The 72,089-nt window shown below is 42.4% G+C and overlaps 2 protein-coding genes and 1 pseudogene across 2 annotated transcripts in view; 2 read left to right on the top strand and 1 right to left on the bottom strand.

The window, feature by feature from the left end:
- Positions 1-14,771, top strand: part of fignl2 (fidgetin like 2) — a 30,149-nt gene extending 15,378 nt beyond the window's left edge. The window contains exon 3 of the mRNA XM_088329764.1: positions 11,603-14,771. Within this exon, the coding sequence (XP_088185890.1) occupies positions 11,603-13,608 (2,006 nt within the window). The 3' untranslated portion in view covers positions 13,609-14,771. The remainder of the gene's footprint in view (positions 1-11,602) is intronic.
- Positions 14,772-33,147: 18,376 nt separating this feature from the next.
- On the top strand, positions 33,148-67,756 carry LOC148368619 (signal transducer and transcription activator 6-like). The gene is made up of 10 exons (XM_088329715.1): positions 33,148-33,315; positions 39,829-39,974; positions 41,864-42,008; positions 44,645-44,725; positions 47,440-47,623; positions 49,197-49,282; positions 49,410-49,558; positions 54,435-54,551; positions 58,565-58,732; positions 67,585-67,756. Exons 2-10 carry the CDS (start codon positions 39,841-39,843, stop codon positions 67,754-67,756), a joined length of 1,236 nt encoding a protein of 411 aa, XP_088185841.1. The 5' UTR covers positions 33,148-33,315; positions 39,829-39,840.
- LOC148368620 (U2 spliceosomal RNA) lies at positions 38,843-38,986 on the bottom strand (annotated as a pseudogene).
- Positions 67,757-72,089: the final 4,333 nt, after the last annotated feature.

Genomic DNA, 72,089 nt, shown 5'->3' with positions numbered 1-72,089 from the left:
CGACATAAGTCAAAGTTACAGTGCATGAAGGTCAAAATACACGGGTTCCCCTGACGTTGTGTCCTAAATGCGGTATTTTGAGGTCGAGTCGAAGTCGAACGAAGTTGAGTAAAGTTAGTAGAGTTTGTCGAGAACCGGCTTCTTCGGCTCGGCTCACTAAAAGGAACCGGCTCTTTCGGGTCCTAAACGGCTCTTCAGGTTGTTTTTGCTTCTTTCATCCCAACATGACCAAATATTATGTAAAATTATGCACAAAATGACTTAAAGGAAGGGGGGAATGGAACAAAAAGGAAAAAAATACCAAAATGAAAAAGTAGTGAAAAGCTCAGAAAAAAAGAAACAAATGGAAGAGAAAAAAAGGAGGGAAGGAAAAATTTAGAAAAAAGCCAGAAAAAAGTAAAGAAAGAAATGTAGGAAAAAAGTAAATAGGGAACAAAAAGAAAAAAGTAACAGCTCGGAAAAAATAAACACAATGAGATGTTTTTTAAAGGAATTTTTTAAAAAGTAGAAAAAAACAGGGAAAAAAGAAAAAAATGTTTGCGTTGCATTCAAATAATTTCCAATTATATCAAGTGAATCTTTGTTGCCAACATTGTACTTCCACTAAAAAAATGTGATTAAATACAGTTGCGTATCGTGCAACCCACTAAATAAGCCCCCAAAATTGTTAATATTATGCGACAAAAGATACCAGGAAAAAAAAAATGAAAATTTCGTGAAGGAATTGTAAAAACAAATGACGTTTGTAGGCTGTACAAGCTTTGCAATCGTACATGGGTCAATTCATTCAAAAATGAAAAAAAAATTGCATTGCCGGAAACTCAGCAAAATGTAACGCGAGGTCAAGTTTTGGACATGTTTGATAATGACTTAGTTGCCACACTTGGGATTGCCGTTGCTCACTGTTGTTTCAAGCGCTGCTCACCGACTTTGTGTGAACGCTCAGACCCGTAAGGAAAATGACAGGGAACATTCCCCTCGGATCTTTTTTCTTTGTGTTTGTTTGGATATTGAAGAGAATGTTGACTGGGCAGATTTGCAGAGCGAGACAGATGGAAGGGAAGATCGGTCATTACGGCACTTGAGGACAGCTGCTCATCGACACAATAAAATAGGGACCCTGTTTTTCTTGAAGGAGAGGAAGCAGTGGGCAGGCTCCTCCCATTTGTGACCATGTTTTTGCTGGGGGTTGGGTATGTTGTCTCTAAAATCACAAGCAAGAAGTGACCCGTCTCGCACTATTTCTGTTGAGTTTGTCATTTTGCAGTGAGGGTTAAAAAGGCTGTAAATTGTAATGAAGTAACTTTTAATCCGTCATCAAATATCGTTGAATTCAATTGCTCAGCATTGGATGCAACGGGAATCGAACCCGGATCGCGGGGGTGAAAGAGCAGAATCCTAACTACTAGGTTACTAGCATGGTAGATGACAAAGGTAAAGGCATTACCGTATTTTCCGCACTATAAGGCGCACCTAAAAGCCTTTATTTGTTTCAAAAGCTGACCATGCGCCTTATAATACAGTGCGCCTTATATATGGATCAATATTAAGTCGCAAAGTCTTGCAACTAAGGCAAGCAGCCGCCGACTCCATTTTCCCCCGAAGGCGAAGTAGTTCGCGGTGTATGCTGGGATGTTTCATTTCCTAACCAATGTGTCGATCATCATTTGAATCAGTCACTAATGGCTAAAGTTATTCGGAGGTAAAGGGGGCGGATCCTTTTTATCATTTACAGGCTCGCATAGGCTAAAGGGGCGAAACAAAGCCTGCAATTGGCCGAAAAAGATGAATGTGAATCACACGTTGGGTTGCACTACGGCATAGAGAAAACATTTTTTACTATTCTGTATTTGTAAATATTTGACTCTCCTGGATTTACTACACTCACGGTTGTAAAAAGACCATGGTTACGTAGGATTATTGAACGTGATGGCTGCAAGAGAACTTAGGTAAGCCATGCGGCTTTATATTTTCCCGGTATCTTGTTTTAGAACGATCTTGATGATTCTGTGATGAGTCTATTTTTAAACTGAAATAAATTCAGTGTTTATTGTCATATGCACAGTAAAGAACCCCGTTTCCCTGCACAATAAAATTATTACTTTGCTGTCCACACAGTTGCCAGCAAAAAAAGAAAATAGAAACTAAGGAATGGTTGGCATTTCTTGAATCCCAAGACTTTAATCTTTCGAATGATGGAACGATGCATTTGAGTGACATCGTACGGACACCGCATCCGCACGTGTCTACGACACGTATTTGCTTCTTTGCAAGCTTTGGGAATGTTAAGGGGGTAATCAGTTGGACTGAACCATCTGACTGTTTTGTCGACGTTCCCATTGTAGCGCCTTATAATCCGGTGCGCCTTATGTATGGAAGATATAGGACCAAAAACAATGTTTTGGGGGTGCGCCCTATAACCCGGTGCGCCTCATAGTGCGGAAAATACGCTACATTTAATTTCATAATTTCACAATTTTTAATGTAAAACGTTGTAACGGAGCATTATGGGGAAGAGTTCATCCAAACAATGTGAGTAAAATAGTGTCACAATGAAACAAAATCTAATGCTTTTTGTCATCTATATCCCTAGTGGTCTATTGATTACACAGTGGATTTGGGCTTATTATTATTTTAGTTTTTTGTTGTTTTTGTTTCTAGTTATTCGGACGGGCCCTAAGAATATAGTCTGACATTAAACCGGTCCACTGACTGAGGCAATTCTTGATTTCTAAGTGTCTATATGGCTTGTTAAAAAGGATTCCTAAATCAAATTTAGCAAATCGCCAGGTTTAAGGTTCATTTCAATTAAATAGATTCTGTGGTGCAGTGTTTGGCACATACGTCTAACATACGAAAGGTCCCTGCTTCGAGACCGGATGGAAACATTTGTTGGCCCGGAGAGGGATGGGTGCCACCAGGCTGTACTTGCCCAAGACACACCAGAAGAAATGGTGTCCCTACAATCCTAGGAGTTAAGGGTTACAACATTTTAGGTAGGTTGAGTGATCTTAAAGAGACTAAATATGAATAAAATGATGACTCACAACACGTGGTAAGCTTTCTCTCCTGGCTTTGATCTCTTTGATCTCCGGCAAACAATAGGCAGCACGGCGGCGCAGTGGTTAGCGCTTGTGCGGCACAGTTCATGTCATGGGAACCTCCTGCGTGGGTTCAAATCCAGCTCCAGACTTTCTGTGCGGAGTTTGTATGTTCTCCCCGTGCTTGCGTGGGTTTCCTCCGGGCACTCCGTTCCAAAAACATGCATGTCAGGTGAATTGGTCGGTCCAAATTGTCCCTAGGTGTGAATGAGCGAGTGAGTTGTCTGTCCCCGAGTGCTCTGCGATTGGCTGGCAACCAGTTCAGGGTGTCCCCTGCCCACTGCCCGGTGATGGCTGGGATGGGCTCCAGCCCCCCCGCGACCCTAATGAGGATAAGCGGTACGGCTAATGAGATGAGATGAGCTTGCCAACATCATTTTTGCCGTTCCATGTGTTCCGTTACTCCCCAAGCCTGCAGAAAATTCAGTCATTTTATTCATATTTCGTTTATTTTTTCTTTTATTAGCATATTTGGGATTGGAGTAATCCAAAAGTAATTGAAAGTAATCCAGTTAAAGTAACCCTACCCAACCCTGGTGCTATATTGGGTCAATGTGGGCTAGCCTAGCCTGAGCGCTTCTTTATTTATCCTGTTATTTCCGACACCGTATACTGTTCGCGGCAGTAGCTCAGGAGGTAGAGCGTTCGTCTTGGGATCAATGGATCCCAGTTCGAATCCCGGCTCGTCCGTGTTACATGTCGAAGTGTCCTTGGGTAAGACACTGAACCCCTAATACCCCCAAGCAAGGCCGCTATTGGGAAATGTGGAGCACATCGTAAAGCGCTTTGGGAAGTCATTGACTTGAAAAGCGCTATAGAAATGCAAATCATTTCATTTTCATTTCAACAGTAACTTCCTTGCAGCCATTTTCAAGAAAACTGTCAAGAAGTTTAAGGCCTTGTTCTAGTTCAAACTTCAGGCCCTCCATCAGGTTGGTTTCGACAGAAGTGATCTCTGTCTTCATCCGCACGCCCACAAAAGGATGCAGCTCGTGCTGCTCCCTCGATAAATCCCAGGCTCACACAAAAGCTTTCTGTTGACTGCCGCTGAATAGCTAGAAAAGATTTCCATAATGAGAAAGGCATCCAACAATAAGATCCTTCAGCCTTTGTCTCAGGGCTGCCGCGATTGTGCCTGCTGGATGCTCGTGAGCTACAATGACCGCACAGACAGCAAGGCGGTCGGCTAGAACATCTGTCTCCCTAGGGACAGCGAAACACTTTTGCATGCAGTGAGTAGTTCTAATATGCATACAGCCCTGTGAAAAATATTTCCCCCCTTCCTGATTTGTGTGTTTTTTTCGCATATTTATCACTCACAAAGGTTTCGGATCAGCGAACCAATTTTCAAAACACACAGAGAAACAACCCAAGGAAATACAAAATGCAGTTTTTCAGAAAGTTGGACCACCTTTCGTATTAATTACAGAAATCAAACGTTTACAATAATTGGTAATAAGTCTTTCAGAACGCTGTTGAGGGATTTTGGCCCATTCTTCTTTGCAAAATTGTTTCAAATATTGGAGGGTTTTCTAACATGATCTGCCCGTTTAAGGTCACACCACAGCATTTCAATTGGATATAAATCCGGAGTTCAAGAACCTGAACCTGTTGTGTTTTAGATACCGTAAATTCCGGACTATAGAGCGCACCCGATTATAGGCCGCACCCACCACATTTTAAGAGGAAAACCGATTTTGTACTTACACAAGCCGCGCCTGTATATAAGCCGCATGCGCCCACATTAAAAAATGCAACACAAACACAAAATTAACCCAAATCCGACTTTAAGTCCCGCGATTGAAACTGAATGTACTTTATTAAAGTACACAGTCCAAAATTCACAGCCGGTACTCAAGGTTTGATGCAGACCTGCAGAGTCCGGGTCCCGTTGAAAGTAATCCAAGGAAAAAAGTGTATATTTCCAAAGGTAAGGGTGGGAAAAATATATATCCACTATTGTCCGCTGCGTCCACAAACGCGTCCACAAATACGTCTCACCTTTACTCCACTTGCCGTCAGCCCCCGTGGTTTTCGCGCCTTCTTTTTGATTCGCCCGTACAAAACATATCAGAATAAGTCTCTAAAATAAATACATTACAAAAATATACAGTTGCAAATACATATTATACATGGTTACACATATTTACAAAAAAGACAGTACACCGAGAGAGTTTTCAAAGCTTTAATAATGATAATATAACTTTCCTCCCAAACTGTGCCTGTGACAGGTAGCAACACGCTAGCAACACGCTCGCAACACAGTAAACGGGTCTGTTAAAAAAACATACCGCACTTCACAGTAAACCGTCCTCATCTTCCTCCTTAGAACTGAAGCCATCAAAAAATTACATAAATTGGCCGTATCACTGAATAAGCCGCAGGGTTGAAAGTTATGGGCAAAAAATAGTGGCTTATAGTCCGGAATTTACGGTAATTGTTTTGATTTTGAACAGTGCTGTCGATCTTCCTCTCCCTTACTGCTTTCATCCTCGTATGCCTCTGTCCTTGTTGCAAGTTTTATGAGCTACCCGGGGCTCTCATCCATCTCTGTCAATCAAAGAACCTTAAATCGGGGCTGCTCAGAAACTGGTCTGCCTGCAAATGGGAGAGGGCAGCAGTCCTCAACTAGAATTGATGAGCCAAAACAGATATTTTTGGGCAGTTTTCACATCTGGACTAACCTACTTGACTGCCTACAATAGATGGTGTTTATAAGTGTCTTTTTGACCTGGAAGAGTGGAATGATTTCAGTAGTTTTTCATGTTCGTTATTCTTATTGTTATTATTGATATATCAATATTTGTCGGGACCAGAACAGCAGGAGGACCCAAATGCGTAACGTTTCTCACACAAGCTTTATTTTACGTGAACGGGGCAGTCAACACCAGTGATTTGGCGATCGCTGGGCGGAAGAAGTAAGGCATAAGTCTGGCGTGGAACAACAGGAAGCCAGAGGAAAGACAAGATCGATACCAGTTACACGAGTAGATAACGGACAGGACGGGACAGACAGGATTGATATCAGATACAGGAGACTGGAGACAGATGTCAGACAGGAGGAGACAAACGGGATCAATACCAGACACTGGAGACTGGAGTTCGATATCAAACAGGACGAGAAAGACGGCAACGATACCAGACACTGGACTGGAGACTCATATCAAACAGGACGAGATAGTCGGGAACCATACCCAATACTGGAATTGTAGCAAGGTATCAAACAGGGCGAGACAGACGGGATCGATACCGGACAGGATACACAAGCAGGATACCAGACAGAGTCTCTTTTTGACCTGTAAGAGTGGAATGTCTTTCTGAACAAAAATGCTGATTCAGCAAAAAAAAAAGGAATTGAGTTGACTGTGTTTTTTTCACACATATGTCAACCCCTCTAACTGTATACGAGATATTATGTTGAAATTGAATGTTATCCTGTCCTGGGATAGTGGAATGTCTTTTTAGAAAATCAGCTGGATCAGCATACCAAAAGTGCTGTGTCAGTTTTCCTTCAAGCATTTTCTCCTCTAGAGTGACCTACCTGATTACATGTGAAAGATTGTGATGCTGGCTAAACTTGTTCAGGCCTGGAAGACCTTTCTGGGGAAAAATCTGCTGAGTCAGTATAACAAAAATACTCAACTTTTTTGGGGGGGGGAATTTTTAATATCTGGACTAACCTACTTAACTGCCTACAATATATGGAGTCGATATTCAATGTAATTCCGTCCTGGGAGAGTAGAATGTCTTTCTGGACAAAAATGTCGAGTTAGCAAAACCACAAGTACTGAGTTGACTGTTTTTTTTGTTATTTTTTCACATACAGGTCAACCCCTCTAACTGTCTCTGGGACATTATGTTGAAATTGAATGTTATCCTGTCCAGCTTAGAGGGAACACTGCTTGTGTAGCGACCCTCTTTCATGCACGACACAAGGTTTCACAGTCTCTGGGTTTATTGCCTGCATTCAGTAAACAAAACAATACAAAAATCAGGGGCATCTGTTCACGACTGCAATTATCTTCAGCGCTTACAAATTCACTTAAGCTACGGCAAGCAGACAACATGCGAGCACATTAATAATGAAACTTCCATAATAACAATGAACATAACTTTCCCACGTACCTGCATTCAGTAAACAAAACAATACAAAAATCAGGGGCATCTGTTCACGACTGCAATTATCTAAAATAATAAAGATACAAAAAAACGGGTCATCACTCAACAGGCCGCACCTCGTGGCGTGTTTGCATCAAAACACGTTGCATCATCGTTTCAAGCTGTATTGCTTTCCTTCTTATTTAGTGCTTTTTTTAAATATACATCATTTAGCACAACTTATATATCTTTATATACAAAAATAATTTGCGAAAGCAGCTCATATGTCTAGCAAAATCTGCATTTTTTATCCAACTGATATTGGGCACATCTTACCTTCAGCGCGATACCAATTAGCTGAAGCTACGGCAAGCGCTGAAGCCCATAAAGTGCCAAACGAAAAAGACAGTCGCAGACGCCCATGACTTAACAACTGAATGAGGTACCGGAATATTAACAGTAATACAACAAAAACACAGATTTTGTGAGAATTAAAAAAAACATTCAAAACAATCAAATTTCAACTCTGTTACACTTGTATGTAGGATTTCTCGAACTGTGATGCTATACACGAGTTGATCTGGACGGATATTTGAGCCGGACGAAGAAGGACATCAGTGAAGGCCTGGTTGTGGTCTGCATTGACATATGTGAAACTGGACGGCTACTGACTCCACTCCCGAATGTTCTCTCTGATTTCTTCGATGCATCTGTCCACCAACACACCACCACCTTCCCACCCTTCTCTCTGTTCAGTCAACCCAGGGGTCTTTGCTGTTCTGCTGTTTGTTGTGTGGGTGGGTGTGGGGATTGATAATGGGGCAAAAGAGAGAAGGCATTCAGGACATTATTCCCTGAAAAATAACAATCGGCCCTCTGGGAGACCTGTTGATTCTGCCAATGCACAGCACAATGGCGGTGGGAAGCCATCCAGCTATGGGAGAAGGTGGAATATCTGAACATGGAGCCTGCCAGCCTGTTTTCACCCTCACCCCAATTCCACCATTCTCTCTGCAGCACCCTCTATTCATTCAAACATAAGCTTGAACAATGTAGTGCTTGTCTTTCTGATGGTTGTGCCTACTCATTTCCTGCTAACTTTATTTGGGGGCAATGTTCCCTGTCATTTTCCAGGGGTCTGAGCGTTCACACAAAGTCGGTGAGCAACGCCGGAAACAACAGTGAGCAACCATAATCCCAAGTGTGGCAAGATAATTCATTATCAAACACGTCCAAAACTTGACTTTTTGCTGAGTTTCCGGCAATGCAAAATTATTTTTCTCTTTTGAATGAATTGACTCATCTATTATTGCAAAGGTTGTACGGCCTACAAACGTCGTTTGTTCTTACAATTCTTTCACAAGATATCCATTTCTTTTTATTTCTTGATATATTTTGTCGCATAATATTAACATTTTTGGGGGCTTATTTCGTCGGTTGCTCGATACAGAACTGTATTTAATTACATTTTTAGTGGAAGTACAATGTTGGCGACAAGATTCACTTGATATCCTTGGAAATTATTTGAATGCGACACAAACTTTTTCTTCTTTTTTTCCGTGTTTTTTTTCTACTCTTTTTTAAAAATTCTTTTAAAAAAAGTCTCATTGTGTTTATTTTTTCCGAGCTGTTACTTTTTTCTTTTTGTTCTCTATTTACCTTTTTCCTACGTTTCTTTCTTTTCTTTTTTCCTGGCTTTTGTCTAAATTTTTCCTTCTTTTTTTCTCTTCCTTAGGTTTCTTTTTTTCTCAGCTTTTCATTACTTTTTCATTTTGGGATTTTTTTCTTTTTTCTTCTATTCCCCCCTTCTTTAAAGTCATTTTGTGCATAGTTTTACATAATATTTGGTCATGTTGGGATTAAAGAAGCAAAAACAACCCGAAGAGCCGTTTAGGACCCGAAAGAGCCGGTTCCTTTTAGTGAGCCGAGCCGAAGAAGCCGGTTCTCGACAAACTCTACTAACTTTACTCAACTTTGTTCTACTTCGACTCGACTTCAAAATACCGCATTTAGGACACGACGTCGGGGGAACCCGTGTATTTTTACCTTCATGCCCTGTAACTTTGACTTGAGTCGCTTCTTAATTAGTCATTTTGAGCCCTAATTTTTGTGCGCTGGCTAGATTTCCTTGTGCGCTGAGAATGTGCGAGCAGTGCGCAATTGGGGTTGGGGGGACTCTTGACCGGTTACAATCAAACAGGTGTTTATCTGTCTGTCTGTCCGTCTGTCCATTGTACAGTAGATTTTTCAAACCCAACATCAATTCTGGACCCGAGTTACAGACATAATACTGAAAGCTGTGTTGTTAGCTGTGTTGTCAGCAGCAGGGAACTCATCCTTGTTGTATTAATTGTTTTTAGAATAGAATAGAATAGAATAGAATAGAATAGAATATACCTTTACTGTCATTGTTACAAAATGGGTTAACATATTGTGACAACGAAATTGGGCATGACACTCCAGTTTCACACATTCACAGTGAGGTAAAAAAGCCAAGAAGATAAAGGAACAGAGAAGATAAGGTTATAAAACATGGAGGATAAGGTTATAGTTATAATTTACACAATATTTACACAAGAAATGTCATCATGTAGGATGTTACATACAGTTTGGTATCGTAATACAGTTGGTATCGTAAGGGTCTGTGTAGGGTTTTCCTATAGAATCTATGTTTTGATAGCCCAAAGCTTCAAATCCTTTCACTTTTAACGTTCTGCCAGAGGTATGACACTCCTATAACACAGATTAATATTACAATTAAGCCAGTTCATCAACTAATAAGTCAAAAGATGTAAACATATGACACACTGCATGAGAGAAACACACAGATATGTGGGGTTTACATTGTGTAGAACACGGATCAGGCCCGCTAAGGGATTGAATCCGGCCCGCGAGACAACGCTGAAGGAAGCGCAGGAGAAAAACGAGCTGCAGTGAGAAATATGTCCACTTGATTTTGCCAAAGCCAGGCGCCTCTCACAGTGACACTGTACTGTATTTCTTTCTTTCTTTCTCTCTCTTTCTCCCTCTCTCTCTCTCTTCCTCCATTTTCTTTCACTTTCTATCCCTCTCTCTTCCACTCGCTCTGTCTCTCTTTTTCTTTCTTTGTTCCTTTTTGTCTCGTTCTCTATCTGTGTCTTTTTACCTTCTTTTGCTCTCTCTTCCATTTTTCCTTTTCTTTGTATTTTTTCTCTCTCTCTTGTGTCCCCTTCCTCTTTCCCCCTTCTCTCTTTCATTCCTTTCCTCTTTCTCTCTCTCTATTTTCGTTTGGATTTCTTTTTCTCTCTCTTTTCCCCCTCTCTCACTATTTGTCTTTTTATCTCTTTTGTTTCTCACATTCTCTCTCTCTTACTCTCTTTTATCTCTCTTTCTTTCTCTCTTGCTTTGTCCCACCCTGTCTCTTTTTCTCTCCCTCTTTCTCTCTTTTTCTTTCTCCTCAATCTACTAGTCTTTCTTTCTTTCTCTCCATTGTTCCTTTTCATGCCTTTTTTTCTTTCTTTCTTTCTTTCTTTCTTTCTTTCTTTCTTTCTTAGTTTCTTTTTTTCTCTCCATCTTTCCTTTTCATTCTCCCTTTTTCTTTCTTTTGTTATTTCATTCTTTCTTTCCCCCATCTTTCCTTTTCATTCTTCTTTTTTACTTTCTTTCCGTCCATCTCTCCATTTCATTCTTCCATCCTCATTAGTCCGGCCCCCGACAGAATGTTTGTTCTATCGTGTGGCCCCCGAGTTAAAATGAGTTTGACACCCCTGGTGTAGAACATGAGTCAAAAGACTTAAGTTCATTGTAAATACTATTTATTTCATGCATTAGCAAAGTGAATAAGTGAAGTTTTCTTATGATTATGTGTTGGTTTAGTTTGTTTGCTCTTTCGTTTGTTCATTTTCTTTAACCATCTTAATGTCCCCTTTTCCCATTGCGTTCTTAATATACATTGAATAAAGCAGAGGGAGTTTAGTAAGATTGTCTCATCTCATCTCATTAGCCGTACCGCTTATCCTCATTTGGGTCCCAGCCATCTCAGGGCAGTGGGCAGGGGACACCCTGAACTGGTTGCCAGCCAATCGCAGGGCACACAGGGACAGACAACTCATTCGCTCATTCACACCTAGGGACGATTTGGACTGGCCAATTCACCTGAAATGCATGTCTTTGGAACGTGGGAGGAAACCGGAGTGCCCGGAGGAAACCCACGCAAGCACGGGGAGAACATACAAACTCCGCACAGGAAGTCTGGGGCTGGATTTGAACCCATGACAGGTTCCCATGACATGAACTGTGCCGCACAAGCGCTAACCACTGCGTCGCCGTGCTGCCCCTAGTAGGATTGTCCTAGTGATTATTTTTATTGAAAAGGTAACTTTAACTGAACACAACAATAATAAATACATTCTGTTTTTTGTCAGGTTTATTGAAGATGCACTGGAACCCAGAGCATGCCCAACTCCTCAGCCAATGGCCTGAGCAACACCTGGACGTCTCTTCCACAACTTCCTCTCCAGCACACAAGTCAGAATTCTATTCTGGTCGTAGCCACACAGCTTATAACTACTCTTGGGCCAACGATGACATCTCCGCCCTCACAGCTTCCAACCTGTTAAAGCGCTATGCTGAAAAATACTCAGGTGGACTAGAATTGGCATACCAGCGGCCAACGACTGTGAGCACCTACCATGAGCTGAGTGCCTTGGGGGGCCTCGGTGCCCAGAAAGCTGAGCTGGAACCCTGGCCACTGACGCATTGCACTGATGGCTCCTATCCCCTTGAGCCGTCTGGAGACCAAGACAACCTGTCCACTTCAAAGACTAATGCCACGAGTGCATGTACAGCTGGGATTAGCAATTTGTCTGTAGTGAGGAGCAACCTCTCAGACTCAGGCTACAGTGGTAGCAGCTCCTGCAGTGGTGCCAATGACTACCCTTCCAGCTACACCGGCACCTGCCTCTCTTCTGCATATAGTCCCCAACCCGGCGCAGCACTTGCTCTTGCCTCCTTTCATTCACACCAATCGTCCCCCACTGTGGTACCCAGTTACAGCCCTACTACACCTGTCTATAGCTACCAGAACAGCCATGTCCCCAACTATAGCCACTCTTCTGCACCAAATTTGCCATCAAGTCTGTCAGCTCCCACTCCTGTTGCGCCCAGGCCTACAGTGGTGGCAGGGAGTTACGGTTGCCAGAGCACAAACATTAGCATACCCGCGTCCAATGGGACATTGAAAAGAAAAGCTTTTAAGATGGCTGAAGAAAGGAATGAAGTTGAGGATAGTACTTGCTATAAAAAATACAGCTACGACCTGCATAAAGTCAGTCAAAACTCAAAATTTAGCATGAGTGACAATGCAGAATGTCGCGATAAAGGTTTTTGCAGTTCTGGGAGCAGTGTAGATCCACAAAATTTTGAGACCAACAAGCCATCCTCCCGACCCTTAGTATCTTCTCTGTATGGGCCAGATAGGGAATGCGCTCCCCCTTCTGGCATAACAGGCGATAATGCAGTAGGAGAGCAACCCTTCACACGTCAGCAGCAAGAGCACTTCAAGGGCCATAACTGCCCATCAGCGCGTAGTTCATCTGTAGAAGCTCTGAAGAGTATGGACCCCCCTATGTTGGACCTCATAGATGAAAAGATTTTGGACTGTAGTCCATCCCTAAGCTGGGGCCAGTTGTCTGGCCTCACTCATGTCAAGGCTGCCTTGGAAGAAGATGTTCTCTGGCCTGTGATGAGGCCAAATCAGGCAATGCAGCCACCAAAAAGTATCCTTCTGTTTGGCCCCAGCAGTGGGGGTAAATCCACTTTGACTCGATCTCTTGCGTCACAGATTGGAGCCTCCCTCTATCATTTGAATTGTGCCTCGCTGGCTTTGAAAGGAAAAGCCGAGGCTGAACACATTCTAGGGTCTGTTCTGCAGGTTGCGGGTGCACGGCAGCCTTCAGTGGTTTTGCTAAGCCAAGTGGAAACCATGGATGAGGAGAAGGGGTTGGGTCAGACACTGTGCACCTTCTTGGAGAAGGCCAAGATGAGCACAAGTTTAGTGATTGTCGTATGCACCACCAGCAGACCTGATCTGCTACAAGATGTGCTCCATCGTAGCTTCGCCAAGCGCTATCACGTCAGCCTACCTGATGTGGGCATGCGAAGGGAGGTTCTTCTGCAAACGTTTTCACTTCGAGGCTGCAGTCTCAGTGAGCAGGAAATGAGCGTGGTGTTGCAACGTACAGAAGGCTTCTCCGTGTGGAAACTGCTGCAGATCAGCCAGCAGGCTCTCTCCTCGCCATCAGTCCCAGCTGGAGAAGTTAACGGAAAAGCCCAGGCCTTCACAGACTTTGAGAGCGCTCTCTGCAAGGTGCGACCACGCAGCTCCACAAAAGAGCCGGATACCTGTACAGAGTGGAGCAAGATGTATTGACACTGAGGAGTCAACTTGCCACCGTATCATGACCCGCTATTTGAATGTTGTTTGTTTTTTTTAATTTTCATGATACTTTTTTCAAAACATCCTATCAAGTGCTAAATTGAATTGCAATTTCATTTCACAAGCATTGGTTGGTTATAAAATTCAGTATTACTTTTTTTTTCTCCCCAAAGAAATGTGAACTGACCTTAATGAGTGTTGTAGCATCTAATGGGAAAATCAGAAAACTACCGTAAATTCCGGACTATAGAGCGCACCTGATTATAAGCCGCACCCACCACATTTTGGGAGGAAAACCGATTTTGTACATACACAAGCCGCACCTGCATATTAGCCGCATGCGCCCACATTGAAAAATCGCAATACAAACACGAAATTAACCCATACCCGATACAGTCCAAAAAACACAGCCGGCAAAATGAACGGAGAATGATACCGGTACTTAACATTTAATGCAGACCTGCAGAGTCCGGGTGCCCGTTGAAATTAATCCAAGGAAAAAAGTGTATATTTCCAAAGGTAAGGGTGGGAAAAATATATATCCACTATTGTCGGCCGCGTCCACAAACACGTCTCACCTTTACTCCACTTCCAGTCAGCCCGCGTTTGCCCCGCCCCTTCTTTCTCATTTGCTCGTACAAAACAAATCAGAATAAGTTTCTAAAATAAATACATTACAAAAATATACAGTTGCAAATACATATTATACATGCTTACACATATTTACAAAGAAAGATGGTACACCGAGAGAGTTTTCAAAGCTTTAATAATAATATTATAACTTTCATCCCAAACCGTGCCTGTGAAGGGTAGCAAAACGCTACTAGCAACACGCTCGCAACACAGTAAACAGCTCTGTTAAAAAAACATACCGTACTTGTAGTAAGCACGGTAAACCGTCCTTGTCTTCCTCCTTATAACTGACGTCATCAAGGTCGTCTTCCTTCAATATGGGAAAGAGACTTTGTCACTTAGACGTCGTCCCACGCTCCCTTATTCAAAAACACGCTAGCATCACGCTCCCAAAGTAAAGTTAGCGCGCGATAGCTCGGTTTCCTTCTATATCGGACTGCCCGATTGTGTTTAGCTTGAAAGTTGCGTTATGTGCCTTTCTTTTTACAATTTGCATGATGAGGATATGTCTACGCTAATTTAATTTGTGCACAAGCTAAGAAGTTGCAGTCTAAATCTTACCTTTCGTACTCGAGCGTCGCTGGCGGCCGTTAGAAAAATTACATAAATTGGCCGCATCACTGAATAAGCCGCAGGGTTGAAAGTTTGGGAAAAAAGTAGCGGTTTATAGTCCGGAATTTACGGTATTCTAACTATATCAGAGCCAAGGTGTTCCAGACTTTGTTGTTAGGTGAAATGGTCCAAGGTATTGGATTATCAGGGTTCGTAAAATACTCCGGTTTAACTGTTTTCTCAGGATATATTATTGCTGGCCCATTTCCCAAACCTAGAGCCTGTGCTGATCTTTAATTTTGGGATCAACGTCATGGTTTTACCAAAAACACATCAAACCAAATGTTTGATTGTCCTAATCCAAACAAAAGACCCGATGCTAGCTAGCTACCCACCAAATACTCAACCACCAAGGAAATCTAGTCCAAAGCTTCTTCATTTACTTCAAATAACTACAGATGCTTGAATGTGATCAAATGTTCTATTTATTGTTACTGGATGTTGTCCTTGACCCACATAATATCCTTTATTTTGCTATATTTTCTTGTTTAAAATGCTCAGGAAGAATTCCTTTTACCAAGAAATAAGAAACATCATGTTTGGGGTCTCAGTGATGAGAGACACTGCAATTGCTTTTGCTCTCATGAGAAAAGCATGAATATGGTACATGAATCACGATGAATGTATATTATATTATATATACCGGAGCCATATCCTTCTAGTGCACCGGTGTCAAACAGGCGGCCCGCGGGCCAAATCAGGCCCGCTAAAGGATTGAATCCGGCCCGCGAGACAACACTCAGAGAAGCGCAAGAGAAAAACAACCTGCAGGCTGAAATATGTCAACTTGATGTTGCCAAAGCCAGGTGCCTCTCACGAAGACGCTGTACATGTATTTCTCTCTCTCTCTCTCTCTCTCTCTCTCTCTCTCTCTCTCTCTCTCTCTCTCTCTCTCTCTCTCTCTCTCTCTCTCTCTCTCTCTCTCTCTCTCTCTCTCTCTCTCTCTCTCTTCCACCCCTCTTCTCCCACTCAGTCTCTGTCTCTTTTTCTCTTCCTTTGTTGCTCTTTATCTCTTTCTCTCTCTGTGTCTTTTAGCCTCTTTTGCCCTAACTTCCTTTTTTCCTTTTCTCTCTTTTCTCTTTCTCTCTTCATACCCTTCGCACTTTCTTTTCTCTTTTTTCTCCTTCTGTCTTTCTATTTCTCTTTGGATTTCTTTCTTCCTCTCCCTTTCTTTTCCCCCTCTCTCACGACTTTTTAATCTTTTGTTTCTCACGCTCTCTCCCTCTCTCTCTTTTTCTTTCTTTGTCCCGCCCTCTCTCCTTTTCCCTCCCTCTTTCTCTTATTTCCTTATCTCTTTTTCTTTCTCTTTAATCTACTAGTCCGGCCCCTGACAGAATGTTTGTTCTATTTTGTGGCCCCCGAGTTAAAATGAGTTTGACACCCCTGTTCTAGTGGGAGGTGGCTAGAGTCATTTCTGACTCATTTTGGGAGATTGATTTAGAGGAGGGGATTCCCAGCCCCCTCGCTCAACCCAACTGAGGTGTTGGGAGTCATTGGGTGAGCAAACCCCCCAATTCCAACCCGTAATGCCGAGCGCCAAGCAGGGAGGCAATGAGTACCAATGTTGTAAGTCTTAGGTATGACTCGGCCGAGGCTTGAACCAGCGACCTCCCAGTCTCGGAGCAGGCGCCCTACCCCCAAGGCCACCGAGCTGGTGACATATGATGCCATAAAACAATGTATTACAGTCTTTTATGCTTCTACACTTTATTTTATTGTGGTTTAATGTGATTGAACACAGGGTGTTCCAAATGTCTTGGGCACATTTTGACATTGAATAGCTCTGAAACTATTACAGATATAAAGATACACCTGTTAAATTCAGAAAGGATGTTTGCCCTGAGACAAAAGAAACTAAATACTAAAAGTGGAGGCTTGGGGAGTCACGGAATACATGGAAGGGCAAAAATGATGTTGGCAAGCTGTTTGGATTTATTTTCATTTTATTTCTGTCGCATTTTATGTTCGTTTTGCCGGAGATCAAAGAGATCAAAGCCAGGAGAGAAAGCTTACCACGTGTTGTGAGTCATCATTTGATTCATACAGTGGAACCTCGGTTCTCGACCATAATCCGTTCCAGAACCCTGTTCGAAAACCGATATGTTCAATCACCGAAATCGTTATTCCCATTAAAAGTAATGTAAAATCGTTTTAATCCGTTCCAACACCCTGAATGTTTACCATGAACGTAAACATGAAGCTAACCCAGGCTAATCGTACGTTCGCGTTAGCGTAATCTTCCGTACGAAAGATTACGCTAACACGAACGCGTAAAAATAAAAAAATCAGGTCGTTTACACGTCATTTAGCACCCGGGTCTCCACACCAAGTGGCTAGCGCTTCATTGGAAAGGGGGCTCCGTTCCAACACCCTCAATGTTGGGCTCCGTTCCAACACCCTGAATGTTTAACGTAAACATAAAGCTAACCCAGGCTAATCGTACGTTCGCGTTATCGTAATCTTCCGTACAAAAGATTACGCTAACATGAACGTGTAAAAATAAAATAGGATGAATAGGATTTCTTACCTTTGTGGTGGACAGAGAGAAAAATCATCAAAAGTTTTTCAACCTCTTCCAAAACTTGCGGCAGTTGCTTGCTTATAGCGCTAACTTCCTTAGCCGCATCACTCGATTTCACAGCCTCCTTATTCTTTACTATCGTATTGATAGTAGAATTAGCCATGCTGTATTCACTAGCACACAGGTGTCAAACAGGCGGCCCGCGGGCCAGATCAGGCCCGCTCAGGGATTGATTCCGGCCCGCGAGACAACACTCAGAGAAGCGCAAGAGAAAAACAAGCTGCAGGTTGAAGTATGTCAACTTGATGTTGCCAAAGCCAGGTGCCTCGAACAAAGACACTGTACTTGTATTTATTTCTCTCTCTCTCCCTCTCTCTCTCTCTTTCTCTCTTTTCCCACCCCTTTTCTCCCACTCTGTCTCAGTCTCTTTCACTTTCTGTGTCTCTCTTTTTCTCTTCCTTTGTTGCTCTCTGTCTCTCTCTGTGTCTTTTAACCTCTTTTGCTCTCACTTCCTTTTTTCCTTTTCTCTTTTTTCGCTTTCTCTCTTCATACCCTTCGTGGTTTCTTTTCTCTTTTCTCTCCTTCTGTCTTTCGATTTCTCTTTGGATTTCTTTCTTCCCTTTCTTTTCTCCCTCTCTCACGACTTTTTATCTTTTGTCTCTCACGCTCTCTCCCTCTCTCTCTTTTTCTTTCTTTGTCCCGCCCTCTCTCCTTTTCACGCCCTCTTTCTCTTATTTCTTTATCTCTCTTTTTCTTTCTCTTTAATCTACTTGTCCGGCCCCCGACAAAATGTTTGTTCTAACGTGTGGCCCCCGAGTTCAAATGAGTTTGACACCACTGCACTAGCAAGATCGGAAATTCGTACACCTCTTTCATATTTAGCTATTATGTCTTTCTTAAAGGCAATAGTTGTACGAACAACTTGTCTTTTTTCACCTGTCCTGCTTGCACCGACCTTTTTCGGAGACATAATTAGGGGCTAAAACACCCGTACGCCGCTCAGCATCGCACCCTACTGGCGTTCGAACTCCGATTTTTTTGACCGAACAGCGAAGCAAGAATTTCTCGAAATTTTTGGTCGAACACCGATTTGTCCGAACTGAGAGGCGTTCGAAAACCGAGGTTCCACTGTATTTAGTTTCTTTTGTCTTTTATTAGCATATTTGGTATCGGAGTAATCCAAAAGTCATTGAAAGTAATCCAGTTAAAGTAACCCTAACCAACCCTGTTAAGGAACTTTTATCATAGTGAAGGAGATATGGTGGACTCCAAATGTGCCTAAGACTATTTGAAGATCCTGACCTAAAGTTTTTTCGTTGTGTCGCTGTTTAGGGGCCGGTCACACAGCCGTTTGCGGCTGAATCACGGCTAAAATGTTGCGGTTTTTTTTTGCCCGTGGTTGCCCGCGATGGAAAATGCGCAAAATTGGCCAACCCGCTGTTCATCGGTGGTATGCCCGCAAAACAGACGCCGGCGACTGTTCCGCTTCCTCATCGCGTCATTTCTGCATCATTGTCTCGTGTGGACCACGGGTATAAAAGCTCCCGAGCCGGTGTTGTGCCCAAATCCGACTCCTACGCAACACGTTCACAACAAAAACAAAGACGGAATGGTTTAAGTTGTATTAAATTCCCAACAAATGCAAGACGAAGTGGTTTTGGTTATATGTTCGCCATTACATTCCCTAAAAGTGAGATAAAATGAGGTAAAAGTGGGGATGCGAACCTTGACAGGGATGCATTTCTCGGATAACACCGGGCTGTAGAAATCATAACCGCTCAAGACACAGTCCCGTGAAGATCAAGATTTCAAGCTATGGCATCATTTTTATTTTATTATCTTGAAAAGAAATGTCAAGAAATAAAAATGGATTAAGACGAGGTCACTACGCTGACGGGGATCCATGTTCACCCCCTTGACGTCTCGAGCACAACTGACGTGTGCTCGGCAAATCGCGCTGTATATACGCGGAGAAAGGTGTTTGACTGTCACACGCGTAACACGCTAATTTCACGTAATAACACCGCGATACAGGCGCAGAACATGCTATTACCATGCTCTACCCACGATTACCCGCTGAAATTTCCCGTCCTACCCATGTGTAACCACGCCCTGGCCGCGGCCAGAGCACGTCGTTCCGCGTCATTTCCGCGTCATTACCTCGTGTTGACCACGTGTGCGGCACGCGGTTTAACACGTGCTCAAACTTTTGAGCAGCTCAAAACTTTTTCGCGCTGCCACCCGCGTGCGAATTTCCGACTGCGTGTTAAGCACCGCTGTATCTCGTCTGCATGGCGATTTCAAAGCGTCCAATAGCGTCCGCCTCACAGGCAGAAATTTCTGGCCGTGATTCAGCCGCAAATGTCTGTGTGACCGGCCCCTTAAGAAGATCTAAAACACATGAGTCATGACATTTTATTGCCGTTTGATTTGCACTCGACAATATCGACAATGTGTGTCCTTGCCTCTGACTTCCCTGGGAATTGCTGCGACTCATTTTTCAGCAACGCCGACATATCGCGTCCACCAAAGTGATCACTCATTGTTAAAATACAGTAGTGCTTTTGTAGAGTTGCAAAACATAGTTCCTCCAACAAAATGCTGTTTTGGACTTTCTACTCTCACTATTTTTAAAGAGAAATATGTTCTTATATGGGGGCAGCACGGCGGCGCAGTGGTTAGCGCTTGTGCGGCACAGTTCATGTCATGGGAACCTGTCGTGGGTTCAAATCCAGCTCCAGACTTCCTGTGCGGAGTTTGTATGTTCTCCCCGTGCTTGCGTGGGTTTCCTCCGGGCACTCCGGTTTCCTCCCACGTTCCAAAAACATGCATTTCAGGTGAATTGGCCGGTCCAAATTGTCCCTAGGTTAGATGAGCGAGCGAGTTGTCTGTCCCCGCGTGCCCTGCGATTGGCTGGCAACCAGTTCAGGGTGTCCACTGCCCGGAGATGGCTGGGATGGGCTCCAGCCCCCCCGCGACCCTAATGAGGATAAGCGGTATGGCTAATGAGATGAGATGAGATGTTCTTATATGATTTCTGTAACAATTTCTACCTCATTGTTTGCGACACATTGAACATGAAAGTATTTATTTCATGGCTTTTTGTTGAAGCTGTTTTTGGAATTGATCTTGTGCCGTCATGGTCTACCTCAGAAAGGACTGTTTTCAAGTAAAGAATATGAAACAAATATTAAACATAACTCTTTTTTATCTTACATTTTGTGTGTTTTTATTGAGTGTTTACCCTGGAGTGCCGTGTTTAATCTTGTTTTGTTAACAATGTTCTCTCCATTGTTATCAATTGTCAGGAACCAGAACAGGATCAGGACCCAAGCGCGTGACGTTCTCACACAAGCCTTTTATTTTACGGGAAATGGGAGTCATGCACGTTCGGCAGGAGTCTGGCGTGAAATGATAGGAAGCCAGAGGCCGACGAGATCGATACCAATTGCCCTAGTAGATATCAGACAGATGGGGTCTGTATCGGACAGGACGGACAGACAGGTTAGGTAATGAATCAGGATATTGAAAATAAACAGGACAAACTAGACGGGAACGAAAACTGGAGAACATAATAAACAGGACAAAAATAGACGGAAACATACTGAAAACCAATTTTAAACAGGACAAAAAAAAACGGGAACAATACCGTACAGGAAATACCAACAGGGACAGGACCGAGACGAAACCCACGTCATGCACGTTAAGCAGCCGTCTGGCGTGAAATGATAGGAGGCCAGAGGCCGACGAGATCGATACCAATTGCCCGAGTAGATATCAGACAGATGGGGTCTGTATCAGACAGGACGGGACAGACAGCATAGATAATGAATCAGGATATTGAAAATAAACAGGACAAACTAGACGGGAACAAAAACTGGAGAACATAACAAACAGGACAAAAATAGATGGAAACATACGGAAAACCAATTTTAAACAGGACAAAAAAAAGGGAACAATACCGCACAGGAAATACCAACAGGGACAGGACCGAGTCGAAACCCACGTCATGCACGTTAAGCAGCCGTCTGGCGTGAAATGATAGGAGGCCAGAGGCTGACGAGATCGATACCAATTGCCCGAGTAGATATCAGACAGATGGGGTCTGCATCGGACAGGACGGGACAGACAGGATAGATAATGAATCAGGATATTGAAAATAAACAGGACAAACTAGACGGGAACGAAAACTGGAGAACATAATAAACAGGACAAAAATAGACGGAAACATACTGAAAACCAATTTTAAACAGGACAAAAAAAAACGGGAACATCATGCACGTTAAGCAGCCGTCTGGCGTGAAATGATAGGAAGCCAGAGGCTGACGAGATGGATACCAATTGCCTGAGTAGATATCAGACAGATGGGGTCTGTATCGGACAGGACGGGACAGACAGGATAGATAATGAATCAGGATATTGAAAACGGACAGGACGGGACAGACAGGATAGATAATGAATCAGGATATTGAAAATAAACAGGACAAACTAGACGGGAACGAAAACTGGAGAACATAATAAACAGGACAAAAATAGACGGAAACATACTGAAAACCAATTTTAAACAGGACAAAAAAAAACGGGAACAATACCGTACAGGAAATACCAACAGGGACAGGACCGAGTCGAAACCCACGTCATGCACGTTAAGCAGCCGTCTGGCGTGAAATGATAGGAAGCCAGAGGCTGACGAGATGGATACCAATTGCCTGAGTAGATATCAGACAGATGGGGTCTGTATCGGACAGGACGGGACAGACAGGATAGATAATGAATCAGGATATTGAAAATAAACAGGACAAACTAGACGGGAACGATAACTGGAGAACATAACAAACAGGACAAAAATAGACGGAAACATACTGAAAACCAATTTTAAACAGGACAAAAAAAACCCAGAACAATACCGTACAGGAAATACCAACAGGGACAGGACCGAGTCGAAACCCACGTCATGCACGTTAAGCAGCCGTCTGGCGTGAAATGATAGGAAGCCAGAGGCTGACGAGATGGATACCAATTGCCTGAGTAGATATCAGACAGATGGGGTCTGTATCGGACAGGACGGGACAGACAGGATAGATAATGAATCAGGATATTGAAAATAAACAGGACAAACTAGACGGGAACGAAAACTGGAGAACATAATAAACAGGACAAAAATAGACGGAAACATACTGAAAACCAATTTTAAACAGGACAAAAAAAAACCAGAACAATACCGTACAGGAAATACCAACAGGGACAGGACCGAGTCGAAACCCACGTCATGCACGTTAAGCAGCCGTCTGGCGTGAAATGATAGGAAGCCAGAGGCTGACGAGATGGATACCAATTGCCCGAGTAGATATCAGACAGATGGGGTCTGTATCGGACAGGACGGGACAGACAGGATAGATAATGAATCAGGATATTGAAAATAAACAGGACAAACTAGACGGGAACGAAAACTGGAGAACATAATAAACAGGACAAAAATAGACGGAAACATACTGAAAACCAATTTTAAACAGGACAAAAAAAAACGGGACCAATACCGTACAGGAAATACCAACAGGGACAGGACCGAGTCGAAACCCACGTCATGCACGTTAAGCAGCCGTCTGGCGTGAAATGATAGGAGGCCAGAGGCCGACGAGATCGATACCAATTGCCCGAGTAGATATCAGACAGATGGGGTCTGTATCAGACAGGACGGGACAGACAGGATAGGTAATGAAACAGGATATCGAAAATAAACAGGACAAACTAGACGGGAACGAAAACTGGAGAACATAATAAACAGGACAAAAATAGACGGAAACATACTGAAAACCAATTTTAAACAGGACAAAAAAAAACGGGAACAATACCGTACAGGAAATACCAACAGGGACAGGACCGAGTCGAAACCCACGTCATGCACGTTAAGCAGCCGTCTGGCGTGAAATGATAGGAAGCCAGAGGCTGACGAGATGGATACCAATTGCCTGAGTAGATATCAGACAGATGGGGTCTATATCGGACAGGACGGACAAACAGGTTAGGTAATGAAACAGTATATTGAAAATAAACAGGACGAACTAGACGGGAACGAAAACTGGAGAGAATAATAAACAGAACAAAAATAGATGGGAATGAAACTGGAAACCGATATTAAACAGGATAAAAATAAATGGGAACAATACCGGACAAGGAACACCAACAGGAAACAGGACCAAGTCAAAACCCACGTCTTGCGGGGCAGAGGTTCGTCGACAGACTGACAAAGGAAGAATGAGAGCACTGAGCTTAAATAGACAGTAAGCCGATCCGTCAATACGCTGCAGCTGGCGCCACTCGGGCGGGTCCAATTGGGCGCCATGGCAACCGTGACAATCAATGACAATAAAGACAATTCTAATTCTGATCATTTGTCAACATTTAGTGAAAGGATTATCTGATACCTATCGACTTATATGGTTTCCCAGTATCTATACTTTTGTTGACAATTTTTTTCGTAAAAGTAAGGAGAAAACAGACTCATTATTTTGTTATATCTATCTCGTTTTGCACAGATTGTCTCGGTCATTGTTCGCAGACGAGAGCGTAAACAAAAAATACTAACATGTAAATGTCTGCATGTATGTTTGCAAACAAAAAAATGTTTGGTCTCCAAACCCAGGTCACTAGCAAAATCATTAAAGGCAATGCTGCGGCTTGTTGACTGATTGGCTTCCCTTCTATTTAAGCTCACTCACCCTTTGTCAGTCCGTCAACGAACCTCTGCTCCGCAAGACGTGGGTTCTGACCGCTTTCCTGCCTGCGTTTCCTGTCCGGTATCAATCCCGTCTATTTTTGTCCTGTTTATTATTCTCTTCAGTTTTCGTTCCCGTCTAGTTTGTCCTGTTTAATTTCGATATCAATCCTGTCTGTCCCGTCCTGTCCGGTATCGACCCCATCTGTGCGATATCTGCTCGGGCAATTGGTATCGATCTCGTCGATCTCTGGCTTCCTGTCATTCCACGCCAGACTGCTGCCTAACGTTCATGACTCCCCATTTCCCGTAAAATAAAAGGCTCGTGTGAGAAACTTCACGCATTTGGGTCCTGATCCTGTTCCGGTTCTTGACAAGGAGCTATGTTATCTAGGGGTTTTCAACCCCTGCTAGGTAATCAAAGACCTTTATGATGGTTGGTTCCCGGGTCCCCTTTCTGAACCAGGCCTGAAGGTGGAGTTCGCTGGCCAGGCCTTTGCTGATGGGGTCTGGCCGGACTCAGCCCGAAGGGACGACATGGGTCCCCCCTTCCCATGGACTCACCACCAGTGGAAGGGACCAAAGGGGTCAAGAGCCGGGTGGCAGCCAAAGGGGGGGACCTTGGCGGACCCAGGATGAGTGGAAGAAATATTGTGCTTTATGATCACTTTGAGTCTCTGTTGCTTGCATTGATACTTGTTCCTTTAACCTTCATATTAAGGCAGGAGCCTCAAACTCCCATCCTAAGGGCCACAATTGACCCCAGGACCGTGCATTTGGAACCCTCCCTATTCCTAAATGCATTATTACTGGTTACTATGACTGCGACTTGCTCTCTTTAACAAACAACATGGAAGGTTTGCTTTTCTCAATCAGAGAAAAATAAATACAACATCTGGAACTAATACTAGCTTGCAGTGGGACTATGGTTTGGGGAGGCTACTCGCTGGGGGTGGTGGAGAGCTCTGGTCTTGGGGGGGTCGATAAGTCCCTGACTAGAAAATGGACTTTATTGCTAACAGCTGGTGGTCCTGAGTCACTCCGGTCTGCTCCATTGCGAAACTTGCCAGTATCAAGGCCCGAACAAGAGTAGAAGCAAACACCTACAACCAGGAGGAAGCCAAGGACATAGATCTATTGATACAAGTTATACCTTGACAAATCAGGGACCTCAAGGTGATGTTGCAACTCTGCGTCACAAAAACCCATATGACTTTTCAATTTGAAGGTACAATGTGTCATGAACCGGAACAGGAGGAGAACCCAAATGCGTGACGTTTCTCACACAAGCTTTTGTTTTACGGGAACCCAAACGCCAATGATTCGGCGATCGTTGGGTCGAAGACGTAAGGCAGCAGTTTGGCATGGAATGACAGGAAGCCAGGGGCCGACGAGATCGATACCATTTACACAAGCAGATATCGGACTGATGGGGTCGATACCGGACAGGGCGGGACAGACAGGATTGATATCAAAACGGGATATTGAAATTAAACAGCACAAACTAGACGGGAACGAAACTGGAAACCGATATTAAACAGGACTAGATAAACGGGAACAATATCGGACAGGAAATACCAACAGGAAACAGGACCAAGTCAGAACCCACGTCAGAGGTTCGTTAACAGACTGACAAAGCAAGAGTGAGAGCGCTGAGCTTAAATAGGTAAGGAAAAGCCAATCTGTTAAGGATCCGCAGCTGGCGCCACACGGGCAGGGTCAATTGGGCGCCATGGCAACCGTGACATGCACAAAATGTTTCCCCTTCGCGCATACAAGGTGCAAATGCTTCATGCTTTACTGTTCTATTACATTCCCCCTAAGAATGAGATACAAAGATGTTTTATTAATGCTTGTGTGTGGCGGGATATATCATGCAGGGGACAAAAGGGGTTAGGGATAGGGTTAGTTCCCTGGACGCGGGAAGCAAGTCACTCTTGTACTCGGATCGGGATCCGAACTCGGAAGTGGATCTTCCGTAGCGAGCGATGGCGGTGTCAGGGACAGAAAACAGGTCGGTAGTGTGAAGTTGCTTAAGAATGTTTTATATATAAATATATATTTTGTGTATTTCTCTGAACATTCCCCTAATATTCACTGTCTACATATCTTTTGCTGTTTTAGTAAAATGTCCACCCAATGATGTGTCAGTCTAATGTCCACCCAATGATGTGTCAGTCTAATGTCCACCCAATGATTGTGTCAGTCTAAAGTCCACCATACTTGTACTAAATGAAGCCGGCTGCGGAGGGGAAGAAGCAGGAGGACGATTGTGGAGCCGAGAAAACATCCTGTGTGTTCCTCCCCGTTTCTCCCCCGCTGCAGCGGAACGAAAATGTATATTGTCGTTGCCTGAATTCCTTTTTAGATCTGATAAACGGCCACACGGGGTTTGCCCATAATTTGGACCTCACAGTAGCCGGGACTGGGAGAGCAAAGCATGACCGGGGTCGGAAACGAGTCGTAAGCCAGGACAGGAGAGTAGACGTAGTCGGGATCAAAAACGGGTCTTAAGCCGGGACCGGAGAGTAGACGTGGTCGGGATCAAAACAGGTCGTAGCTAGAGACAAACGGGAGCGAAAACGGGACAGGCGGGAGTCAGGGTCGAAAAAGGCTTGCCTAGTGTTAACTAAGGTTCGCAGACGGACTGACAAAAGGGGACAGATAGGAGAGGGTTTAAATAGGGACAGGGAGCCAATCAGTTGGCGCCAAAGGAGCGGGCACATGAGGTAACTCCCCTTTCAGAATGGCCAACGATGTTGCAATAACAAATAATACACAGATATTGTCAACATAAAATATAGGTTATTCATATGCTATAGAATGGAAGTGTGTTTTAAGCTTAAATTTAAACCAGGGGTGTCAAACTCATTTGAACTCGGGGGCCACACGATAGAACAAACATTCTCTCGGGGGCCGGACTAGTAGATTTGAGAGAAAGAGAGAAGGGGAAGGTGAGAGAGAGAGAGAGAGAGAGAGAGAAAGAGTGAGAGAGAGAGAGAGAGAAGGAGATAGCGAGAGAGGAAAGCGTGAGAGAAGTAAAAGTGAGAGAGCAAGAGAGAGTGAAAAGCTGGAGCGAAAGAGCAGAAAGTGTGAGAGAGAGAGAGAGAGAGAGAGAGGGAGAGAGAAAGAGAGAGAGAGAGAGAGAACAATAAGCAAGAGAGATAGCAAGAGCGGGAGAGAGAAAAGCGAGAGCGAAGGAGAGAGGGAAAGCGAGCGCAAGAGGGAGAAAAGCAATAGTGAAAGAGAGAGAGAAAGCAATCATAAGAGAGAGAGAGACAGCAAAATGCGAGAGAGAGATCAAAAAGTGAGAGAGAGTGAAAGCGAGAAAAAGCGAAAAGTGAGAGAGAGAGCGAAAGAAAGTGAGAGAAAGAGAAAGAGAGATAGAGAGAGCAAAAAGCAAGAGAGATAGCAAGAGCGAGAGAGAGAAAAGCGAGAGCAAAAGAGAGAGAGAAAGCGAGCACAAGAGAGAGAGAAAGCAAAACGAGAGAGAGATCAAAAAGTGAGAGAGAGTGAAAAGCAAGAAAAAGCAGGTCACCCGGTGTCATGGGGCGGGGCCAGCTGGGCGCCATGACAACCGTGCAGGACATGACACAGAGAGGAGACAGACACGACAGGACCAGAGGCAAATGGGGGCAAGGCTCGACGAGACTAATTAGACTTATTCGATAATAATTCGGCAAAATTCGATGGAATTCACTTGAGAAATAATTTAAGAAAATAAATTGTGTGAAATAGCCTGTCTCTTGTCAATATGTTTCCCAAAAATTAAGGAAAAAGCATGCAGTGTTAGGTGCAGTGTTCCCTCTAAGCTGCGCGTGTGCACAATTGCGCACTGCTCGCACATTCTCAGCGCACAAGAAAATCGAGCCAGCGCACAAAAATCAGGGCTCAAAATTACTAATTAAGAAGCGACTTGAGTCAAAGTTACAGTGCATGAAGGTCAAAATACACGGGTTCCCCCGACGTTGTGTCCTAAATGCGGTATTTTGAAGTCGAGTCGAAGTCGAACGAAGTTGAGTAAAGTTAATAGAGTTTGTCGAGAACCGGCTTCTTCGGCTCGGCTCACTAAAAGGAACCGGCTCTTTCGGGTCCTAAACGGCTCTTCGTGTTGTTTTTGCTTCTTTAATCCTAAAATGACCAAATAGTATGTAAAATTATGCACAAATTGACTTAAAGGAAGGGGGGAATAGAACAAAAAAGAAAAAAATACCAAAATGAAAAAGTAGTGAAAAGCTGAGAAAAAAAGAAACAAAAGGAAGAGAAAAAAAAGAAGGAAACATTTAGGAAAAAGCCAGAAAAAAAAGAAAAGAAAGAAATGTAGGAAAAAAAGTAAATAGAGAACAAAAAAGAAAAAAGTAACAGTTCGGAAAAAATAAACACAATGAGATTTTTTTTAAAGGAATTTGAAAAAAAAGTAGAAAAAAAACACAGAAAAAAGAAGAAAAAGTTTATGTTGCATTCAAATAATTTCCAATGATATCAAGTGAATCTTGTTGCCAACATTTTACTTCCACTCAAAAATGTGATTAAATACAGTTGTGTATCGTGCAACCGACTAAATAAGCCCCCAAAAATGTTGGTATTGTGCGACCAAAGATGGCAGGAAAAAAAAGAAATGAAAATCTAGTGAAAGAATTGTTGTAAAAACAAATGACGTTTGTAGGCCCTGCAACCTTTGCAATAGTACATGAATCAATTCATTCAAAAGAGAAAAATCATTTTGCATTGTCCGGAAAACTCCACAAAATGTAACTTGATGTCAAGTTTTGGTCATGTTTGATAATGACTTAGATGCCACACTTGGGATTGCCGTTGCTCACTGTTGTTTCAAGCGTTGCTCACCGACTTTGTGTGAACGCTCAGACCCGTAAGGAAAATTACAGGGAACATTGATCCCAGGTGAGACTGTACCAACGGCTTTGCTGCAATAGTTTATTATCTCGTAATGAATAAGACTTGTTGGCTAAAGCCTTATGTCTTGGGGATTATTTGCAGCTCACTACTGCCGCTGTGTGTCCAAACTAAGGTACTGGGCAACTCACGAGGATGGTAGAATTTTGCAGTATTAGTCAATATAGAGCATTTTAACACTTGGTGGTAATGTTCCCTGTCATTTTCCTTACGGGTCTGAGCGTTCACACAAAGTCAGTGAGCAACGCTTGAAACAACAGTGAGCAACGGCAATCCCAAGTGTGGCAACTAAATCATTATCAAACGTGTCCAAAACTTGGCATCATGTTACATTTTTGCTGAGTTTCCGGCAATGCAAAACTTTTTTTTCATCTTTGAATGAATTGCAAAGGTTGTACGGCCTACAAACGTCATTTGTTTTTACAACAATTATTTCACAAGATTTCCATTTTTTTTTCCTGGTATCTTTTGTCGCATACTACTAACATTTTTGGGGGCTTATTGAGTCGGTTGCACGATACACAACTGTATTTAATCACATTTTTTAGTGGAAGTACAATGTTGGCAACAAGATTGACTTGGTATAATTGGAAATTATTTAAGTGCAACACAAACTTTTTCTTCTTGTTCCCTGTTTTTATTTCTATTTTTTTAATTCCTTTAAAAAAAATCGTATTGTGTTTATTTTTCCCAGCTGTTCCTTGTTTCTTTTTGTTCTCTATTCCTACATTTCTTTCTTTTCTTTTTTTCTGGCTTTTTTCTGAATTTTTCCTTCTTTTTTCTCTTCCTTTTGTTTCTTTTTTCTCAGCTTTTCACTACTTTTTCATTTTGGTATTTTTTTTCTTTTTCGTTCTATTCCCCCCCCCCTTCCTTTAAGTCATTTTGTACACAATTTTACATAATATTCTGTCGTGTAGCGATTAAAGAAGCAAAAACAACCTGATGAGCCGTTTAGGACCCGAAAGAGCCGATTCTCTTTAGTGAGCCGAACCGAAGAAGCCGGTTCTCGACAAACTCTACTAACTTTACTCAACTTCGTTCTCCTTCGACTCGACTTCAAAATACCGCATTTAGAACACAACGTCGGGGGAACCCGTGTATTTTGACCTTCATGCACTGTAACTTTGACTCAAGTCGCTTCTAAATTAGTAATTTTGAGTCCTGATTTTTGTGCGCTGAGAATGTGCGAGCGCGCAGCTTAGAGGGAACATTGCTTGGTGGTGAAAAAACATTCTAAAAATAACTCGTCTTTCTATAAACTATTAACCTGAAAGCAATGTGATGTTAAGAATAGTTGTGTGATCCAAAACCTTTGCGAATGATCTATCTATCCATCTTTATACCCAGGGTTGGGTAGGGTTACTTTAACTGGATTACTTTCAATGACTTTTGGATTACTCCAATACCAAATATGCTAAAAAGACAAAAGAAAGTAAATATGAATCAAATTACTAAATTTTAAATACATGGAACGGCAAAAATGATGTTGGCAAGCTGTTTGGATTTATTTTCATGTTGTTTCTGTCGCATTTGATGTTCGTTTTGCCGGAGATCAAAGTGATCAAAGCCAGGAGAGAAAGCTTACCACGTGTTGTGAGTCATCATTTCATTCATATTTAGTTTCTTTTGTCTTTTATTAGCATATTTGGTATTGGAGTCATCCAAAAGTCATTGAAAGTAATCCAGTTACAGTAACCCTACCCAATCCTGTTTATACCGAGTCAAGGACACCCGCCATTTCCAAAAATTCACCCCCCGTCGCTCGTCCCAACCTTTGCGAGTGATAAAATGCAAAAAACACCGAATTCAGGAAGGTGGAAATAACTTTTTCACGGCTCTGCGTGCAAGGAATCAGACTGCCAGTCAGGGTTGGGTAGGGTTACTTTAACTGGATTACTTTCAATGACTTTTGGATTACTCCAATAAATCCAACTCCAGACTTCCTGTGCGGAGTTTGTATATTCTCCCCGTGCTTGCGTGGGTTTCCTCCGGGCACTCCGGTTTCCTCCCACGTTCCAAAAACATGCATTTCAGGTGAATTGGCCGGTCCAAATTGTCCCTAGGTGTGACTGAGCGAATGAGTTGTCTGTCCCCGTGTGCCTTGCGATTGGCTGGCAACCAGTTCAGGGTGTCCCCTGCCCACTGCCCGGAGATGGCTGGGATGGGCACCAGCCCCCCCCCGCGACTCTAATGAGGATAAGCGGTACGGCTGATGAGATGAGATGAAGACAGAAGACACTAAATATGAATCAAATGATGACTCACAACACGTGGTAAGCTTTCTCTCCTGGCTTTGATCTCTTTGATCTCCGGCAAAACGAACATCAAATGCGACAGAAACAAAATTAAAATCAATCCAAACAGCCGCCAACATCATTTTTGCCGTTCCATGTGTTCCGTTACTCCCCAAGCCTGCACAAAATGGAGTCATTTGATTCATATTTAGTTTGTTTTGTCATTTATTAGCACATTTGGTATTGGAGTAATCCAAAAGTCATTGAAAGTAATCCAGTTAAAGTAACCCTACCCAACCCTGCTGCAGGTCATGAGCGATACACGAAGGCTATTACTGGAAATACACACGCCTTTCTATTCTTCTGCCCCCTCAATTCCCTGGAAGTTGATTCAGCACACCCACAGAAGGCCCATCGAGTAGGGGAGGGGAGGTGGATTCATCCAAATATCGATATTGTCGATATTAAGCACAAGTACTTGGATCATAATATGATATTTTGCGCCCATTCTCTGCTTGCCCCTCTCTCTGTCCCTCTCATTCAGCGCCCTCTGCAACCCTTTAAGTCACAGGTGTCAAAACAGGCGGCCCGCGGGCCGGATCGGGCCCGCTAAGGGATTGAATCCGGCCCGCGAGACAACACTCAGAGAAGCGCAAGAGAAAAACAAGCTGCAGGTTGAAATATGTCCACTTGATGTTGCCAAAGAAAGGTGTCTCGAACAGAGACACTGTACTTGTATTTCTTTCTCTCTCTCTCTCTCTCTCTCTCTCTCTCTCTCTCTCTCTCTCTCTCTCTCTCTCTCTCTCTCTCTCTCTCTCTCTCTCTCTCTCTCTCTCTCTCTCTCTCTCTCTCTGTCCCTCTCTCTCTCTCTCGCTCTCTCTCTCTCTCTCTTTCTCTCTCTCTCTCTCTCTCTCTCTCTCTTTCTCCCTCTCTTTCCCACTCCCTCTCTCTCCTTCTCTCTTCCTCTTTCTCTCTCTCTCTCTCTCTCTCTCACCCATCTCTTTTTTTCTCTTTCTTTGTTCCTCTTTGTCTCTTTCTCTCTCTGTGTCTTTTGACCTACTTTTGCTCCCTCTTCTATTTTTTTCTTTTCTCGTTTTTTCCCTCTCTCTCTCTCTCTCTCTCTCTTCTCTTTCTTCTCCTCTCTTTCTCTCTTTCTATTTTTCTTTGGATTTCTTTCTTTCCCTCTTTCTTTCTGCCACTCTCACATTTCTCTTTTTTATCTCTTTTGTTTCTCACATTCTCTCTCTTTCTCTTCCTCTCCCTTTTCTCTCTCCATCTCTCTTCCTCTCTTTCTTTCTTTGTCCCACCCTCTCTCTTTTTATCTCCCTCTCTTTCTCTTATTTCTGTTCTATCGTGTGGCCCCCGAGTTAAAATGGGTTTGACAACCCTGATTTAGGTTGTCTTGTTGATATTTTCTATAGGTATCTATATTGTCATTACACGGCTGTTTTTTTTTTGTTTTGTTTGTTTGATTCAATTGGCTTTTGTTCTGAAATACAGATTTAATTTATTTCTATACTATTTTTATGGTTATCTAATAAAAACAGGAATTATTTTAGCGCTAAAAATGAAAAGGGGTTCTATTATTCAATGATCACGACTCCCATTGGTGTGTGAGCGCGTGTGTGTGAATGGGTAAAGTGTGAAGCACATTGTAAAGCGCTTTGGGAGGTCTTCATTGACTTGAAAAGCGCTACATAAATGCAGACCCTTTACCATTTATCATTTACAAGCAAAAAGTATCAGATCGGTATTGATCGATACCCACTGTATATGGGTATCTGTATCGATACCTGTATCGCCCGGCCCTCCTGAGGAAGGCGTGACACCCGGAAGCGAGCATTTCCAAATACGTGTGACGTCACACGCGCAGGAGCACGCTCCCAGTGTATGTCAGAGGGAAAGGGTGAGCGCCATCAACAGGGAAGAATAAAACCCTAGTTTTAAAGAACTCAGTTTTGATTAAGTTGAAAAGAAAAGAAAACTTTGTCATACTGGCGAACTAACTCACTGCGAGAAGAGGAAAAGAAACCGGAAACGGAAAAATAGTCCAACTGTCAAACGAACTAACGGTAAGCAAATTAAATAAATAAAAAATTACATAGATTTTATATAGATTCTATAAATATATATATATACGATGTATATGTTTTCGTTTAAGTCAAAATAATTGTTTGTAAATCATGTTTACTTTATTTAAACGGCGATCTGATACCGATTTTACACTTTTAGTTTCTCTTTTGACACGATGGCGCCTTAAATACGGAGACTTGCGGCTTGATAGTGTGTTTCCTATTCAAAAGATAAGAGTTTTGCGAAATGGAGACTAGATTAAAAGTTGTCTCTCTTCGTGTTGCGATCACCACTCCCTTAGTCGAGTAAACACTGCCACAAACTCATTCTAACGTACGAGTGGTCCGTTAAAGTATTCCTCGTTGTTCAAAAATGTATCTAGAAGAGAATAAACTGTTTAAAAACCAGAAAGCAGATATTTAGCTAAAAAAATGTTCTCATAAGTAAAGCTATTACTGAATTCAGACCAGGTGCAACACTTTATTGTAAGGGTTGTGAACCTAAAGCTCGCGAGCCATATGCAGTGGAACCTCGGTTCTCGACCATAATCCGTTCCAGAACCCTGTTCGAAAACCGATCCGTTCGATCACCGAAATTATTTTTCCCGTACAAAATAATGTAAATCGTTTTAATCCGTTCCAACACCCTGAATGTTTACCTTAATGTTTAACGTAAACATAAAGCTGACCCAGGCTAATCGTACGTCCGCGTTATCGTAATCATCCGTACGAAAGATAACGCTAACATGAACATGTAAGAATAAAAAAATCAGGTCGTTTACAAGTCATTTAGCACCCGGGTCTCCACAACAAGTGGTGAGCGGTTCATTGGAAATGGGGCTCCATTCCAACACCCTCAATGTTGGGCTCTGTTCCAACACCCTGAATGTTTAGTGTAAACTTAAAGCTAACCCAGGCTAATCGTACGTTCGCGTTATCGTAATCTCATGAATAGGATTTCTTACCTTTGTGGTGGTCAGCAAAAGGCGCTCGCACACCTCCTTCATATTTCGCTATTATTTCTTTCTTAAATGCAATAGTTGTACGCACTACTTTTCTTTTTTCACCCGTAGCAACTTTGCCGCTTGCACTGACTTTCTTCGGAGGCATAATAAGGGGCTAAAACACCCGCATTACCGGCGTTCGAACTCCGATTTTTTTGACCGAACAGCGAAGCAAGAATTTCTCGAAATGTTTCCGATTTGTTCGAACTGAGAGGCGTTCGAAAACCGAGGTTCCGCTGTACCACGAATAGCAGTTGCTGAACACTTGGATGGTAAATAGGTAAACACCTCTATTGCATGTCTGCCAACTATGATTTGTTTTCTTGTAAGTACGACGCTTAACAGGGATTTAAAAGCTTGAACCACAGATGATATCGGATACAAGCAGATTCTGTTATTTCCTGTGTGCTAATAGCTCACTGATGGATGTCTTCCTTGCAGCTACTTAGCAGCTCAAACTCATTTCGAGCATCATGGCTCATCATTACTTGGGTATTTTATGTACCACATGTATTTTACTTTTCTCTTTATTTTATTTCATCATTTGCTCCTTCTAAACATAGATACAGTACATCCGGAAAGTATTCATAACGCTTCACTTTTTCCACATTTTGTCATGTTACAGCCTCATTCCAAATTGTATTAATTTATCTCAAAATTCTACACAAAATACTCCATTATGACAATGTGAAAAAGTTTATTTTTTTACTTTTTTTAAATTTATTAAAAATAGAAAACTAAGAAAATCACATTTACATAAGTATTCACAGCCTTTGCTTAATACTACACCTATCTTTAGGCAGTTTTGCCCATTCTTCTTTGCAATAAGTCTCAAACTCAGGTTGGATGGGAGACGTTTGTGCACAGCCATTGTCAGATCGCTCCGGAGATGTTCGATCGGATTCAAGTCTGGACTTTGGCTGGGCCACTCCAGGACATTCCAGGAGTGGTTCTGAAGCCAATCTTTTGAGATCTTGGCTGTGTGCTTTGGGTCGTTGTCCTGCTGAAAAAAGAACCTTCGCCCCAGCCTGAGGTCAAGATCGCTCTGGAGCAGGTTTTCATCCAGGTTATCTCTATATATTGCTGCATTCATTTTTCCTTCTATCCTGACTAGTCTGCCAGTTCCTGCTGCTGAAAAACATCCCCACAGCATGATGTTGCCACCACCATGCTTCACGGTAGGGATGGTATTGGCCTGGTGATGAGCGGTGCCTGGTTTCCTCCAAACATGGCGCCTGGCATTCACACTAAAGAGTTCAATCTTTGTCTCGTCAGACCAGAGAATTTTGTTTCTCATGGTCTGAGAGTCATTCAGGTGCTTTTTGGCAAATTCCAGACGGGCTTCCATGTTCCTTTGCTTGGCGTTTGTGCTCGGACATGCACACTCAACTGTGGGACCTTATATAGACAGGTGTGTGCCTTTCCAAATCATGTCCAATCAACTGAATTTACTGCAGGTGGACTCCAATTAAGCTGTAGAAAGATCTCAAGGATGATCAGTGGAAAAAAGATGCACCTGAGCTCAATTTTGAGCTTCATGGCAAAGGCTGTGAATACTTATGTAAATGTGATTTCTTAGTTTTCTATTTTTAATAAATACAAAAAGAGTAAAAAAAAAAACTTTTTCACATTGTCATTATGGAGTATTTTGTGTAGAATTTTGAGATAGATTAAATTAATACAATTTGGAACGAGGCTGTAACATAACAAAATGTGGAAAAAGTGAAGCGCTGTGAATACTTTCCGGATGCACTGTATAATGTAGGGGCTAAAAGAAATACTACATACAATTGTCTACAATTTAAGCATATATTGACCCCAAAAAATATATAAAAGCCTGCAAAATGTATACATATGTAAAATAATATATCTTGTGACCAGGATTGGGTAGGGTTACTTTTAACTGGATTACTTGATGAGGGGGGTGAGTGTCAAACAGAGTTGCTGGATACAACCGGAATGTTTGATGTTTGATCTTACATTACACATAGTCCAGTGTTTTTCCGAATTGCTCAGTCCACAATTGAATGGATTTGGGAGTACAGTCCATAAACATGCCCGATTAAAGTCGCCGTCGACGATAAAGCTCCGTTGGGGTGTGCAAGCTGCTGTTTATTGATAGCAGCGGGCAGGAGATTTAGCGCTATGCTAACGTTAGCATCCGGTGAAACGGTTAGCGGTGGAAAGTAAACAGCAAACACAAAGACCACAGTTAACTCTCCCGGTACATAGAAGGGTCTGCACGATACTGCTAGAAACTCCATATCGAGTGAGCAAACATGGTATTAAATCTAAAAACCTGCCTCTTACTCTTTGTTGCGGAGAGATTTGGTCTCGTGCTCCGAATGGTCGCAACGTATGGCCCACGTGTTTAACTCAAGGCCGCAGTGCAGGCCCGTCATACGAGACCAACCAAGCAGGAGAAAAGAGAATGGCTATCTCTCCGCCAATTCTTTTTACATGGGGCAGTGACGCTCGACCACGTCATACCTGTATGGGCGTGGTCTTACATATCTAATACTCGCAGTATCGGGTGATGGTGTTTGAAATTGCTAAACTTGTTAGAAAGCCAAAAACATGAGAATTTTGTGTAATGCGCTGTACTTGAGAATGTCCCTCCAATCGACACAATTACGTACGGCCAGAACATTATTTTGTCAATACATTGCTTTGGATGTTTTAATTCCATTCAAAACTTCATGTTATCAGATTTCATTATGGTACATGGTGAATTGAAACGTTCGGGAACCGTCCCAAAGGGAACGCTGTTTTTCCATCCATTCCAAAGCGAGCCACCCGAAAAAAAGAAGGTGGAAGTCATTTTTGTGCCGGGCTTATTTGCTCTACAGCACTATTGTTACTATGTTCTATTCTTTTTCAATGCATTATTCTACCTTAGGCCTGTTTTCTCAGCAATGCTTTGTAATATTTTTTTGGCCTACCTTAAATTTTGGACTACAAGCCACTACTTTTTTCCCAAACTTTTAACCCTGCGGCTTATTCAGTGATGCGGCCAATTTTTGTAATTTTCCTAACGACCACCAGCAGCGCTCAAGTACAAAAGGTAAGATTTAGACTGCAACTTCTTAGCTTGTGCACAAATTAAATTGGCGTAAACATATCCTCATTATGCTAATTGCAACAAAAAAGGCACATAACTAGAGAGCGTGCGACGACGTCTATATGACAAAGTCTCTTTCCCATACTGAAGGAAGACGACTCTGATGACGTCGGTTATAAGGAGGAAGATAAGGACGGTTTACTGCGCTTATTTCAAGCACGGTATGTTTTTTTAACTGAGCTCATTCCTGTGTTGAGAGCGGGTTGCTAGTAGCGTGTTGCTACCCTTCACAGGCACGGTTTGGGATGAAAGTTATAATATTATTATTAAAGCTTTGAAAACTCTCTCGGTGTACCGTCTTTCTTTGTAAATATGTGTAACCATGTATAATATGTATTTGCAACTGTATATTTTTGTAATGTATTTATTTTAGAAACATATTCTGATATGTTTTGTATGAGCAAATGAGAAAGAAGAGGCGGGGCAAACGCGGGCTGACGGGAAGTGGAGTAAAGGTGAGACGTGTTTGTGGAGGCGGCCGACAATAGTGGATATATATTTTTCCCACCCTTACCTTTGGCAATATACACTTTTTTCCTTGGATTACTTTCAACAGGCACCTGGACTTAAATTTTAAGTACCTGTATCATTTTCCGTTTAATTTGCAGGCTGTGATTTTTGAACTTAATCGGGTTAATTTCGTGTTTGAATTGCGTTTTTTCAATGTGGGCGCATGCGGCTAATATACAGGTGCGGCTTGTGTATGTACAAAATCGGTTTTCCTCCCGAAAGTTGGTGGGTGCGGCTTATAATCAGGTGCGCTCTATAGTCCGGAATTTACGGTGTATATATCCTGATAAGTCTTATCTTTTTCCTCTTCAAAGTCTCTATTACATGTTTTACCCTGGAGTGCCATGTCTAATATCGTTGCATACATTTTTTCACAACAGTTATCAATGACAATAAAGACCATTCAAATTCAAACAAATCAAAATCCTGGAGAGGACTGTTTTGTCAAAGTTTGGCTATCGTCAGTTGGTAAGTAGTGCCCTGAAAAAGCTGTTCATTGGTAAATGTTGAATGATATACTGTACTACACTTTTTGATTTTTAGTACCGTAAACTCCGGACTATAGAGTGCACCTGATTATAAGCCGCACCCATTACATTTTAAGGGGAAAACCGATTTTGTCCATACACAAGCCGCACCTGTATATACGCTGCATGCACCCACATCAATTAAACACGAAATTAATCCAAGCCAAACTTCAAGTCCTGCGATTAAAACTAAATGGGGGGGGGGGTTGGGGTTTTTAAGGGTTATTGATCTATCTTCGTTATTCATCATCCATTATCCGTTATCGGTCAGTTCATAATACGCTACAAAGCCTAGGAGCCGGGACACTTACTCTCAGCCAAAAGGCCAAGCTAAGGTCCTAGCCCTAAAGCCTTGCTGCGATCATTGCGAATGCACCGTTCCCGGAGGTACTGCAATACCGGGCCGATGCGTGGAGTGGACAGAGCAAGCTCATATTCCATCTCCGAAATGCAAAAATCAAAGAGGCCAAGCTAAGGCCAAGCAAGGCCAAGAAGGCCAAGCTAAGGACCTAGCATCAAAGGCCAAGTTAAGGTCCTAGCAAAAGGCCAAGTTAAGGTCCTGGCTATGCCCTTCATTGAAGCCCCTAGTCCATAAATCACAGCCGCCAAAATAAACGTTAAATGATATAGGTACTTAAAATTTGTTGCAGACCTGCAGATTCTGGGTGCCCGTTGATAGTAATCCAAGGAAAAAAAGTGTATTTTTCCAAAGGTAAGGGTGGGGAAAATATATATATCCATTATTGTCCACCGTGTCCAGAAAAACTCACCTTTACCGGTCCCCACTTTCCCATCAGCCCGCGCTTGCTCCGCCCCTCTTTTTTAATTTGCTCGTGCAGAATAAGTGTCTCAAATAGATACAAATAAATACATTACAAAAATATACAGTTGCAAATACATATTACACATATTTACAAAGAAAGACTGTACATCGAGAGAGTTTTCAAAGCTTTGATAATAATGATATAACTTTCATCCTTAGTAATGACTTCTAAGATGTCTTTCTCAATGTCGGAAAGACAAATTTTTATAATGACGTCGTTCCACGCTCCCGTACTTCAATACACCCCAGCAATATGCCCGTTTGCTTTTAACATGGTAGCTGCGTCATGAGCCTTATTTTGTGCACGATGAGGGTATGTTTACGCTCATAAGTTGCAGTCTTCCTCGGCGCATATATTCCACCGGTCTAAATCTTACCTCTCATACTCGAGCGCCGCTGGCGGCCGTTAAAAAATTACATAAATTGGCCGCATCTCTGAATAAGCCGCAGGGTTGAAAATTTGGGGGAAAAGTAGCGGCTTATAGTCCGGAATTTACGGTAATTCTTATTTGTCTATTTCTGATGCAGCACATCCAGACCATGGCCCAGTGGGCTCGCATCAGTCAGCTGATTCAGCACCTTCCTGACGAGACTATCAACGACCTCTATCCCTTAGCCACATTCGCCATTGAAGTCCGATACTTCTTATCCGAGTGGATTGAACGGCAAAGATGGTAGGAAAGAGATGACACACCCACACACATGCCAAGGTTTACTATACATAATCTTGTGTCCCAGTTTGCATTTTAAAAGGGGATTTTGCACCTCATTAAAAACTATTAGATAGATAGATAGATAGATACTTTATTCATCCCCGTAGGGAAATTCACACTTCCAGCAGTTGTTTATTAACAGATGAACATGATGCCCTAGGGGTGCTTGTTGCGGAGTGGATGACGTCGCGCTAGTCCAAAAGTTCGACATCCCTGCGGCAGATGGATATCTTTTCTTTGTGAAAATCCAGGGATACACCACCTCGTGTTAGCAAGTCCGCCTCCTCTCCGATTCCCCCCGGCTTTCGTGTCTCTGTATAGCGGCGTTGAAGCTGGATAGCTCCGGGTAGCTCCGGAATGCTAAACGTGAGCCACGTTTCCGCAAAACACAGCCACTGCGCTCCCTGTGCGCTTCGATGTTTTCCACCAGCACTCGATGATCTTATTTGGTCGTGAGTTCGCTTAGCTAGCTCCGGCTCTTCTTCCACGATAGGCCCCTTCATCACGCCGGCACGAGAATTCTTCAGGGCAAGGAGTTGATTCCTTGAATAGACGCATTTTTGTGCGCTAAAACCCATGTCCATAGGATAGAAGTAATCCATAGTGTAGTTGTCAAAACGGGAAGAAAAAACACCGAAGATAGGAGCAGACAATAAAACAATAGGGCAGCTATGATGATTAGTCAATATACCTGTTAATAACTGATTTTTCCAATCATGATAACTGCAAGAAGTTTACTTGAAATGATTACTGTTGGGAGGGACTACTGACCTCTCATTCACTGAAAATCCATTATCAGCCCAGATATCCATTAAGTAGCGCAACTGGCATGGGTTACTTTTTTCAGCCTTCATCAGATGGGTTTTCTCAATTGAAATGAAATGATCTGCATTTATATAGCGCTTTTCAAGTCAAGACTTCCCAAAGCGCTTTACAATGTGCTCCACATTTCCCAATAGCGGCCGTGCAGCCATGTAAGGCGCTAACCTGCTTATTTGGGGTATTAGGGGTTCAGTGTCTTACCCAAGGACACTTCGACATGTAACACGGAGGAGCCGGGATTCGAACTGCGATTTCTTGACCGCAAGACGAGCGCGCTACCTCCTGAGCCACTGCCGCCATTTTTGGTTCAATGGAGCCATGATACTTTATCTCTGTAGATTCTTATTTTGTTGAATATTAAGTATCATAGTCATCTTCTGTAAAAATGAGGCTCTAGATTCTATCACAGTGCTGAATCTACTGTTGTGATCTATCCATCTACTATCTACATATCTACCAACCAACCAACCAAACAACCAACCACCCACCCACCCAACCAACCAACCAACCAACCAACCAACCAACCAACCCAACCCAACCCAACACAACCCAAACCAAACCAAACCGTGGTCATATCCCTCGAGAGGGGTCACAGACAGCAAGACCAAACACATACAAAAGTAAAAAAGGGAAAAAGTAGCAAAAAACACACACCAAAAAAATTGGGACCGACCCAACCCAAATGAGAGAGAGAGAGAGAGAGAGAGAGAGAGAGAGAGAGAGAGCAGCCCAACTTAAACATGAACATTCGAAGTCACGCCCACCCAAAAACGCACAAACAAACAGTCCTCGGCTGCTGCAGAACACAGCTCAGGACAAAAATCCGATAAGTATCAGAACTGCGAAAAAGTAAACCGTGCCACAGCGAGGGATTACTGCGTAGCCCAAAATAAATCTGAATTGGGCTTCAGTGTGAACCTATCCATAGATGTTTCTTGTTTGACACACAGACTCACACTTGATACTCATTCGACAGAACGCAGATGCTATACTGTGTATCTCTTTGACTTTTATGGATATCTTCACAGGGAAGAGTTTGCTCCCGAGAATGCGGAACAGGAGGCAAATGCCCGCGCTCTCTTGGACGAGATGATAATGCTGTTGCAGTCGTTTTCCCCGCATAATGCGAATGTGGTGGATAAAATGAAGCTGATGCAGATCAGTAGGAATATGGTGAGGATGCCCGCAGAATCCACCACAACCTGGTTTTTATGTTGGGTTTGAGTTAGTAATGTCAGTGTCTGAAATAACGTCGGGCGCACAACTTACAAAACGTCTCCTCCCGGATGGCCGACAACTTTTTCAAGAAAGAAAAAAAAAAAAACCTCAAAAGAATTTTTTTTTTCTAATCAAACGTTTGCTTTATTCCGATTTCTAAACCTTTGTTTGGTTTGGAAATTTCCGAATTTTGGTTCGTTTGGCAATTTGCATACTTATTTATAAGCCAATCGGAAGCCGACCATTTTCTCAACCGCATCAGGCTTTCTTATTACCAGTGTCTGAAATAAGGTCTGCCCGGACGCCCGGGGCGTGCATCTTTTACGTCGGGCGTACAACTTACAAAACGTCTCCGCCCGGATGGCCGACAACTTTTTCAAGAAAGAAAAGAAAAAAAAACCCGAATGAATTTTTTTCAAATCAAACGTTTGCTTTATTCCGATTTCGAAACCTTCGTTTGGTTTGGAAATTTCCAAATTTCGGTTCGTTTGGCAATTTGCATACTTATTCATAAGCCAATCGGAAGCTGACCATTTTATCAACCGCATCAAGCTTTCTTATTACCAATGTCTGAAATAACGTCTGCCCGGACGCCCGGAGCGTGCATCTTTTACGTCGGGCGTACAACTTACAAAAAGTCTCTGCCCGGGTGGCCGACAACTTTTTAAAGAAAGAAAAGAAAAAAAAAACCCCGAAAGATTTTTTTAAATCAAACGTTTGCTTCATTCCGATTTCCAAACCTTCGTTTGTTTGGAAATTTCCGAATTTTGGTTCGTTTGGCAATTTGCATACTTATTCATAAGCCAATCGGAAGCTGACCATTTTATCAACCGCATCAAGCTTTCTTATTACCAATGTCTGAAATAACGTCTGCCCGGACGCCCGAAGCGTGCATCTTTTACGTCGGGCGTACAACTTACAAAAAGTCTCGGGTGGCCGAAAAAAAAAAAAAAGATTTTTTTTTTTCTAATCATTTGTTTGCTTTATTCCAATTTCCAAACCTTTGTTTGGTTTGGAAATTTCCGAATTTCGGTTCGTTTGGCAATTTGCATACTTATTCATAAGCCAATCGGAAGCTGACCATTTTATCAACGTGAGTTTCAGACACTGGTAATGTTAGTTTTTTAATGGAGAAAGTCCAAATAGCGATAAATAGGCCCCAAGAAGCCCAAAATGAAAGTCAAAAGACAAATCCACGTATAAGTCACACTTTGTTTTGGGAAAACAAACATTTGTTTCCATTAACAAACAAGCTTATCGTTTTTTTATACATATTCTATAAGGAGAGAGTTTATACTCCCACCCTCAAAAGAATTAACAACGAAAACCAAGCAAATACCGTAAATTCCGGACTATAGAGCGCACCTGATTATAAGCCGCACCCACTACATTTTAAGAGGGTAACCGCTTTTGTACTTACACAAGCCGCACCTGTATATAAGCCGCATGCGCCCACATTAAAACATGTAATACAATCACAAAATTAACCCAAACCCGACTTTGAGTCCCGCGATTGTAACTGAATATAAAGTGCACAGTCCCAAAACCACAGCCGGCAAAATGAACAGAAAATGATACCGGTACTTAAGGTTTGATGCAGACCTGCAGAGTCCGGGTCCCGTTGAAAATAATCCAAGGAAAAAAAATGTATATTTCCAAAGGTAAGGGTGGGAAAAATATATATCCACTATTGTCCACTGCGTCTACAAACACGTCTCACCTTTACTCCACTTCCCGTCGCCCCTTCTTTTTGATTCGCCCGTGGAGAACATATCAGAATAAGTCTCTAAAATAAATACATTACAAAGATATACAGTTGCAAATACATATTATACATGGTTACACACATTTACAAAGAAAGACGGTACATCAAGAGAGCTTTAATAATAATATTATAACTTTCATCCCAAACCGTGCCTGTGAAGGGTAGCAAAACGCTACTAGCAACACACTCGCAACACAGTAATTGGGTCTGTTAAAAAAACATACCGTACATGTAGAAATCACGGTAAACCATCCTCATCTTCCTCCTTATAACGGACGTCATCAAAGTCGTCTTCCTTCAGTATGGGAAAGAGACTATGTCATATAGACGTCGTCCTACGCTCCCTTATTCGAAAACACGCTAGCAACACGCTCGCAAAGTAAAGTTTACGTGCAGTAGCTCTGTTTCCTTCTTTATCGGACTGCTCGATTGTGTTTAGCTTAAGCTGCGTCATGTGCCTTCCTTTTTGCAATTTGCATGATGAGGATATGCCTACGCTAAGAAGTTGCAGTCTTCCTCGGCGCATATATTCCACCGGTCTAAATCTTACCTTTTGTACTCCAGCGCCGCTGGCGGCTGTTAGAAAAATGACATAAATTGGCCGCATCACTGAATAAGCCGCAGGGTTGAACGTTAGTTGTATGAAAACGTTTTGGGAGCCACTTAATGATACAAAATACAACATATTTGAGAACGTAGTAAGCATTTCGGCAGCCGTGCATTCGACTGCCGAGCCTCCAAAGCAATGTCCTTGCATGACACGTCACAACCAGGAAGCACTCATCCGGTCATCCAAAGATTTATTCCTGTCATATTTTTCTTTCAGAGCATGTTTCAGCATCAGCCGCTGCGGTTTGCGGTGATGGTGAGAGATACGCTACGCAAAGAGAGAGTCCTGCTTGGGGCTGTGAGGAAGTTTCCTATTTTATATATTTTTTTTAATTTTATTTATGTTTATTGGTTTGCTTTTTGGGGTTTGTGCTTGGTGTGGATTCATTTTACTCCCAGTCTGACATTAATCTTGACTAACCTAGATGCTATTATATTTGGATTCATTGAATTATGCATCCATCTATCTAAGATACGGTCAAGAACCAGAACAGGATCAGGACCCAATCGCGTGACGTTCTCACACAAGCCTTCATTTTACGGGAAATGGGGAGTCATGCACATTAGGGAGCCGGTCTGGCGTGGAAAGACAGGAAGCCAGAGACCGACGAGATCGATTCCATTGCCCGAATTGACACCGGACAGATGGGGTCGATACCGGACAGGACGGGACAGACAAGATAGATAACGAATCGAGAAACTAGACGGGAACAAAAACTGGAGAAACTAACAACAGGGCAAAAACAGACCGAAACAAAACTGGAACCTGAAATTAAACAGGACAAAAATAAACAGGAACAATACCAGACTGGAGTTATCAACAGGAAACAGGTCTGAGTCAGAACCCACGTCTTGTGGGGCAGAAGTCCGTTTGACGGGCTGACAAAGGAAGCAAGAGAGCGCTGAGCTTAATAAAGACAGAAAGCCAATCTCCCAATGAGCCACAGCTGGCGCCACATGGGCGGGGCCAATTGGGCGCCATGGCAACCATGACAGATACATATTTTGACAAACACACAATCTCATCAAAATAATACCATCTCGATCACTGTTTCCCATACCATAGGAAGATTCTGGCGGCCCACCAGAGTCTTATAAACGTATATAATCGAAAAATTTGATCATATTTTTGGATATACAGTGGAACCTCGGTTTTCGAACGCCTCTCAGTTCGAACAAATCGGAGTCCGACCAAAAATTCCGAGAAATTCTTGCTTCGCTGTTCGGTAAAAAACTCTGAGTTCGAACGCCGGTAATGCGGGAGTACGTACGTTCAGGTTAGCGTAATCTTTCGTACGGAAGATTACGATAACGCGTACGTACGATTAGCCTGGGTTAGCTTTATGTTTACGTTAACCATTCAAGGTAAACATTCAGGGTGTTGGAACGGATTAAAACGATTTACATTATTTTCAATGGGAAAAATGAATTCGGTGATCGAACAAATCGGTTTTCGAACAGGGTTCTGGAACGGATTATGGTCGAGAACCGAGGTTCCACTGTACCATATTTAATTAGTGTATAACTCGTCCATAAAACAGACCCTTAATTTTGAAAGAAAGGAAGTAAAATCTTGTTCTCACCTTGTTCAGCTATAATTTTATTTCAAGCGTTCAACAAAATTTTGCCCAAAATGTACAGAAAATGTTTTGAGATCCAAGAAAGTGCTCATCCTTTGAGAGGCTATGGAGAATTTAGAATACCTAGAATTCTAACAACGTGTAAAGGTTTTTGTGCATCTGTACGTGGTGTAAAGTTTTCTTCGTTCTACTGCCTTTTAAGCATTATGTCACGGTTTAAGTTATATTCCAATGTGTCACAAAGAATGTACCGTAAATTCCGGACTATAGAGCGCACCTGATTATAAGCCGCACCCACCACATTTTAAGACAAAAACCGATTTTGTACTTACACAAGCCGCACCTGTATATAAGCCGCATGCGCCCACATTAAAACAATGTAACACTCAAAATTAACCCAGTCCCGCGATTGTAACTGAATATCCTTCATTAAATTACACAGTCCAAAAATCACAGCCGGCAAAATGAACGGAAAATGATACCGGTAGTTAAGGTTCGATGCAGACCGGCAGAGTCCGGGTCCCGTTGAAAGTAATCCAAAGAAAAAAGTGTATATTTCCAAAGGTAAGGGTGGGAAGAATATATATCCACTATTGTCTGCCACGTCCACAAACACTCACCTTTACCGGTCCCCACTTCCCGTCAGCCCGCGTTTGTTACGCCCCTTCTTTTTAATTTGCCCGTCCAAAACATATCAGGATAAGTGTCCAAAATAAATACAAATAAATACATTACAAAAATATACAGTTGCAAATACATATTATACATGGTTACACATATTTACAAAGAAAGACGGTACACCGAGAGAGTTTTCAAAGCTTTAACAATAATATTAATATAACTTTCATCCGGGCAGTTAATGGTAGCAACACGCTCGCAACACAGTAAACGGGTCTGTTAAAAAAACATACCCTACTTGTAAAAATCACGGTAAACCGTCCTCATCTTCCTCCTTAGAACTGAAGCCGTCAAAGTCGTCTTCCTCAGTGTCGGAAAGAAACTTTGTCATATAGACGTCGTCCCACGCTCCCATCCACTCCTGATTCTGTGCCCTCCTCTCCGTCACGAAGCAGACCGGCTTTTCGGAACCCGTTGGTGATGGTGGATTTTTTGATGCTGCCCCACGCTGTCAGGATCCACTGGCAGACTTGCGAAAAGGTTGGCTTTTGCATGCGGCCAGTTTTAGTGAAAGATTTCTCGCTCTAGTCGAGCCAAGAAGTTGCAGTCTTCCTCGGCGCATATATTCCACCGGTCTAAATTACATAAATTGGCCGCATCACTGACTAAGCCGCAGGGTTGAAAGTTTGGGGAAAAAGTAGCGGCTTATAGTCCGGGATTTACGGTAATTGCCTGAAATAAATACATGAATGAATACCTTACCAAGTTATCTGAAAGTGACCGTAGATCTGTGTGGATTGTGTCATGTGACCAGATGCCACAGGTAAACAACGCTCCACAGCATCAACCATGCGTCTCTAGGGAAGTGGAATTTCCCAGCATGCTTGAGGTGGATCACCTAGTCCTCAAAGTGCTAGAAGTCCAGGACTTGAGACAGAACATACACCAGGTGCAAGAAGAACTCAACTGGGAAAGGCAGAACTATGAGTCTTTGCAAGGTATAGTACCGGACCCTAAAAAATGTTTTTAACATTTTTCACTTGAGTCTTTTTTTTTTCAAGGCTTTCATCAATCCTCTGCTGGGCTAAGCTAAAAAAATATATACGCATATATATATACACAGAGATGGGCAGCACGGCGGCAGGGTGGTTAGCGCACAGTCCCACGGTGCAGAGGTTCAGGGTTCAAGTACAGCTACCGCAACCTCCCCGTGTGGAGTTTGCATGTTCTCCCTATGCCTGCGCGGGTTTCCTACCGCATTCCCAAAGAACATGCATGAAAGGTTAATTGGCCAGTTCAAATTGTCCCTAGGTGTGAGTGATCAAGTGTGTTGTCTGTCTCTGTGTGCCCTGCGACTGGCTGGCAACCAGTTCAGGGTGTCCCCCTGCCCACTGCCCGAAGATAGCTGGGATTGGCTCCAGCCCCCCCGCAACCCTAAGGAGGATAAGCGTTACTGCTAATGAGATGAGATGAGATATATACAGAGATGGGCGGCACGGCGGATTGGTGGTTAGCGCACAGTCCCACGGTACAGTGGTTCAGGGTTCAAGTACAGATACTGCAACCTCCCCATGTGGAGTTTTCATGTTCTCCCTATGCCTGCACGGGTTTCCTCCGAGCACTCCGGTTTCCTACCGCATTCCCAAAGAACATGCATGAAAGGTTAATTGGCCAGTTCAAATTGTCCCTAGGTGTGAGTGATCAAGTGTGTTGTCTGTTTCTTTGTGCCCTGCGACTGTCTGGCAACCAGTTCAGGGTCTCTCTCTCGCTCTCTTTTTCTCTCTCTCTCTCTCTCTCTCTCTCTCTCTCTCTCTCTCTCTCTCTCTCGGCAAGTCCCTCATACGTTACTGGGTTTCAATGTATTCCCTCCCTGTCTCCATCTCTGTCTCAGCCTCTGTCTCTCTCGCTCTCTGTCTCTCTCTCTCTCTCTCTCTCAGTCGGCAAGTCCCTACGCCCTAAAGAACATTGACTAATTTAAAATACGTACTGGGTTTCAATCTGTTCCCTCTTTGTCTCTCTCTTGCTGTCTCTCCATCACTCTCAATGTCTCTGTCCCTCTCGGTCTCTCTGTCTCTCTCTCGCTCTCTTTTTCTCTCTCTCTCTCTCTCTCTCTCTCTCTCTCTCTCTCTCTCTCTCTCTCTCTCTCTCTCGGCAAGTCCCTCATACGTTACTGGGTTTTAATGTATTCCCTTCCTGTATCCATCTCTGTTTCAGCCTCTGTCTCTCTCTCTGTCTCTGTCTCTGTCTCTCTCTCTCTCTCTCTCTCTCTCTCTCTCTCTCAGTCGGCAAGTCCCTACGCCCTAAAGAACATCGACTAATTTAAAATACGTACTGGGTTTGAGTTTGTTCCCTCCCTGTCTCCATCTCTGTCTCAGCCTCTGTCTCTGTCTCTCGGTCTCTCACTCTCTCTCTCAGTCGACAAGTCCCTACACCCTAAAAAAACACAGACTAATTTAAAATACGTACCGGCTTTCAATTTGTTCCCCACTTTGTTGCCATTGATACGTCCCTTTAAATGACATTAATCTATTTTTCTTCATGAGATGAACTATATTGTTTCTGGTGTCGTAGGTACCATGGATCCCACAATCTCAGAAATCAACAGGTTGCAAAAACACATCCAGCAGCTCGAGTTTAACGTTAACACCATGGCAACGGTGAGCGGCATTCCCCCCCAATCCTGTACCGGTTTTCTAATGCGCTCGAGAGTTTGTCCGTGTTTGTTTATCTTGCGCGTAAACACGGAAAATAGATGCGTCATTATAATGTGACGAATTGTTGCAGAAACGTTTTCAGTTGCTCAGTGAGTGCGTGGATTACTTGGACCGGTGTCAGACCCAACTTCTCAACAAACTAAAGGCCTGGCGGTGGGAACAGTACAAGGCGACCATTGGACATCCTTTCGATGATAACCTCAATGTCCTGCAGATGTGGTAAGATATCTCTCTTACTGCTGAGAACACAATCAGTAGTATGACATTTTGTATGTTGGTTTATGAGCAATGTTCCCTGTCATTTTCCACGGGTCTGAGCGTTGACACAAAGTCGGTGAGCAACGCTTGAAACAACAGTGAGCAACAGCAATCCCAAGTGTGGCGACTAAATCATTATCAAACATGGCCAAAACTTGACATCCAGTTACATTTTGCCGAGTTTCCGGCAATGCAAAATGATTTTTCTCTTTTGAATGAATTGACTCGTGTACGATTGCAAAGGTTGTACGGCCTACAAACGTCTTTCACAAGATATCCATTTTTTTTTCTTCCTGATATATTTTGTCGCATAATACTAACATTTTTGGGCCTTATTTAGTCGGTTGCAAGATACAGAACTGTACTTAATCACATTTTTTTTGTGGAAGTACAATGTTGGCAACAAGATTCACTTGATATAATGGGAAACTATTTGAATGCAACACAAACTTTTTCTTCTTTTTCCGTGTTTTTTTCTACTTTTTTTTAAATTCCTTTAAAAAAAATCTCATTGTGTTTATTTTTTCCTAGCTGTTACTTTTTTCTTTTTTTCTCTTCCTTTTGTTTCTTTTTTTCTCAGCTTTTCACTACTTTTTCATTTTGGTATATTTTTCTTTTTTGTTCTATTCCCCCCTTCTTTTAAGTCATTTTGTGCATAGTGTTACATAGTATTTGGTCATGTTGGGATCAAAGAAGCAAAAACAACCCGAAGAGCCGTTTAGGACCCGAAAGAGCCGGTTCCTTTTAGTGAGCCGAGCCGAAGCAGCCGGTTCTCGAAAAACTGACTTTACTCAACTACGTTCTACTTAGACCTTGACTTCAAAATACCGCATTTAGAACACAACGTCAGGGGAACCCGTGTATTTTTACCTTCATGCACTGTAACTTTGACTTAATTCGCTTCTTAATTAGCAATTTTGAGCCCTCATTTTTCGGCGCTGGCTAGATTTTCTTGTGCGCTGAGAATGTGCGGGCGATTGCGCACGCGCGCAGATTAGAGGGAACATTGTTTATGAGATAAAAGCACCTAACATTGTTCAACAGCTATTAAGACATTTCAGATGTGAATTTGTCCGTGATAATTAATTTTTTCTTAGAAAGTATCCTCCTCTTGATTTCCATTCATGTTTGGGGGATGTGTTACTGTTACTGTTACTGTTTACCTGACTTGTTTACCTGACTGCCCATTTTGCACATCTGGTTAGCTGCTCCTCTTGCACTCTTTGCACTACTGTAAAATACTATACATAGCCATAATTATTTAGTATATTATTAGTACTCAATACTCCAACTTAATATAACATTTTATTTATATCTGCACATTCAAAGAAACTGTGCGGGTCAGATGTATCGACATTTCGTTCTGTATACACGTGTACTAGAATGACAATAAAGTAGATCTGAATCTGAATCTGATGTGGTGTCTTGAAAGTGGGAGGGTTCTGCACTAGCTATTTTGGCTAAGGTCACTGAAAAGAGACATATCTTTAAGCCCCCAAATTGATCCTTGTATTTCTGTTGTTGCTTTAATCTATATGTTACCAATGATAACATAACATTTAGCACAAAATAAATTCATAATTCATTCTTAAAATGTATTATTTTAGAGTATTGGAATAGCCTTTATTTGTTCATTCGTCATGTCAAGTCATGTTTATTTGTATAGCCCTTAATCACAAGGAGTCTCGGAGGGCTGCACAGACCACAGATTATTGCGAATTACACAATCCCCTGATCTAAAACCTACATGAGGGCAAGGAAAAACTCATCATGAGAAAAATGAAGAAACCTTGAGAAGGGACCGCACATGAGGTCATCCCCCTTCCAGAATGACCAGGCTGCGATGGATGTTGTAATAACAAATAATAAACAGATATCATCAACAGGAAAGATAGGCCATTCATAAACTATAGAAGTGCGTTTTAAGCCTAGATTTAAACAGTTCCACTGAGGTTGCAGTTCGAATCTCAGGGGGAAGAGCATTCCACACCGGGCCCAGAACGCTCTCGAACCTGCGGATCTCTTCTTGGTTCTTGGGATCACTAGACCAGCATTTTCAGAGCCAAGGTTCCGGACCGGAACATAGAGGGGGATTAAATCTGAAAGATATGAGGGAGCAAGTGTCACGAAGTGGAGCGGGAAACGGGAAAAAAGGACCCATTCACGTAGACGTTCTCACAATTTATTGGGGGAAGGATGAGGAGGGTGCGCACACTCGATCCGGCGATGGTGGCGGAGTGGATTAGAAATCCAAACAAAATACTAGTTGTCAAAAACAAACAAACAGATCAGACCAAAAACAAAACAGGATCAAATACGGGGAGATTCACAGAACTAGGCATTCAACAGGTTTTAACAGAAGTCTCACGGAGTTTAACCAGGTTTAACAAACGTTCCAGCAACGCACAGTACAAGAGCGTGCTTAAGTACTCAGAGCAATCAGTCCAATGCGTCTCAGCCAGGGTGTCAAGGGGCGGGGTCAGCTGGGCGCCATGACAACCGTACAGGACATGACGGCAAGTCCATGCTTGATTTTGTATAATACCAACAGAACCGTAAAATCACATCTTAAGCTAACAGAGAGCCAATGCAGGTTGGCTAAAATCGGGGTAATGTGATCAAACTTCCTTGTCTTAGTTAAAAGCCTCGATGCAGCATTTTGTACCAGCTGAAGACTCTTGATTCTGGTCTTCGGGAGACCGGAGAGTAGTGCATTACAGTAATCGAGACGGAGCGTAACAAACACATGAATCCGACTGAGACAGCATAGGGCGAATTTTAGCAACGTTGCGAAGATGGAAGAAAGCTGTTCTAGTAATATTCTTAACGTGTGTTTGAAAGGACAGATCGGGGTCAAATATGACACTTAAGTTTTCGACTGAGTCACTCTGGGCGATATTACTCACGGCATTTAGATGGCCCAAAAACTGACATTTCTGACTTTTCAGAGTAAAGGAGCAAGAAGTTGAGTGACATCCATTCTTTTATCTCAGTGAGGCAGGCCTCCAAATTTCTATAGTTTAGCATGGCAGATTCCTCCATCGGAATATTTAGTTGAGTGTCATCTGCGTAGCAATGGAAACTGATATTATACTTGCGAAAAATTCACCTCATGGAAGCATGTAAATGCTGAAAAGAAGGGGGCTAAGTATTGAACCCTGCGGAACGCCACAAATAACACTAAAGGGCGCAGTTGTCATTTCATCATATTTAACACAGTGCGTCCTATCTGAGCGGTAGGATCTGAACCATAAGAGGCCGGTTCCTGAGAGACCAATCCATTTTCCCAACCGGTCTCATAAGATATTATGGTCCACAGTGTCAAAGGAAACACTAGGGTCCAGCAGCAGCACTTTGAAATCATTGAAACATTTAAGTTTTTCATACTAAGCAACTTTAAAGTTGATCCACACAGAATCCCTGAAAAAAAAACTCAACACATAATTAACTTATTATTAAGTGCTGTAAATGAGATATAAAAAAGGAAATTTTAACTATTTACAATTACAACTTTGAACCAATTTAGATTGAACCTACACAGAGCCCCTGAAAAACACTCAAGAAGCTAGAAATGTAAATGTGTAATCTGTGTGGGAGTGTGTGTGAATGGGTAAGTGTGGAATACATTGTAAAGAGCTTTGGGAGGTCTTCAGCGACTCAACGAGCACAATATAAATGCAGGTCATTTACCATTACTTTAACTCATTGATTCAAATTTTAGTGTAAACTCCGGTTAAAGCAGGTTACAGATATGGGTCTTATAATCCCGTTATTACCGTATTTTCCGCACTATAAGGCGCACATAAAATCTGATTTTTTTTTTAAAAGCTGACTATGCGCCTTATAATGCGGTGCGCCTTATATATGGATCAATATTGAATTGCAAGGTCTCGCAACTAAGAGAAGCAGCCACCGACTCCATTTTTCGCGTAGAAGAAGTGCGCTGTGCATACTGGGAAACAACGATTCTCTTTTATTTGTGCCTTTGTATAAAGACCCTGAAATGGCTCCTATTAAGAGACACGCTTACAACGCAGAGTTTAAACTCAAGGCGATCAGTCACGCAGTAGAACACGGGAATAGAGCAGCAGCAATTCGAACACTGCAGAAGAATTCGAGGGATTCGTAGATGAGGAGCTGATAGAGTGAGCTTTATGTTTTTCTTTTGTGTGTTTACGTTTTACATTTTACAGTTATTATGTTATTGCTTTACTGTTATTGTTTTGCACTTGTTGTTTTTGCACATTACGAGTGTCACTATATTGCGATTGCACTAACGTTTCATTTACCATAACAGTATCAGACGTTTTTTTGCGTGTTGACTAAATGGAGGAAAAGTAAAATGTTATGCCTTGCTGTTGTTCAAATATGTGTCACGAAAATGCTTTACCTCAGAGAAAATAATAAAACGGCTGTTTATTCATTTTGGGAGTGAATGAAGATTGTGGAAAGCTTGTTTGTTATCTATTAATAAAGTTTGACTGACCTATCTGACTGTTTTGTTGACATTCCCTTTAGCGCGGCACCATCCAATGGTTGCATAACGTAACTACATCCTCTACTGTAGCCAAGTCAAGTTAAGTCACATTTATTCATGACGCCCTTAATCAAAAAATGTCTCGAAGGACTGCCCAGGATTACAATTACAAAATTGCACAATTACCTGATCTTAAACCAGCATGCACTCATAGCGCCCTATAATGCGGTGCGCCTTATGTATGGAAAAAGTTTAAAAATATATCATTCATTGAGGGTGCGCCTTATAACACGGTGCGCCTTATAGTGCGGAGAATACGGTACTTCAAATATTCATGTTTCTCATGTCCTCATGTGTTAGGTGTGAGCAGCTCCTCGGGGTGAATGGGAAGCTGAGACAGGAATTGATGCTGATCGTGGAACCAATCCCAGAGTTGCATGAAAGGCTTAGGCACCTTCTCCAGCTTCTGGTTCAAAGGTAAACACGAAGGCAAACCCCACCAAAATGAAGGAGGAAAAAATGGTATGATCCACTAGAAAAATTGAATTGTCTTGATTGTCATTGATATCAACGTTGTGAAGGATTGTATATGCGGCAGGATTGGACACGGCACTAGAGCAGGGGTGTCAAACATATTCTTTTTGGGGGACACATGCTGGGGAAAAAAATCTCACGGGGACTTGTAAGTTTCAATGAAAGAGAGAATGGGAAAGAGAGGACAAGGGAGACCGAGTAAGAGAAAGAGAGGGAAAGAGAGAAGGTAAGAGTGACAGAAAAAGGGAGAGAGTGAATAAGAGAGAGCACAATAGAGAGAGAAAGGGAGGAAAAAAAGGTAAGTGATAGAGAAAAAAGAGAGAAAGAAAGAAATAACGAAGAAGTGAGAGAGAAGGATCAAAAGAAAAAAGATGGAAAAAGACAGAGAGAAAAAAAGAGTGAGCATGAGAATGAGAGGGCGAAAGAGTAAAAGAAAATAGAAAGAAATAGCGAAAGAGAGAGAAATAAAAAAGGGAGAGAAAGAGACACAGAGTAAGAAATAAATGGAAAAAGAGAAAAAGGGAAAGCAAGGGCATTAAAAAGAGTGATCTAGATGAAGAGAGAAAACTAGGGAAATAGAGGGAGATAAAAAAGAGAGATAGAAAGAAATACTACCACAGTTGCTTTGCCACTGGTGCCTGGCTTTGGTGGCTTTTTTAAAAAAAAAAACGCAGCTCATTTTTCTCTTGCACTTCTCTCAGTGTAATCTTGCGGCCCGGATAAAAACCCTTGGTGGGCCGCATGTTTGACACTAGTGCTCTACAATGTAAACATGTTGGAAAGATTTTCAAAGATCAAAAAAAAAAAAGATGAAAAGACTATCAGGATAAATGGCAGATGTCATGGTTGCCACAGCGCCCAATTGGTCCCGCCCGTGTGGCGCCAGCTGCAGCTTGTTGACAGATTGATCTATTTAAGCTCAGTGCTCTCACTCATCCTTTGTCAGTCCGTCAACGAACCTCTGCCCCGCAAGGCGTTGGTCTTGTTTCCTGTTAGTATTTTCTGTCCGGTATGGTTCCCATTTATTTTGTCCTGTTTGATATCGGTTTCCAGTTACGTTCCCGTCTAGCTTGTCCTGTTTAATTTTGATACCCTGTTTTGATATCAATCCTGTCTTTCCCGTTGTATAATATAGGTTTCCAGTTTCGTTCCCGTCTAGTTTGTCCTGTTTGTTTTTGATATCTTGTTTTGATATCAATCCTGTCTGTCCCGTCCTGTCCGGTATCGACCCCATCTGTCGACATTTGCTCAAGCAAGTGGTATCGATCTCGTCGGCCTCTGGCTTCCTATCATTCCACGCCAGACTGCTGCCTAACGTGTATGACTCCCCATTCCCCATAAAATAATAATAATAATAATAATAATTTCCTTGTATTGTCATTCTGTGTAACAATGTACACAGAACGAAATGTCGATTGCACCTGACCCGTTGTAGCGAGCCGATGCAGCCGCAGCCAACAGAGGGCGCCGCTGACCACTTTTTAAGTCTTAGGAATGACTCGGCCGGGGCGCGAACCACCGACCTCCCAATAAAAAGCTTGTGTTAGAAACGTCACGCATTTGGGTCCTGATCCTGTTTTTTTACAGCAGAAAAAAATATTAACAATACAGTGCGTTGAAACTGAAAAGGTAAAAATATATCTTGTGACTTATTTATTTTTTTGTTTTATTTTATTTTTTTGTTGCTAAATGAAACGGTGAAAATATGTACCCTGTGACTTATTTGGGATTGTTTAATTGTTGCTGCTAAATGTGATTACACCTATTTTCATTGCGCAATTTTTACAATGCACTATTCTTTTTCATTGCATTATTATTTTTATAACTAAGGCCAGTTTCCTAAGCAATTGTAATTATTTTTTTTGCCTATTTATCCTTATTTTTCTTTCTATATTACATGTGTCACCCTGGAGTGCCATGTCTAATCTCATTGCATATACTGTTTCACAACAGTTATCAATGACAATACAAACAATTTAATTCAAATCAAGTGGTGCAATATTCATGGATGAGAAAGAATAGTGCATCGTGACAATGGTGCAATGAAAAGAAGTGCAATAACATTTAATAATAATAATAAGTCATAAGGTATACATTTTCACAGTTTCGCGCAGTAGTTTATACAGTGTCTGAAACTCATGACAAAAAGTTTCCGGAAATCAGGGCAGAGAACTCTAAAGAGTTGCTTGCCCAGCCATAAAGTTGCCCGCCCCATTTTTCACAACTTGAAACACAATAAGACGACTCATCGCAAAAAAAAAAAAAAAAAAACATTGTTGCAAAGTTGTTGTTGTGTTGTTGTACCACGGCCGCAGCAGAGGACACTTGCATCCGCCCAATGTATGTTTTAAATACAGAAATAGAACCAGCTACGGAGACTGCGCCTGTAATAGCGAAAGGTTGGACAACTCCAAACTGGGCAAGCCTTTTGCAAGAGAGAAATAGTTTTGTCCGCCACTTTCAGCCGAGAGGTAAGATCTTAATCCCCAGGCCCAAGCTTGACTTCTTCTGAATTTTAGGCCGGTCAGGTCTAAAATGTCAATCATTCCTTTTGGATCGGGTCGAGCTTCTCTCTTGCTGACTTTTTAAAATTATTATCAGTGTCTGTAACTCATGACAAAAAGTTACCGGACACCATGGCAGACAACTGTGAAAGGTTGCCTGCCCGGCCATAAAGTTTCCTGCCCCATTTTTCACAACTTGAAACACAATAAGACGATTAATGGCAAAAAAAAAAAAACATTGTAGCAAAGTATTAAGGATTGATAATCAGAATAGATAACAGAACAACACTTTAAAATTCAGTTTATTATAAATCTACTTATAACATTCATTGCATGTATATGACATCGCTGTTTTCTATCTGCCATCAGTATGTACCTGTATTTACTCATCTTCATTCATGCAATGTTTGCGTTGCATCGTCTGCTACAAGCCACGTGAACTCCTCTTTCCACGATGCTTTTAATGTACGTTTACGTTTTGTAGCGTCATGAATTGTGTTCGCTGCTTTTGAATCTTTCTTCTGGGGCTGAGGTTTCAGCTTGATTCCTAACCATTCATTTTTCTTGTGTTCTCTGTGCGTCTATATGCAAATGCATGACCTTATAACGCTCGGGAAGCACAAAGTTATTCGATGCAGGCTTCTGATTGGCTGCCGAGTATGCAAATTGCCAAACGAACCGAAACTCTGAAATTTCCAAACCGACCGAAGATTTCTAAATCGGAAAGAAGCAAACGTTTGAATTGAAATGCTTTTTTTTTTCTAAATTTAATAAGTTGTCGGCCACCCGGGAGGAGACGTTTTGTAAGTTGTGCGCCCGACGTAAAAGATGCACGCTCCGGGCGTCCGGGCAGACGTTATTTTAGACACTGGTAATAAGAAAGCTTGATGCGGTTGAGAAAATGGTCGGAACGCTTTTTTTCGGCCACTTTCTACCACCGAGGAGGAAGTCGCCTAACTCGTTAAGCTCATCTTCTAAAAGTAAGTTAAACTCAACTTTATTTATCTTTATAGCGCATATTATTTTATACAGGTCACTTATACAAGCCTTAAACATACAAAATATTATAAATGTTGTTAGCTTCTTTTGAATCTTTCTTCTGGGGCTGAGATTTCGGCTTGATTCCTAACCATTCATTTTTCTTGTGATTCGCTGGCGAGTATGCAAATTGCCAAACGAACCGAAACTCTGAAATTTCCAAACCTACTGAAGATTTCTAAATCGGAAAGAAGCAAACGTTTGATTTGAAATGCTTTTTTTTTTTTTTTTAATTGAAAAAGTTGTCGGCCACCCGGGCGAAGACGTTTTGTAAGTTGTACGCCCCGGGCGTCCGGGCAGACATTGTTTCAGACACTGATTTATATTTTCACGGTTTTGTTCTTGTATTTAGTGAACCTGCGTGTGTCAAACAAACATGTCTGTATTTGACTTGTATGTATTGTGTCCCTCAAGCTCGCTCGTGGTGGACAAGCAGCCACCTCAGGTTATAAAGACACAGTCCAAGTTCTCCACAACTGTGCGCTACCTGCTCGGTGAGAAAATAGCACCTGGGAAACCGGTGGTGCTAAAGGCACAAATCATCAATGAACTCCAGGCCAGAAGCCTAAACATCACATCCAGGTGAGTAGCTCACAATGTCTTCACATACATCAAAGTATGTGTTAGGTTCAAAACGATATCAGGATGAAATAAGAGACTCTTTGAGTTACAAACAAACTTATTTATTAAAGAAAAGTCCGCAAAACGGACAAGGCAAACGTATTCTTAGATTGTTATGCAATGATCCCACGGACTGAAGCATGAGCGCGTTTCTTCTACCGATTCATGGATTCTGATTGGAGGATAGAATAAACCCCTTGCACCTAAGAGTATTCTGAATGGACGATTTCTTTGGTTACATGGTGTGATATACACTGCTGGCCACTAAAGGGCACTCTAACCTTACAATAGTCAAGTCAAGCCAAGTCATGTTTATTTGTATAGCCCTTAATCACAAAGAGTCTCAAAGAGCTGCAGATCAAAGACTATTGCAAACCAGACTATTATGACACATCCCCTGATCTAAAACCTACATGAGGGCAAATAATACACAGACATTGTCAACATAAAATATAGGTTATTCATATGCTACAGAGTAGAAATGTGTTTTAAGCTTAGATTTTTCCACTGAGGTTGCAGATCAAATCTCAGGGGGAAGAGCATCCCACAGCACAGGGGCCCGAATGGAGAACAACACTCTCGAACCTGCGGATTTCTTCTTGGCTCTTGGGATCACGAGTAAACCAGCATTTTCAGAGCGAAGGCTCCGGACCGGAACATTGGGGGAAATTAAATCTGAAAGATATGAGGGAGCAAGTCCATGCATGATTTGGTATAATACCAACAGAACCTTAAAATCACATCTTAAGCTGACAGGGAGCCAATGCAGGTTAGCTAAAATCGGGGTACTGTGGTCAAACTTTCTTGTCTTAGGTAAGAGCCTTGCTGCAGCATTTTGTACCAGCGGAAGGCTCTTTCATATTTAGCTATTATGTATTTCTTAAAGGCAATAGTTGTACGAACAACTTTTCCTTTTTCACCTGTCCTGCTTGCACCGACCTTCTTCTGAGGCATAGTTAGGGGCTAAAACACTCCGTTCACCGATATTAAAAGCGAAAGCAAAAAAAAGGGAAGTGCGCACGTGATAACAGTGGGGTGGGGGCCATCTACACCATCTACACCCGTACGCCGCTCAGCATCGCATCCTAGCGTACGCACTCAGGCATTACCGGCGTTCGAACTCCGAATTTTTGACCGAACAGCGAAGCAAGAATTTCTCGAATTTTTTGGTCGAACCCCGGTTTGTTCGAGCTGAGAGGCGTTCGAAAACCCAGGTTCCACTGTACGTTAAATCAATGCAAATAAGAGCATTGGATCTTGTTGTGGGGTTGTAGTACGGGGTTCCCGCGGATCTTTGAAAGGTCTTAAAAGGCATTGAATTCATTATTATATATATATATATATACCAGTATATATATATATGGCCTTAATTGGCATTAAAATGTCTTACATTCAATTTTCAAGAGTCTTATTAATTTGAACACATACGATTTATATTTGTTTGAATGAAAAAGATTTAGCAAAAAAGTCATTTTTCATGCATCATGATAAAAATGCTACATGAATGTAGCAGAAGAGTTTTATGGAATTAGTAGTTATCTGCCAGCTTTGACTGAGGATTCATGGAAATGTCAAGGTCAAAACTTTAGATTCTATTAAGATGAAGAAAATAACACACTTTGAGTCAGAGGCGCGTCCCAAATAAGCTTTCCCCTAGATATGCTTCCAAGATCGGCTCAAGACGACTAGAGACTCATTATTTGAAAACACAGGCCTAAAACAACACTCTGATTGGCTTAAACAAGGTCACATGAATACATGAAGCAAATCTGATTGGATTAGACAGAAATCACATGTTAGAATGAAGCAAAGGATGCTGGTCGCTAGATGGCGTGCAAGCATAATAAATTAGCAATAAGAAAAGTGAAACTTTGTACCACGAAAGGTACAATGCGTCACTCTGAAGTCACGGAAGTAGAAAAGGGAGGCAAGCTTTTGGGCAGACTTCCCGGCACTAAAGTGAAGGCCATCTTGATTCATAGTTATCGGGCCCCTAGAGGATCCAATTTTTACAAGAACACAAACAGCCCCTGGATATAATTTTTGGCTTGGTTTAGGTACTTTTGAGGATAAAATCATACAAAGGTACATTCAGAGTATAATTTTCCCCCACAGATACTGTAAACATTCTTTTAATTTATTGTTTTCAATGTCTTAAACGTGGAAAAGTGCTGTTTTTTCAGATATAAAGTTATCAACTGGAAAAATGGTTTGACAAAATCTTTTGTTTAACATGTCCTCTTATTCACGTGGTGTTCTTTTATTTTGTCTGCTTCAATTGTGTTTTGTTCTTTTGTCGAGTTGGCCTTAAATTAGATTTCAAAAGGCACTGAAAAGGTCTTCAAAATTCTTGAATTTGACTCGCCTGTCAAAGCTGTAGGAACCCGGTAGTACCACTTTAGTCCAGCAGAGGATACCTTGAGTCAGTTTTTATAAAAGTATTTTACTTGTTTTATTTTAAGCATTTTTTGATTTACATACAATATAAAAAAAAAACAATATTGGCATGAAACTGTCAAGAACCAGAACAGGATCAGGACACAATCGCGTGACGTTCTCACCCAAGCCATTTATTTTACGGGAAATGGGGAGTCATGCACGTTAGGGAGCCAGTCTGGCGTGGAAAGACAGGAAGCCAGAGACCGACGAGATTGATTCCAATTGCCCGAGTTGATACCGGACAGATGGGGTCGATATCAGACAGGACGGGACAGACAGGATAGATAATGAATCAGGATATTGAAAATAAACAGGACAAACTAGACGGGAACGAAAACTGGAGAACATAATAAACAGGACAAAAATAGACGGAAACATACTGAAAACCAATTTTAAACAGGACAAAAAAAACAGGAACAATACCGTACAGGAAATACCAACAGGGACAGGACCGAGTCGAAACCCACGTCCTGCACGTTAAGCAGCCGTCTGGCGTGAAATGATAGGAAGCCAGAGGCTGACGAGATTGATACCAATTGCCCGAGTAGATATCAGACAGATGGGGTCTGTATCGGACAGGACGGGACAGACAGGATAGATAATGAATCAGGATATTGAAAATAAACAGGACAAACTAGATGGGAACGAAAACTGGAGAACATAATAAACAGGACAAAAATAGACGGAAACATACTGAAAACCAATTTTAAACAGGACAAAAAAAAACGGGAACAATACCGTACAGGAAATACCAACAGGGACAGGACCGAGTCGGAACCCACGTCATGCACGTTAAGCAGCCGTCTGGCGTGAAATGATACGAGGCCAGAGGCCGACGAGGTCGATACCAATTGCCCAAGTAGATATCAGACAGATGGGGTCTGTATCGGACAGGACGGGACAGACAGGATAGATAATGAATCAGGATATTGAAAATAAACAGGACAAACTAGACGGGAACGAAAACTGGAGAACATAATAAACAGGACAAAAATAGACGGAAACATACTGAAAACCAATTTTAAACAGGACAAAAAAAAACGGGAACAATACCGTACAGGAAATACCAACAGGGACAGGACCGAGTCGGAACCCACGTCATGCACGTTAAGCAGCCGTCTGGCGTGAAATGATACGAGGCCAGAGGCCGACGAGGTCGATACCAATTGCCCAAGTAGATATCAGACAGATGGGGTCTGTATCGGACAGGACGGGACAGACAGGATAGATAATGAATCAGGATATTGAAAATAAACAGGACAAACTAGACGGGAACGAAAACTGGAGAACATAATAAACAGGACAAAAATAGACGGAAACATACTGAAAACCAATTTTAAACAGGACAAAAAAAAACGGGAACAATACCGTACAGGAAATACCAACAGGGACAGGACCGAGTCGAAACCCACGTCATGCACGTTAAGCAGCCGTCTGGCGTGAAATGATAGGAAGCCAGAGGCTGACGAGATGGATACCAATTGCCTGAGTAGATATCAGACAGATGGGGTCTGTATCGGACAGGACGGACAGACAGGTTAGGTAATGAAACAGGATATCGAAAATAAACAGGACAAACTAGACGGGAACGAAAACTGGAGAACATAATAAACAGGACAAAAATAGACGGAAACATACAGAAAACCAATTTTAAACAGGACAAAAAAAACAGGAACAATACCGTACAGGAAATACCAACAGGGACAGGACCGAGACGAAACCCACGTCATGCACGTTAAGCAGCCGTCTGGCGTGAAATGATAGGAGGCCAGAGGCCGACGAGATCGATACCAATTGCCCGAGTAGATATCAGACAGATGGGGTCTGTATCAGACAGGACGGGACAGACAGCATAGATAATGAATCAGGATATTGAAAATAAACAGGACAAACTAGACGGGAACGAAAACTGGCGAACATAACAAACAGGACAAAAATAGACGGAAACATACTGAAAACCAATTTTAAACAGGACAAAAAAAAAAGGGAACAATACCGCACAGGAAATACCAACAGGGACAGGACCGAGACGAAACCCACATCATGCACGTTAAGCAGCCGTCTGGCGTGAAATGATAGGAGGCCAGAGGCCGACGAGATCGATACCAATTGCCTGAGTAGATATCAGACAGATGGGGTCTGTATCGGACAGGACGGACAGACAGGTTAGGTAATGAAACAGGATATCGAAAATAAACAGGACAAACTAGACGGGAATGAAAACTGGAGAGAATAATAAACAAAACAAAAATAGACGGGAATGAAACTGGAAACCGATATTAAACAGGATAAAAATAAACGGGAACAATACCGGACAAGGAACACCAACAGGAAACAGGACCAAGTCAAAACCCACGTCTTGCGGGGCAGAGGTTCGTCGACAGACTGACAAAGGAAGAATGAGAGCACTGAGCTTAAATAGACAGTAAGCCGATCCGTCAATACGCTGCAGCTGGCGCCACTCGGGCGGGTCCAATTGGGCGCCATGGCAACCGTGACAATCAATGACAATAAAGACAATTCTAATTCTGATCGACTTATATGGTTTCCCAGTATCTATACTTTTGTTAATAATTTCAAATTGTGTTACAATTTTTTTCGTAAAAGTAAGGAGAAAACAGACTCATTATTTTGTTATATCTATCTCGTTTTGCACAGATTGTCTCGGTCATTGTTCGCAGACGAGAGCGTAAACAAAAAATACTAACATGTAAATGTCTGCATGTATGTATGCGAACAAAAAAATGTTTGGTCTCCAAACCAAAGGTCACTAGCAAAATCATTAAAGGCAATGCTGCGGCTTGTTGACTGATTGGCTTCCCATCTATTTAAGCTCACTCACCCTTTGTCAGTCGGTCAACGAACCTCTGCTCCGCAAGACGTGGGTTCTGACCGCTTTCCTGCCTGCGTTTCCTGTCCATTATCGTTCCCGTCTATTTTTGTCCTGTTTATTATTCTCTTCAGTTTTCGTTCCCGTCTAGTTTGTCCTGTTTAATTTCGATATCCTGTTTCGATATCAATCCTGTCTGTCCCGTCCTGTCCGGTATCGACCCCATCTGTCCGATATCTGCTCGGGCAATTGGTATCGATCTCGTCGATCTCTGGCTTCCTGTCATTCCACGCCAGACTGCTGGCTAACGTGCATGACTCCCCATTTCCCGTAAAATAAAAGGCTCGTGTGAGAAACTTCACGCATTTGGGTCCTGATCCTGTTCCGAATCTTGACAAGGAGCTATGTTATCTAGGGGTTTTCAACCCCTGCTAGGTAATCAAAGACCTTTATGATGGTTGGTTCCCGGGTCCCCTTTCTGAACCAGGCCTGGAGGTGGAGTTCGCTGGCCAGGCCTTTGCTGATGGGGTCTGGCCGGACTCAGCCCGAAGGGACGACATGGGTCCCCCCTTCCCATGGACTCACCACCAGTGGAAGGGACCAAAGGGGTCAAGAGCCGGGTGGCAGCCAAAGGGGGGGACCTTGGCGGACCCAGGATGAGTGGAAGAAATATTGTGCTTTATGATCACTTTGAGTCTCTGTTGCTTGCATTGATACTTGTTCCTTTAACCTTCATATTAAGGCAGGAGCCTCAAACTCCCATCCTAAGGGCCACAATTGACCCCAGGACCGTGCATTTGGAACCCTCCCTATTCCTAAATGCATTATTACTGGTTACTATGACTGCGACTTGCTCTCTTTAACAAACAACATGGAAGGTTTGCTTTTCTCAATCAGAGAAAAATAAATACAACATCTGGAACTAATACTAGCTTGCAGTGGGACTATGGTTTGGGGAGGCTACTCGCTGGGGGTGGTGGAGAGCTCTGGTCTTGGGGGGGTCGATAAGTCCCTGACTAGAAAATGGACTTTATTGCTAACAGCTGGTGGTCCTGAGTTACTCCGGTCTGCTCCATTGCGAAACTTGCCAGTATCAAGGCCCGAACAAGAGTAGAAGCAAACACCTACAACCAGGAGGAAGCCAAGGACATAGATCTATTGATACAATTTATACCTTGACAAATCAGGGACCTCCAGGTGATGTTGCAACTCTGCGTCACAAAAACCCATATGACTTTTCAATTTGAAGGTACAATGTGTCATGAACCGGAACAGGAGGAGAACCCAAATGCGTGACGTTTCTCACACAAGCTTTTATTTTACGGGAAATTGGGCAGTCATGCACGTTAACCCAAACGCCAGTGATTCGGCGATTGTTGGGCCGAAGACGTAAGGCAGCAGTTTGGCGTGGAATGACAGGAAGCCAGGGGCAGACGAGATGGATACCAATTGCACAAGCAGATATCGGACGGATGGGGTTGATACCGGACAGGACGGGACAGACAGGATTGATATCGAAATTAAACAGGACAAACGAGACGGGAACGAAACTGGAAACCGATATTAAACAGGACTAGATAAACGGGAACAATATCGGACAGGAAACACCAACAGGAAACAGGACCAAGTCAGAACCCACGTCAGAGGTTCGTTAACAGACTGACAAAGCAAGAGTGAGAGCGCTGAGCTTAAATAGGTAAGGAAAAGCCAATCTGTCAAGGATTTGCAGCTGGCGCCACACGGGCAGGGTCAATTGGGCGCCATGGCAACCGTGACATGCACAAAATGTTTCCCCTTCGCGCATACAAGGTGCAAATGCTTCATGCTTTACTGTTCTATTACATTCCCCCTAAGAATGAGATACAAAGATGTTTTATTAATGCTTGTGTGTGGCGGGATATATCATGCAGGGGACAAAAGGGGGGTTAGGGTTAGGGTTAGTTCCCTGGACGCGGGAAGCACTCTTGTACTCGGATCGGGATCAGATACATTATCTTTTCTACACAGTGATAAATCCTTTACTCTGATAAGGATTGGGCAGCACGGCGGTTGGGTGCAGATGTTCAGGGTTCAAGTCCAGCTACCGCAGCCTCCTTGGTAAAGTTTGCATGTTCTTACCGTGTTTGCGTGGGTTTCCTCACACATTCCAAAAACATGCATGTCAGGTAAGTTGGCCGGTCTAAATTGTCCCTAGGTGTGAATGAGCGAGTGATTTGTCTGTCTTTGTGTGCCTTGCGATTGGTTGGCAACCGGTTCAGGGTGTCCCCTGCCCACTGCCTGAAGATGGCTGGGATGGGCTCCAGCACCCCCGCGACCCTACTGAGGATAACCAGTGCAGATAATGGATGGATGGATGATGAAGATTTAGTATAATACAAATTCAATTTTGTTGAATACAGTAGGGATTTTTCACAAAAGGCTGAAGGTGGCGCTGTTCAAAGTGTAGAGTGTTTTGGCTGGGGAATTTTTTGGCCTTGTTTTTGGCATTGCTTTGAGCTGATAAGTTTTCTTGTTTTGAGCCCTCCGGACATGGCGGCGTCTTGTCTTTCGGTGAGGAGGTGGTGACTGGTTGGAGGCCACGTGAGAAGCTTTCCGGCGAGGAGGTGGCGACCTTGGCACCTGGCCCGCCCCGGGGGAGGAAAAAGCACACCCCATGGGGGTTGGCCGACGCCCCGACGTATCAAAAGGACAGAACTCGGAAGATGGACAGAGTGTCACGAAGCGGGTCGGGAAGCAGGAAGTTGGAACTCATTTGTGTAGACCACAGTTGTCAAAGAGGCGGCCCGCGGGCCAGATCAGGCCCGCTAAGGGATTGAATCCGGCCCGCGAGACAACGCTCAGAGAAGCGCAAGAGAAAAACAAGCTGCAGGTTAAAATATGTCAACTTGATGTTGCCAAAGCCAGGTGCCTCGAACAAAGACACTGTACTTGTATTTATTTCTCTCTCTCTCTCTCTCTCTCTCTTTCTCTTCCACCCATTTTCTCCCACTCTGTCTCTGTCTCTTTCACTCTCTATGTCTCTTTTTTTCTCTTCCTTTGTTGCTCTTTGTCTCTTTTCTCTTTCTCTCTTCATACCCTTTGCGCTTTTTCTTTTTTCTATCCTTCTGTCTTTCTATTTCTCTTTGGATTTCTTTTTTCCTCTCCCTTTCTTTTCCCCTTCTATCACGACTTTTTATCTTTTGTTTCTCACGCTCTCTCCCTCTCTCCCTTTTTCTTTCTTGGTCCCGCCCTCTCTCCTTTTCCTTCCGACTTTCTCTTATTTCTTTATGTTTTTTTCTTTCTCTTTAATCTACTCGTCCGGCCCCCGACAGAATGTTTGTTCTATCGTGTGGCCCCCGAGTTAAAATGAGTTCGACACCCCTGGTGTAGATGATCTGTCACTTTAATTGAGAAAGAAGTTGTCCAACACACAAACGGACCAAAAACAAAACAAAGCAGGCTCAAATGCAGGCAAAACTACGGACTAGTAAAGGAATATGGAAGTTTGAATTTGGGTTTTGTCAGTTGGACTCTCTGTGTTTTGTGCAAAAGTTTTGTGGAGTAGATTACGTGGGGCAGCTCTCAGGCAGTGGGAGGTGACCAGCTGTCTGGGGGCCGAGGCGGAGTCGACGCGCCATTCTGCTGGGACGGGAGACCAATGGTTCCAGCCAAGGGGCGGAGGAGATGCTTTGCTGAGCAACTTGGAAGAAGGAGGAGAGTCGTCCACTCGTGAGTGAAATGCCGGCTTCTGAGAACTTTCTATGCAGAAAAGAGCAAGCAATTATTTGGATGAGTAGTGATTGGGAAAGGTCACAAATTGGAGTCGGTTGATTAATTGAAGTTTGTGTTGATTTAACAAGAAATTTCAACACGAGGCATTTAACGGGATTAAGCAGAACTTGCAGGAATCTCTCAGAATGTTACACCGGAGTGCAACAAAGTCCAGCAAGCACAACAAGAATAAACAGGTATCAAATAGGCATGAACAGGTTTTCAACAGGGGTAAACAACGATCTGCCAAAGGGCAGTTCGAAAAGGCGTACCCATATGAGTACCGTATTTTCCGCACTATAAGGTGCACCTAAAATCTGTTTTTTTTTTAAAAAGCTGACTATGCGCCTTATAATCCGGTGCGCCTTATGTATGAAAAAGTTTTAAAATACATCATTCATTGAAGGTGCCCCTTATAACACGGAGCGCCTTATAGTGCGGAAAATACGGTAATCAGGAAATGCAGGTCAGTCGGTGTCAAGGGGCGGGGCCAGCTGGGCGCCATGACAATTGTGCAGGACATGACACAGAGAGGAGATAGACAAGACAGGACCAGAGGCAAATGGGGGCAAGGCTCGACGAGACTAATTAGACTTATTCGATAATAATTCGGCAAAATTCGATGGAATTCACTTGAGAAATAATTTAAGAAAATAAATTGTGTGAAATAGCCTGTCTCTTGTCAATATGTTTCCCGAAAATTAAGGAAAAAAGCACGCAGTGTTAGGTGCAGTGTTCCCTCTAAGCTGCGCGCTCGCACATTCTCAGCGCACAAGAAAATCTAGCCAGCGCACAAAAATGAGGGCTCAAAATTACTAATTAAGAAGCGACTTAAGTCAAAGTTACAGTGCATGAAGGTAAAAATACACGGGTTCCCCTGACGTTGTGTCCTAAATGCGGTATTTTGAAGTCGAGTCGAAGTCGAACGAAGTTGAGGAAAGTTAGTAGAGTTTGTCGAGAACCGGCTTCTTCGGCTCGGCTCACTAAAAGGCACCGGCTCTTTCGGGTCCTAAACAGCTCTTCGGGTTGTTTTTGCTTCTTTCATCCCAACATGACCAAATATGATGTAAAATTATGCACAAAATTACTTGAATGGGGGAATAGAACAAAAATGAAAAAAATACCAAAATGAAAAAGTAGTGAAAAGCTGAGAAAAAAAGAAACAAAAGGAAGAGAAAAAAAAGAAGGAAACATTTAGGAAAAAGCCAGAAAAAAAAGAAAAGAAAGAAATGTAGGAAAAAAAGTAAATAGAGAACAAAAAAGAAAAAAGTAACAGTTCGGAAAAAATAAACACAATAAGATTTTTTTTAAAGGAATTTGAAAAAAAAGTAGAAAAAAAACACAGAAAAAAGAAGAAAAAGTTTATGTTGCATTCAAATAATTTCCAATGATATCAAGTGAATCTTGTTGCCAACATTTTACTTCCACTCAAAAATGTGATTAAATACAGTTGTGTATCGTGCAACCGACTAAATAAGCCCCCAAAAATGTTGGTATTGTGCGACCAAAGATGGCAGGAAAAAAAAGAAATGAAAATCTAGTGAAAGAATTGTTGTAAAAACAAATGACGTTTGTAGGCCCTGCAACCTTTGCAATAGTACATGAATCAATTCATTCAAAAGAGAAAAATCATTTTGCATTGTCCGGAAAACTCCACAAAATGTAACTTGATGTCAAGTTTTGGTCATGTTTGATAATGACTTAGATGCCACACTTGGGATTGCCGTTGCTCACTGTTGTTTCAAGCGTTGCTCACCGACTTTGTGTGAACGCTCAGACCCGGAAGGAAAATTACAGGGAATATTGATCCCAGGTGAGACTGTACCAACGGCTTTGCTGCAATAGTTTATTATCTCGTAATGAATAAGACTTGTTGGCTAAAGCCTTATGTCTTGGGGATTATTTGCAGCTCACTACTGCCGCTGTGTGTCCAAACTAAGGTACTGGGCAACTCACGAGGATAGTAGAATTTTGCAGTATTAGTCAATATAGAGCATTTTAACACTTGGTGGTAATGTTCCCTGTAATTTTCCTTACGGGTCTGAGCGTTCACACAAAGTCGGTGAGCAACGCTTGAAACAACAGTGAGCAACGGCAATCCCAAGTGTGGCAACTAAATCATTATCAAACGTGTCCAAAACTTGGCATCATGTTACATTTTTTGCTGAGTTTCCGGCAATGCAAAACTTTTTTTTCATCTTTGAATGAATTGCAAAGGTTGTACGGCCTACAAACGTCATTTGTTTTTACAACAATTATTTCACAAGATTTCCATTTCTTATTTTTCCTGGTATCTTTTGTCGCATAATACTAACATTTTTGGGGGGCTTATTGAGTCGGTTGCACGATACACAACTGTATTTAATCACATTTTTTTGGTGGAAGTACAATGTTGGCAACAAGATTCACTTGATATCATTGGAAATTATTTGAATGCAACACAAACTTTTTCTTCTTTTTTCCGTGTTTTTTTCTTCTTTTTTTAAAATTCCTTTTAAAAAAATCGCATTGTGTTTATTTTTTCCGAGCTGTTACTATTTTCTTTTTGTTCTCTATTTACTTTTTTCCTACATTTCTTTCTTTTCTTTTTTTCTGTCTTTTTTCTGAATTTTTTTCTCTCTTCCTTTTGTTTCTTTTTTTCCTCAGCTTTTCACAACATTTTCATTTTGGTATTTTTTTCATTTTTATTATATTCCTCCCCTTCCTTTAAGTCATTTTGTGCACAATTTTACATAATATTCGGTTGTGTAGGGATTAAAGAAGCAAAAACAACATGAAGAGCCGTTTGGGACCCAAAAGAGCCGGTTCCTTTTAGTGAGCCGAACCGAAGAAGCCGGTTCTCGACAAACTCTACTAACTTTACTCAACTTCGTTCTCCTTCGACTCGACTTCAAAATACCGCATTTAGGACACAACGTCAGGGGAAGCCGTGTATTTTGACCTTCATGCACTGTAACTTTGACTTAATTCGCTTCTTAATTAGCAATTTTGAGCCCTCATTTTTGTGCGCTGGCTCGATTTTCTTGTGCGCTGAGAATGTGCGAGCAGTGCGCAATTGCACACGCGCGCAGCTTAGAGGGAACATTGCTTGGTGGTGAACAAACATTCTAAAAATAACTCGTCTTTCTATAAACTATTAACCTGAAAGCAATGTGATGTTAAGAAAAGTTGTGTGATCCAAAACCTTTGCGAAAGATCTACCTATCCATCTTTATACCCAGGGTTGGGTAGGGTTACTTTAACTGGATTACTTTCAATGACTTTTGGATGACTCCAATACCTAATATGCTAATAAAAGACTAAAGAAAGTAAATATGAATCAAATTACTAAATTTTAAATACATGGAACGGCAAAAATGATGTTGGCAAGCTGTTTGGATTTATTTTCATGTTGTTTTTGTCGCATTTTATGTTCGTTTTGCCGGAGATCAAAGAGATCAAAGTCAGGAGAGAAAGCTTACCGCGTGTTGTGAGTCATCATTTTATTCATATTTAGTTTATTTTGTCTTTTATTAGCATATTTGGTATTGGAGTCATCCAAAAGTCATTGAAAGTAATCCAGTTAAAGAAACCCTACCCAACCCTGTTTATACCGAGTCAAGGACACCCGCCATTTCCAAAAATTCACCCCCCGTCGCTCGTCCCAACCTTTGCGAGTGATAAATATGCAAAAAACACCGAATTCAGGCTCTGCGTGCAAGGAATCAGACTGCCAGTCAGGGTTGGGTAGGGTTACTTTAACTGGATTACTTTCAATGACTTTTGGATTACTCCAATAAATCCAACTCCAGACTTCCTGTGCGGAGTTTGTGTATTCTCCCCGTGCTTGCGTGGGTTTCCTCCGGGCACTCCGGTTTCCTCCCACATTCCAAAAACATGCATATCAGGTGAATTGGCCGGTCCAAATTGTCCCTAGGTGTGACTGAGCGAATGAGTTGTCTGTCCCTGTGTGCCTTGCGATTGGCTGGCAACCAGTTCAGGGTGTCCCCTGCCCACTGCCCGGAGATGGCTGGGATGGGCACCAGCCCCCCCCGCGACCCTAATGAGGATAAGCGGTACGGCTGATGAGATGAGATGAAGACAGAAGAAAGTAAATATGAATCCAATGATGACTCACAACACGTGGTAAGCTTTCTCTCCTGGCTTTGATCTCTTTGATCCCCGGCAAAACGAACATCAAATGCGACAGAAACAAAATGAAAATCAATCCAAACAGCCGCCAACATCATTTTTGCCGTTCCATGTATTCCGTTACTCCCCAAGCCTGCACAAAATTGAATCATTTGATTCATATTTAGT

The sequence above is a fragment of the Urocampus carinirostris genome, chromosome 3 (genome assembly GCF_059441175.1).
Source record: "Urocampus carinirostris isolate Australia breed hairy pipefish chromosome 3, RoL_Ucar_1.0, whole genome shotgun sequence".
Taxonomy (NCBI): Eukaryota; Metazoa; Chordata; class Actinopteri; order Syngnathiformes; family Syngnathidae; genus Urocampus; species Urocampus carinirostris.
This window is presented reverse-complemented; position numbering and strand designations above follow the sequence as displayed.

Excerpts from the sequence above, each read along its gene's own strand:
- LOC148368619 (XM_088329715.1), top strand. The coding sequence starts at position 39,841 with ATGGCCCAGTGGGCTCGCATCAGTCAGCTGATTCAGCACCTTCCTGAC. Across the intron at positions 42,009-44,644 it reads TGCAGATCAGTAGGAATATG|AGCATGTTTCAGCATCAGCC; the intron begins GTGAGGATGCCC and ends TTTTTCTTTCAG. Across the intron at positions 54,552-58,564 it reads CTCCAGCTTCTGGTTCAAAG|CTCGCTCGTGGTGGACAAGC; the intron begins GTAAACACGAAG and ends GTGTCCCTCAAG.